General features: G+C 32.3%; 3 protein-coding genes across 3 annotated transcripts; 1 reads left to right on the top strand and 2 right to left on the bottom strand.

Annotated features, from left to right (window-relative positions):
• Positions 1-34,175: 34,175 nt before the first annotated feature.
• On the bottom strand, positions 34,176-49,102 carry LOC118193604 (uncharacterized). Its single transcript, XM_085808650.1, has one exon. The coding sequence runs from the start codon at positions 47,370-47,372 to the stop codon at positions 44,631-44,633; it is 2,742 nt and encodes a 913-aa protein (XP_085664776.1). The 5' UTR covers positions 47,373-49,102; the 3' UTR covers positions 34,176-44,630.
• On the top strand, positions 49,080-53,290 carry LOC146999592 (uncharacterized). Its single transcript, XM_085808657.1, has 3 exons — positions 49,080-49,408; positions 50,050-50,148; positions 51,387-53,290. The coding sequence occupies exons 1-3, from the start codon at positions 49,080-49,082 to the stop codon at positions 51,514-51,516; spliced, it is 558 nt and encodes a 185-aa protein (XP_085664783.1). The 3' UTR covers positions 51,517-53,290.
• A 7,051-nt stretch (positions 53,291-60,341) lies between these two features.
• LOC146999591 (52 kDa repressor of the inhibitor of the protein kinase-like) lies at positions 60,342-64,915 on the bottom strand. The gene is made up of 3 exons (XM_085808648.1): positions 64,262-64,915; positions 63,522-63,620; positions 60,342-62,283 (listed from the first exon to the last, which is right to left on the bottom strand). The coding sequence occupies exons 1-3, from the start codon at positions 64,414-64,416 to the stop codon at positions 62,049-62,051; spliced, it is 489 nt and encodes a 162-aa protein (XP_085664774.1). The 5' UTR covers positions 64,417-64,915; the 3' UTR covers positions 60,342-62,048.
• Positions 64,916-72,089: the final 7,174 nt, after the last annotated feature.

Genomic DNA, 72,089 nt, shown 5'->3' with positions numbered 1-72,089 from the left:
CATGATTGACTTGTTATTTTGACACCGAAGTTTGTAGATTTAAGTGAGGAATCTCGATCTATTAAGTAATTGAATTTACGGAATTGCGCAAGCAAATTTAGTTCAGAGTTATGTGAATGAAATTCATTTTTTCACCATTTCTTTCCGATGATGATCTGATCACCAAACTGCTATGAAACTGATAATTTCGATGAACAAAAGCTGGGGGAAAATCCATCTTCATCCGAAATCAACATACTCCTGTAGATATGCCTATAATGAGGGAATTCCCAGGAGTCGAGAAATAATTAAAAACCCGACCTGAAAATGTATTTCATAACTAACGAAATGCTAGCGATTATCACAGACTGTCTTCTTTCTGAATAATTTATAATGTAATATTTAATAATATATTTTATTAATTTTTACATATGTTTAGATGTAGATTCAGGTAAGTTTTGTACAGCATTTCATCAATACAAGTCAAATATTTCATTTTGAATTTAGATATGAATTAATTAGATTTAATTTAATTAGATATTTCAGTCGCTCAACCGGTGTAGTGGTTAGCGTCGCTGACTGCCGAGCCTAAAGGTCCAGGTTCGAATCTCAGAGAAGGCAGGGATGTTTGTAAATGTATAGTGTCCGTGCGGCAGGGGAACACTCTAAATATGCGGCGAAGCTTTCTGGTAGGAGAAAAGGGCTGGGGGACACTTGGAATCTCCCCTTCCCCGGGGTGCTGTCCGTCACAATTGGGGGCGGAACGGAGCTAAATCGCACTGTCACCTGTAAGGTGTTCAAGGCTGTTGCCAACGATAGGCGTAAACTTGCGCTCCTTGCCAGGAGGACCTTCGTGGGCTTGGGCTCAATATAGGTCAGACAGGTGAGCTTTAGCAACAGCAATAAAATTTATTCAGAATTTTTTAATATTCTATATTTATGATTATATCACTGTTAGAAGACAAAATCGATTTAAAAAATTTTATTTTTTCAAGTAAGGCTTATTGACGCGAAATAGTTGGTCTTGCGAGATCGTACTACTGCAACAACACACAGTTTCCATATATATATATATATATATATATATATATATATAAATTTCTTATCTAAATTTATGTATAGACAAATATGCGCAAATTTAATGTATGTATATACACATTTGTGTATATGCATACACATATATGTGTATAGTATGTACATGCCTATATATTTATGTATATGCATATACACAAATATGTGCAATTTATAATGTACACCAAATTGCATAAAAGAATGGGAATAAGGTAGTTTATTTTCATGCTACTTTTGTGTTGTTCAAAGCATACTCAAGTAGGTAGATACAATAACCACCTTCAGATTATAGAGCAAATGAAAAAAGCTGATTAAATGAAAAGTGCAAAATCAGCAAATGAATGCCGTTTATCCACTTTTACGTTTCAAGTTTGTATTGTTTTTAAGGCCTCTTCAGATTTATTTGCCTTTGACGTATAATCACATTTATGCTTTTGTAACACATCTTTCATATTTTAAGGGATTGTTCCCTAACTTTGCTGATTTTTCACAGTATCTTTTATCAATTATGTCTGAAATTATATTATTCATTTCTCTATGAATAATTTCCAAAAAACCTATTAATAAAAGAAAAGAGTTGTTTTTGCACAACCAGTTCATGTTATTCTGTATGTGCAATTATACAGCTTTACTGCTTAATTTTATAGTTTTTATTTTCATATTCAGGTTCCTCTTTTTTCAATTAGGAAACTTTAAGCTATGTACGATAAATCGTAGCTATCAATTTACCTAGTAAGTTTTACTTCCTTCTACGAAGTAAAATAAGTATTGTAATCTTGAAAAATTTCGGATGTCATGTTTCAGTGAAAATATCCATTTTGACCTCTCTCGAATTCATTCCTTTTTTTTTTTTTTTTTCCTTCTTTTTTTGCGTGACATCTGTACGTACAGGCAGAATAGTGTACTCTTTTTTCCAAAAGGGGATTATAAATGGATTCAGAAGAGATTTTCGCATTACTCAAAAACAATTAGCTTTAGAACGTTGAAATTTTGTATATGGGACTACTAGAACATGCAGTTTCCTTTTCATCTGTAATCGGTCCCATCAAAGGTACCACCATATATATGTGTGTTACCCGGCTCGCTGAATTCAGTCTTTTTATTTTTATATGTTGGTTAAAAGTGATTAAATTACGTTGCTCTCATGTTACGGTTAAGATTTTCATGTCTTTACTTAATTATCAGCAGTTTAAAGGTTTGAGTGGCGCTAAGCCTAACGAGATTGTCAGCTGTTTATGTTTGAAACGCTTAGTTAGATAATAAGTCACTTGTTGATAATAAGTCACTTGGTGCGCCAACTTCAGTGTCTTTTTGCACAGCGGAGCAGACAGTTAACTTTCAACTTTGTGCACCGAAAATTTGGTCTTTCTGCCCGTTGGTCGAATTACTTGTTTTACGGTAGAAACTGTAACTAAAAAAAAAAAAAAAAAAAAAATGTTTTAGCTGTTTTTAGGTGTATTTGGTGTTTTAAAATTTTCTGTATATTGCAATTTTTAATTAAGAGTTTTTGAGTTTTAATGTGTTTTTGTCTTACCGGGAAATGATAACTGAATGGATTGAATGAAAGATCCATCTCTAATGAAATTTAAAGAAGTAAGTTTAAATGAAGTTCAGCAAAAAATGTTTATAGAGTCTAGTTTTCTTCCGTAGCATAAACTAACGAGACTTAGAAAACAGTGTGAGGAATTATCCTCAGGTCTTAAATGCGACAACTCCGATGAAGGGTGTAAAGTGGCCTTTTTTAAGTCAGTGTAAATTGACAGAGGGCCCACTTGGTTCACTTCTGGTTTAACTCGAACATGTAATGATAAACTTAAAATTAAATGTAGTAAGTTTAGCCTAATGATTCAAAGAATAATTTAACGCGCAAGAAGTCTCCGATTCTTAAAAGTCGGCGTAAACAAGCTGAATGGCTAGAAGCGCTCAACGCCACAGAAATCTAATCGCTAGAAATTCAAGATAGCAACGTAATTTTCTAGCAGATGTAACACGATCTAAAATCACCTTCCAAAACTTTCCCTTAAATGCTAATTTTTTCAACTTCCTTTGTATACACGCATCCTAGCTTATTAACAGTTTCTGGCAAAAAAGCGTGTTTTGAAAAATGAAAATCAAACTAAAGTTGCTTTAAAATATTAAGTTTTTGATGAATTAAACGAATCCCGACAATTTACTAGGTAGTAGAAAGAAGTCACGTGGTGTCCATATCAAATATTTTATTCATAATTTTCATATGCATTTGTTCTTCTCGCTTCATCATTATTAATAAATTATTTTCAATTTCTTAAATTACATAAGCAATGTGGTCAAAAACTTGACTGGTAACAGTTGATTATCATGCGTTACTTTCCTTGTTATCACACAGAGTTTGTTGACAATTTCTATTATCAGTGAATTTATTCAATTTTCATTTGCTGTTTTTTCACTTTTAAATTTCTTACTCCACCATATTTATTCATTTTTTTAATATCCTAAAGCAGCGGTGCCCAACCTTGTGCTCGTGAGCACAAGCATGCTCGCCGATCGTTTTGTATGTGCCCTATATTATTATTCATCTTAAACCCATTTGCCGAAATTAATATTTCAGATGTATCACATAAGATTTGAAATATGTTTAACCCAAACGTTGGTGTTTTGGAAATGTGCTCGCGATAGGCCAAAATGTGCTCACAATAGGCCAAAATGTGCTCACAATAGGCCAAAATGTGCTAGTGAGAGGACAAAGGTTGGGCACCGCTGTCCTAAAGGTTATTTTGATGTGGTCATACATAAATATGTTTCTACCAACACAAAACTCTCATAAAGTTAAACTATCTTATTTACCTTCTTCCACATCTTTTAATTGACATTAGAGTTTATTTATATAACTCTATATTGTTCTTTAAAACGCGTTTCCTTCAGTACCTTTATCTACTTCACTCTTCAATACCTTCTTTCATTCACATTTTTAATACAATAACCATTATATCACTTTTCAATTACTTTTCGTTTTAATATTTGCAACATGGATAGTGTTAGTAAGTTTGATTCTTATAAAATGTTTATTTTACAGTGTTAAAAATGTTTCTTTAAATTCTTTAATTTTTAACACTAAGGGCTATTAATTTCGTTTTGGCTTTTTTTTTTTTTTTTTTTTTTTTTTTTTTTTTTTTTTTTCGTTTTGGCGTTTTACCTATAAACGGCGTTTCACTTTTCAAATTGTTGCCACTCGATATTATCGCCTTGTATTATATTTAACGAAATTAAATAATGAAGAATCTGCATAAATGTATGTATGCTTCTCACATTGTGAGCCATCTAATTTTGAATAACGTACGTCTCTACCCACATATGGGCATCTGGAAGCCCAAATTTGGAATTTGGATTTTGCCTTATTATCTGCTTCTTATTTTGTAAAGCATTTATGAGGTTTTGATTATGCAACAACGATTTCAAAGCGAGGAAAAAAAAAAATCTTAGCTCCACCGCGCGACACTGTGTATCGGAAATTCTAAAGGTTTCTAAATATATATATATATATATATTTGCTATATTGCTCTTGAACTGAATTTTATGTTTTAAAAGCGAAGAGTATGATATTTAATAAATAAAGGCAACACACAAAAAGTTAAAAAAGCCTCTTTGGAAGTAATATAAAATCTGAAAAGCTTTCAGAATATTTTTTTAATATTGCTGATTTTTGCTGCACATGACTTACACTTCGAGTGATGTGCGCACTTCAGAGCTTGCTATAACCGATGAAAGAGATTTCAACATCCTTATCGAATTTTTGTGATTATATTCTTCTTTTCCCTTTTCACCTGTGTATTATTATTATTACTCTCATTTAGCCTGATTTTTAAAAACATTTTATAGATTATTTTCTTAGAATTTAAAACTGGTTTCTAGCTAGTGCCAGCAGGTTCATCAAAGCGGTTTTATCTGCCACCTGAATTTCTGCTTTTGACAACTTAAAATTGATATAGATAATACATTGGGATCATTGCATTATTTTGAGCCTGTGTGTATCAGAAGGGGAAGTTTCCCTTGCATACCTTTTCATTCATTCATTTCGCATTCATTCGTTTTAGTAAATTAAAAACGTATGTAACGCCTAAGAAAGAGAAGAGACACAGTGAAACTGGATTTTTTTTTTTTTTTTTTTTTTTTTTTTTTTTTTTTTAGAAAAGAAGGTCAAATGTGGAAAGAAAAGTGAAACAACTCCAAAGTCTGATCGATTCCTACTCCAAAATAGTATTATCAATCCAACAAAAACTAACAAAGACCTTAAAAGAGATCGATTGTGTATGCATTGATATTAATGCTTCAGATGAGGGGCGTAAACTTCTCAGTGCTGGTTGGAAGGTAAGAAAGCCAATCAAAAACAACTTTTGATACGCCAAATGAATTGAAAACGATTATTGTGAGACAAAAAAAGTACAAATATTCGGAAAAAAGTGCCTGTAAAAATATCATTTTAAGCTATGAGACTCATTTATTTGTTCACGGTTACACGCTTAACTTTGTAGGACGAAGAAAGGAGAATAAAATAAGACCTCAGTATACCCAACAAACTCTTAAAATACACTAAAAAAGAAATTTTGGGGCATTTTTTCACTGCACATGGCATGGCACTCATAGCCTAGTTTCTATTGACGAAATGAGGAATTCATCAAAGTATACAGAAATTTTAAAACGTAGCATTGGGGCAAACCTTTGCAGGGGTATTTAAACACAGCAATTTTAAATCTGTCAGAAAGCTCATGATGGAAAATAAAACTATTGTGTTAGACCGGCCTTGAAATTTACCAAACTTAAATCCGATCGAAAGCTTGAGGCACATTCGCAAGGAGCATTTGAGCAAAATGGATTGTACGACAAAAGAGTGCATGATTAAAAACGGTATAAAAGGGTGGTTGCATGATAAGGAAGCAAACACTATGTGCACAAGACAAGAAAGTCAATTTTTAAGCATATTCTTATCCTTTAGCAATAGAAAAAATTATCCTTTAGCAGAGGTTATTTCTGCTAAAGGATAATTTTTTCTAACAATTTTATGTAAAGGTACGTACATAAATTAAGCGAAAACAATCGCTTTGTCTTGTAAAGACATTATGAATTTTTTGGATGCAGGAGATTTGAAAAATGTGCAATGTCCTCGCCGGGACTCGGACCTGGACCTCTCGAATACGCGCCGAGTGTGCCACCGTTACACCATGAAGGAATACTGGAAGGGTACTGTAAGGAGGGAGAAAATATACTTCCCCTTTAGAGGGTGACTGGGGATTAGGGAACCCAGTCGCCAAATCCTAGTGGTGAAGAATCATCATCCACCACCTTTTAGTCCGGGAGCCGCTGTAGAGTCATTAGGTTATTTCGATGCTGGAAACGTAAAAATTGAGCAATGCCCTCTCTGGGACTCCCCCCTGGACCTCTCGAATACGCGCCCAGTGTGCTAACGTTACTACACGAAGGCATACTGGAAGGAGGGGGAAAATACCTTCTAGTCTTAATTAATTTGCACGCTGTAGTATATGTATGTGTGTGTGTGTATTGAAAAATGCAAAATCTATCTACTCATCGTCTTCTCTTCAAAGTTTTCCGGCAAAATCATGACACGCGCGTAAAATTCCCAGTAATTGTTTCTAATAATATTGGAAGTACTAACGCCTTATTAAAGGCTCTTAACATACTCTCGGTGGAACGTATTCAAGGAATGAAGAGACAACATAGTGTTTTAGTGCAAAAGAAGTAAAATTCTGTTTCGACCATTTGGTGTGATGTGGCCGAAGGAAAGAAACTTTTTTTTTTTTTTTTTCCGAATGGCGGACACTTGTCTTTTTTAGCATTGGCCACTTCAGAAGTGGTGGCCATTTTATTGTGGAGGCACCTTATAGGAAGCGAGCGTTACCTTCTATGAGGGGCAGACAATTTACATCCCCGCCTTCTCCAGGATTCCAACCCGGGCCCTTCCGTATCGCATTCGGCTCCCTTAACCACTACACCGTATGGACGGCGTGCCTCATTGACTTACGCCCTATCACAAATTCAAGGTTTTAAACCAAAATGTTTTTTACAAAAGCCTAGGCACTTATTCCTCATCCATTAGTTGGAGTTCTCCAAGTCGCTTTTTCTTTTAGCCGTATATATATTTAGCAGTTTCATTACTGAGAGCTTTGCCTGGCTGAACGGCACAGACGGTATACCGGTATTTACATCCTCAATAAAAACGGAAGAATGCATAAAAACAACCGAGTCTTATCCAGAAGTTAAATCCGCGTCTTATATTTCAGATTGGCAGCCAGCCTCTACTAACCACTAAACCACCCAGAGAAAAAGAACTAAAAGTAATTAAAAGTCGACTGCAGTATAATAGTAACTGATTTCGGAAATCAGAAGAAGATAACTAGCTATACTTTTCCAAACCATGATATCAACGGAATGTCTTAATGTGGTGCATCCTTGTCAATGCTTTCAATAAATTACAAACAATGGTTCTTCTCCCGAATTTCTAAAAATAACGCCAACGCCTACACCGTCTATTCAAACATGCGAAAAAGAGTATTTCTTAATACATTATATACGAAGCGATAAAAGATCTAGTACTCAACACGCGCACTCCCATCTGGAAACTGACTTTCTTTTGTGACTGATTTTGACACCCTTATAAAGGAAGAAATGTCTGTCAAAAATAATGAGTACTTCAAAAGACTGACAAAAGACTTTGAGAGCGAATAAATGAATGTCTGAAGAAGTCGATCAATCTTTGAATGGCAAAAGACTTGATGGGTGCATGAAAAGACTTGAAATCGATCGTTTGACGAGGAGAATGAAATTTTGTTTTATATCATTGATGCATTCTCTAAAGCAGATAATATAAAAAACAGCTGTCTATCTCCAGAAGAGTTTCATAGCTTGGAAGTTACTTTCTTCCTGGGAGTTTCTGCAAATTATTCTAGAATTCCGAGAATTGTTGCATGAACTTACAGTTTGATTTGTATACCGTAATATGTAACATAAAATTCTAACTTTAAATTATAATAGCCACTTAACCCTTTGTTGCATACAAATAATCTAGAGAAGTTAAACGAAAATGTTTGTGTGTTTTCTACTTAAAATAACCTTAGTAATAATAATAAAAAAAAAAAAAATAAAATAATTTTACTCAAATTTCGTTTTAAATAATTGCTACAGTCTGTTCACTACAGTGGACAGCATGCATATACGTACATGCATACAAATTTCTTCCGAACGATTTACGGTCATTGCATTTGAAATCATTTCCTGCCTTGTTTGCAGTGATCATTACCATCTTCTAAATGGTAAATCTACAGCTGACATGTACATACAGATCCCCCAAAATACCTTCATTCCGTCGATTGTGATCGAATTCATTTTGCTACGGTTTTGTAGCTTGTACCTATTGGAATCAAATGTCAAATATTCTAGAAATTCCTTGCCAAACATAAATATTTTTAGTGGCGTTTTGGCTTGATAAGCAGTACATTTGGGTTTCAATTCACTCTTTTTTAGTAGATTTTTATCTACTCACTTCACAATTTTCTCAAACTGACATTTAAAATAAAATGTCTAAAATGACTAATTATGAATAAAAATTGGCAGTATAAGAAAATGTAAGCAATATTATATAATGTTTACTATGAGAAATTGTACTAACTTGGAAACAGGAGTAGGAGCCATTTTCAAATAGCAATGCTTTACTTAGTCTATGATCGATAGTTAAAAGTTCTAATAATATAGAATGAATAAACACACGAATGGAATCTGTTAAGGCATTTACAGAAGGATAAACAAATTTAAATTTTTGTCTACTAGAATGGACATGATGCAACAAATGGTTAAGACTTTTATTAAATTTGATTATTTCGCCTTTTTACCTTAAAAATAGTAATACATTTATAATAAGTCTCTCTGATGTGCGTCATTTCAAAATTAATACCTGTTATCCATACTATTAAAATCTGTGCGCATCTGTCTATTAGCTTCTTTATTTGTTTGTAGCATTCTATCTCCTCGCGAAACTTTGCAGGAAACCATTTCGACCATCCTCATCTTCGTCCGGTTATAGTCCGTCTTAATGTAATTAAAAAACTTTGTAAACGCTACTTTTCATCCTCATTTTGCCGATCGTCTGCTTTATTTCGAAGTGTTGCCACTGTCGCTTTCAAATTAGAGTTTGTTGATAAAAAATTTGTAAGTTTTACAAAAATATATATATATATATATATATATATATATATATATAAACTAAAAATAGCATTTCCAAGCATAAAATATATTATTATTATATAAGGTCATGTTCTGACTTTGAAGAAAGCGATTTCATATGACGTCATTGTATTTCGAAAATGTTTCGTTAATGTCATCATTTTAAATAAACAGTTGCTGTCGGCAGCTGTTTCAGATTAAGATAATTGACACGGTATGTTATTACCACGTTAATTCTTTTATTGATATTGAGAAAAAGTGGTTATTATTACGTTCAATTTAAATCATTACGTCATAAGTATTAATTTGAAGTGTTCAAAGTTTTTGTTTAGTGCTTTGGCAATAAATTACGAATTGGTTTCTTGGAAAGAATGAACTGACTTCGTTATTGAAATGTTTTTATGCACTCTCTTTTCAGGTGTACATAGAACTTATAAATTTTTCTTTGGTCGCAGCTAGCTACTTTGTATATAGCACATTAAATTAAATTAAAAGTTCATTTTACTCGTATTTTTAGTTTTTCAGTACATAGAATTTATAAATATTGCTTTGGCCGTAGCCCGCTATGCTCTTATATAGCGCTAATGATGCACGTACTTAAGCAATGGATAGGCTGCAATTAAGTTTTTTACTTAATAGCAATAAAAGGTATTCAAACCAAAATCAACCATTAAAAATGAAGCGCAACTATAGCTTCGACATTCTTAAAATCTGATAAACACTATCGTAATTCAGTATCTTCTCACTTAAGATACACTAACACGCCGAACAAATATTAATTTAGAAGTCAAACAACAAAAATCATCGTTATATTTTCAAATTTTCACGGGACTAGTTTCGATGATTTTACCAAACAAAATATATAGAATTTAATATTGAAAAAACAAATGGTATGTTTTCCCTCGGGGAGGGAGAAATGTTAGAACCCCCAGATTGAAATATGATAAAAAGAAAAGAATAAAATTTGTGAATACCTTTAAATACCTGGGTGTAGTGATCGATGAAAGTTGAATTTTATAGAGCACTTTAAGTCAATACAACGAAAGATAGCAAAAATTTTAAATTATTATAAAAATACTTTTACTCCGATCACTCTTTCTGACGAAAGCTCTACCTTGAGGGATATTTACAAAAATGTTATTATAACGAAAATTCTTTATGGTATTGGCGCATGGGGTGATCGAGCAGGGGAGCTGGTCAAGACAAAGCAGAAATTAGACTCATTGCAAAGAGCCTGGACACTTGCAATTACAAGATCATTTAGAACAGTCCCGACAGAAGTTCCGTGCTTACTGGCTGGTGCACCGCCTCTCTCGCTACAATTTAAATTTACTTATGACAAATTTTGTCTGAAATATAATATAAAACAGAAAACAGTGTATAATGATAAAGCAAATACCAGCGAGGCCTTTTTAGAACATGATCTGAGTTCAAGCCACCCTAACGAATATTACGGTATACCCTACGATAAAGACTATATTTCAGTTGGAAAAATTGAAATTTATACAGAAGGGTTTGCGGAGAGCGTCGGCAGTGCCTTCGTTGTATTTTTCCACGGTATTGAAATTGATTACAAAACGTTTACTTTAAAACCAAGAAATTCAGTTTCAAGCAGAATTGTTGGCAGGTGACAGGTGACGGAAGACGGGGACGCCTGGTGTTTAACAGTGGTAAACAGGCATATGTCCCACGCCTTCCCCTGTGTAGAAGCAGCAACTTTAAATTAATAATAGTATTTACAGTGCAACAAGAGCAGATGAGTGATTGTGTTACATTGCAGTTCAGGTTACATTAGCATGTCATAAATAGTCAAGTGCAAGACATAAAGAGAAAGGGTCTTAAATTAAAAAAAAAGAAAAAAAGAAAAAGAAAGAAAAAGAAAACAACATATTAATCACATAAACATAAGGCGTAATTAGATGCTAATACTCTTCACTCAATACATAAACTTAAGCATATTGCCAATGCATGATAGTGTTGTATATTGGGAATACTGAGGTATCTAGAGATTCTATACTTACTACAGGGTGTACAGACAGTGAACAAAAGCTTAGTAAAAACATGATACTTGATAAAATACAGGACAAAATACATGATACAATACATGAGACACGGAATACATTGATAAAATACAAGAGACATGATGCAACTTTAGAAATAGTACACAACACTAAAAATGTGATATACAGAGCGGAATACGTATACAAAGGTATTAACAGAATACAAAACAGAAGATAGTGCATTAAAGATTTATGTACAATGGATATATACACAGATTACCCACACAGGTGACAAGTGACGGAGGACGGGGAAGAATTGTTGGGCAATTAAAATCGCTTTATCCTGGATCAAGAAATTATCCGTGGGGTATTACATTAATTTATACTCAGATGCCTTATCTGCTCTTACAGCGCTCTCCCGCCCCTTTCAGAAGAAGAATATTCTTAATGAAATTAAGCACATACCTTTAGAACTACGAAAGAAGCATTTTTTGAATTTACATTGGATCAAAGCTCACGCTTGTCATTATGGGAATGAGAGAGCGGATGCTCTAGCGAAAGAGGCCGCACTGGGAGTTGGGACCGAAAATGTTTTTATTCAAGATTCTAAAAAGAAGGCATGTACTATAATATATGACTGGCAAAATTTATGGGATCTCTCTGAAAGAAACAAAAACTATATAAAATGTTTAAAAATTAGCAAAAACAAAAAATGCGAATTTTAGGAGATGTAGATGCCAATCAAATTCTCACTGCACATGGAAGGTTCCCTGCTTACTTAAAAAGGTTCCACCTCCAGGAAAATGATATATGTAAAGTTTGTAATAAATTCGGCGATTCAAAGCATTTCGTCGAGGACTGTTGCCTGACTGGAAGTGTGAGAGGAAAGTATAAATTTGCGAAGTTTGAAGATTTATTTAGTAACTATAAATTGTTTAGAAAATTTGCAAGAGATATTATGAAAACTGTGAATGAGAATAAGAAGAATATTGGTATCGAGATATAACAAAGCCGAAAATCATAATGAAAACAGAAATAATTGAAGTAACTTATAAATTTAAGATGAATTTTGATAATATAAAGAAGATTTGAATAATAATAACTAATTGAAAGTAAAACTTATAAAGATTTTAAACTTAGGGAAAAACACAGAAATGGAAACGACACATTTATATACTATTTCACTGAGAGTGGAGAGTGTTTAGAATGTATGTATCTGCTTTACGTTTTTTTTTTTTTTTTTTTAATTTATTTTGGGCTATGCTTTGTGGTTTGGCCTGTCCTCTTATAGCCATATGGCAGTTTCGCCTGCTAGGTGGGCTGGGGGCCAGTGCTTAGAACTAACTAACTAACCTTATATGCTACCCCCCCGGGATCGACGTAGAGACCCTGCGAAGCTACTGCCTAGGATCTGTACCTAGGCAGTCTCGGCAACGGGGATGTTCTAATCTTTTTTAAAGCTTCAATATCCATCATAACAATTTAAATTATTCAATTCGTTAAAGAATTTTTTCAGTATTCAATTCGCAATTTACTTTTCTAAAGGTCCCTGGTTCCCGGGTTTCGGCACCAAAAATATTTGTAAATACGCGTATACATTCTTTGTCGCGTTCGCTAATTAATTCTAAAACTCAGTATTCAAATCAAATGATAATAAAGAAATTTCGCTTACCTGCCAGACGCAGCAATGATTCTCGCCTTTTGTCATTTTATCCAATTTTTATTGACGACACACTTAAATACATTTACACTAAAGAAACACATATAAACTTAGTTCGCAATTCGCATTTAATATAATTTCTTGTTACATCACTCACAGTCATCAAAGTTCTGAACTACTCAAAGGAATTCAAGCGCACACAGCGCCATCTGGTTCAAATACAGTTTCTACAGGGGGTATAAAATTTATGAACCTAGTGGTTCTGGAGGCCCCAAAAAAGTCACTTATTGGCCGACCCGTGGGTCTGGCATGTCCTTGTGCAGGGTGGCTCTGGTAGCCCGGGAAGTAGCGTCCCGGGTTCGCTGCTTAATGTCCCTCTGCGACGGGCAGCCCGAGCGACTGGCAGGTAGCAAATAGACGATGGTCGCCTTATGGTAATTGTTGCCAATATCTCCAAGGTACGGGGAAGGGGATTGAACCCCTGGAACTGTTCTAAGGTTGTATTGGCGATGTAGTGTCAGCAACTTGTCTAGGCCAAGCATGTAATCCGAAAACCTTATGTACTACACTCCTTTAAAGGGCGACTGGGGATTAGGGGACCCAATCGCCAAATCCTGGTGGTGAAGAATTATCATCCACCACCTTTTAGTTCGGGCGCCACTGTAGAGTCATTAGGTTATTTTGAAGCAGAAGACATGAAAAATGACTAATGCCTTCGCCGGGACTCGTATGCGCCGTTACACTACGAAGGCATGCAGGAAGGAGGGAGAAAATACCTTATACAGTCCAACAGAGTTTCATTTACGAAGGCATGCAGGAAGGAGGGAGAAAATACCTTATACAGTCCAACAGAGTTTCAGCAATGAAACTCTGTTGGACTGTATAAGGTATTTTCTCCCTCCTTCCTGCATGCCTTCGTAGTGTAACGGCGCGTATTCGAGAAGTTCGAGTAGTAATTCGAGAGTTTTGATAAAAATCTTGCATATTTCGTGATCCACTAGTAAAATTGTTCTTGAATGCGCTCTAGGAAGTGGAAGTAGCTTTCTACATTTTGTATGACATATTTAAAAATGTGTACGTGCGAAATATAACGGAAGTTTCCTTTTATTTTGATGTATACATCCACATTTGAGGCACGTTTGCTTGTATTTATTCATTTAAAAAATCTGATGTGTACACCACATGACTTCCTGGTATGAAATATTAAATTATACGCATTTTTTCTTGCATTTCATTTAAACTTATTGGATTGAATTAAATCTTCGTCGATATCGCATAAACCACATTAGAATAAATGCACTCTTTAAAATTCACTATATTTGTTTACCATAGCGACACTCTGGCGCTAGGTTCACTTAACAGCCTTATATTTCGTTCATATTATAACTCAGAATGCACAAAAGTTTTATCATTTGAAGAACTATCTAATCGTTACCATATGTTTCATTCAAATACTATAATAAATCTAGAACGATGTATAAAAGAAATTAACCAAACAAAACAAAAAATAAAACAGTTATTCACAGACGATTCAGTATTTCTCATTCAATTAATTAAGTTCTCGCTTCGCGACAAGGCCATACATAAAAACTCAGAATATCCATATTAAAAATTACGAAGTAAATCCTAAACGCTTGCTTCCTCGAAAAAATTCCAGAAAGGATTAAGAATGATTTAATTCGCAATAATAAATGAAGGCGTTATCTTTGTTGTTGCGAAGCTTAGTCTCTCTAGATTGGCAACCAATCTACTATTCTGCTGTTTCAAATGTAAACAAACATGTCCGCCATGTTATTCAAAAATTAGGCTTAACCGCACTTAAACAGCTTTTAAATTGTTGATAATTGTAAAACCATCGAAACTAGTCCTGTGAAAATTTTGAAAATATAACGCTGATTTTTGTTGTTTGACTTCTGAATTAGTATTTATTCGGCGTATTATTGTGTCTTAATTGTACAAATATTGCTTGCAGGTTTACTAAAGGCATAAAAACCTTAACCGGAAGATAAGAAAAGCATAATTCAATCATTTTTTAAAGCAAAAATGCACAGTTATAAACATATAAGAGTAAGGAAACTGAGATCACTGCGCCTGGTAACAAAGTGGATATATATATATAAATATATGTTTGGTGCGGCCGATTGCAACCAAAATACGAGGTGCACATCTGCATGTTATAGCAGTCCTATATACAAAATTTTAACGTTCTGAGGCTACTCGTTTTTGAGTTATGCGAGATACGTACGTACGTAACGCCACGAAAAATTCTCGTCAGAATTCATTTTAAAGCAGTTTTATAATTTTTTTGGTGGAAAAGAGTCTTTTATTCTGCCCTTACGTACAGATGTCATGCAAAAACATCGTTAAATTGCATTCGATAGCGATTAAAATGGATATTTTCGTTGAAATACACTGCCTGAAACGTTTCGCGATTACAATACTTCCTTCGTCCAAGGAAGTAAAAATTGAAAACTCCTGATATCATAGTTAAATTTATGCCTGGTGCAGATAATTTTCACTGTTTCTTCCCAATTCTTATAAAAATGATATTTGCCATTGCATCAAAAATTCAGAATCTTTGGTTTTATTATTTCCCTTTTCGAAACGAGACTTAAGTCTTTGCAGTCTGAAAAAATGCTCATTTCAGCAAATATTTCTCCAGAAGAGTTCTCAGTCAAAAATTAAGGGCGTAAGGAAAATAAAAGAAATCTCTTCAGAAATTAATCTGAGAGAGAGCGAGATGGCTTCGAGAGCAATTATGACGGCCATCAAATGGGATTCGCTTTGATTAGTGGGTTAGAAAATGAGACCGAGCACTTAAAAAAAAAGGGGGAGATTTTTTCCTGTTTCAAAAAAGAAAGATTATTTTATATCGATGAAGAGACAAAAAATTCATCGTCATCAGCAGCAAAGTGAAGTAGATTGTGAAAGGGAGGTAAGATCCTTTGATTATTTGTTTAAGCCATATCTTACGAAGAATTTTTATCAGATAAAAAGGAGAGTGGAGAAAATTCTATTTTTTTATTCATGCTTGTGTCAGCAGAGAGTAATGGAATTCTTACGATCCTACTCAGGCTTTCAAACTGATTAATATATCGTTAAAAAAATTTAAATTTGCAGGTTATGTCGTTCGTCGAAAGTATTCTTATTTATGATGATGAAATTAACCTTTCAGTCGTTACTTTTTGTTCTAAATTAATGAATTTAATTTGACGATCTTTAGATCGATTACTGATAATTTGTCTGACAGTGTGTTTTGATAATTGCTGCTGTGCCAAAAAAATGAGCTATGGAAAGCTTTTCATCAATGAGTACAACCATCAGTGAACAACGTTCATCAGTAAAAAAAAAAATGCCTATGCAAATATTTGGAAAACTTCTCATTTATGAAATTACTTTCTTATAGCGAGTTTTCTTCTTTTTTTTTTTTTTTTTTTTTTTTTTCTGCATGCTTTCGGGGTGTAACGGTAGCCCACCCGGCGCGTGTTCGAGAGGTCCAGGTTCGAGACCCAGTGAGGGCATTGTACATTTTTTATGTCCTGTATTTTCAAAAAATCCTAATCACTCTACAATGGCGCCCGAACTGAAAGCTGGTGGACAATAATTCGTCACGGCGATTGAGTTCCCTAACTAACAGTCGCCCTTTAAAAGAAGCAGTATATAAGGTTAGTTATTTAGTTCTAAGCACTGGTCCCCAGCCCACCTTGCAGGCGAAGCCTGCCGTATGGCTTTGAGGGAACAGGTTAATTCAGCAACAAACGAAACGAACATTAAATAACGAAACATAGCAAAATAAATGGTTAAATAACAGAACATAAAAAACTTAATAAACATCTGGTGATAAGTTGCTATGCTAATATAAACATCAGATCATACACTCACGCAAAGCGAACATAAGAAATTCAAAAGAAAAATCGGGTCATAAAAGAAAATCATAACACTTAAAGCAGATACATACATCCCAAACACTCTCGGTGAAATCAGTGTATAGAGGTATAGTTTTCATTTCTATGTTCAATTTTATAAGTTTTACTTTCAATTATTATTATTCAAATTTTCTTTATACTATCAAAATTAATCTTAAATTTATAAAGTTCACTTCAATCATATCTGTTTTCAGTATGATTTTCTGTTTTGTTATATCTCGGTACCAATATTCTTATCCTCATTCATAAATAGCATAATATTTCTTTCGAATTTTCCAAACAATTTATAGTTACTAAATAAATCGTCAAACTTTGGAAATTTATATTTTCCTTTCACACTTCCAGTCAGACAAAAGTCCTTGACGAAGTGCTTTGAATCGCTGAATTTATTACAAACTTTGCATATATCATTTCCCTGGTGGTGCAACCTTTTTAAGTAAGCAGGGAATCTCCCATGCGTAGTGAGAATTTGATATATACATCTCCTGGAGTATGTAAGGTGTTTTCTCCCTCCTTCCAGCATTTCTTCGTGTTGTAACGGTAGCACACTCGGCGCGCATTCCAGAGGTCCAGGTTCGAGTTCAGGCGAGGGCATCGTTCATTTTTCATGGATCCTGCTTTAAAAAAAAAAAAAAAATGTTGACTTTACAAAAGCCATCTCTGGCAGCAGCACTGTATTGTTTGAATGTGTGATAGGGTTATTTATACTCTGTATGGAAAAACCACGCTCTGGAAGATATGAAGCTCTCCACTGGTCGATATATATAAGCATATTTCGGAAAGCATTTTCTAGAACAAAAAGGGTGGCTCAAGTAATGGAAAAATGACAGTCCGTTGGGAAAATATCAGGTCCTAATGGTGGATGGGGTACACTTTCGTGTCCCAAATTATTTATTTACCGTATGGCTGGACTTCCCGTTTGTGATCGAATGTTATCCTGAAACAATGGGGTCTCTGTGTATACTCACAAGTTTTGGTTGTCCAAGGCAAAATCTGGCATGCATTTGACTCATACCTGCCCAATATCTAGCTGCATTTATAGTTTCATCTAAAGAAGAGGGAATCGTTAGGAGAAGTGAGCTGTGAGTAAAACCATCGAAAGACACAGCACATTTTTGGAGGGAAAAGCATCTTTAGAGTGCTGAGTGATTCCTGAAGCATCTTTCACTTCTAAACGCTGCAATAAATCTGCACAATTGTCGTCGAGTATCAGTTTCTCATGCATAGTTACAGTTTGTTGTCGGAAAATTTCTCCTTTCCTTCTACTTTTAAGACAAAAGGCAGACTTCCAAAAGCCCTGCTTTGTTTTCGTCAGTAATTTCGGTAGGTACCCACTTGACGACCTACGGTACTTTTCCTATTATTGTCAGGTACCTTGAAGCAACTCAAAACGGCATATTTGGTATCTGGATTATATTTCGAGCAATTTGTTAGCTATCTGATTTGATTAAATCCTTTAATTCATTCGAATCAATACAAAAAGAATAGCAGCCACATGGCTCAATTTCTAGACTTAGCTCTCGTGATGAAAACTTTGCAAACCAACGGCGAGTGATTCACTTATTAGTTGATCTTCTGACAAATGTTTTATTCTTTTATTAAAGTTATCAGTCTTAACTGATTAGTTTTCATGATTGACTTAATGTCGGTATAATGCAGTATTTAATGCTCACTGAATGAAACAAACATGACAATTGCATCACTATAATAGCAGTAGAAGATCTAGATTCTATGATTATGACTTACGTATGATGCACAGTCTACAAAGAGGCCCGCCTACACAATTACAGCCCTAACGTAGTTGCCGCTATGTTTTCTTCGCCGGCTATTCACATTACGCAGAGCCCTTAAATCTGAGTTCGCGTATGTTCAGCGTATTCATCCGCGATGTGAATGAACAGAGAGCTGCGTTATCATCATGTGTTATATAATCTGAAAGAGCTTCTTGTTTATATTTTTCAAAATGGGTTTGGAACCAGAAATTTTATTTAAAAAAATCGTTTTTTCGTTTTTTCTCACAGGAGTTAAATTATCACCACTGTTTAAGGCATCTTAAGTTCTCTCAATCCATATATTGGTAGGAGCTTCAAACTCTCCTTAAAGAAAAAAATTGCGTATTTATAAAGCAATCGCCCGACCAGTATGTTCATATGCTTCCCCTGCATGGAAAGCCATAAGTAATGGAAACTTAAAATACAGTTTCTACAAAATCAAATTCTCTACCTTACAAAATGCTCCTTAATTATTACAAATGCTTACTATTTCATGCTCAACAAGGAGTTATATAAATAACTCAAATACATCGAAAACTAACTTCTGCAATAAAGCAGCTGACTGGGAAAAAATTATCTATAAACACAGTACGAAATTTTCGAGGACAGTTACAAACTGTGCCGTACGACAGGCATTCAATGAATATTGCATAAACTACCACTATAGTGACTTCTACTTGTTCTGTTATTTTTATTCATGAGCCTCGTTATAACGACCTGAGTGGTCAGCGTGCTCAATTGCAAAGGGAGACACTACATTTTCGGACCTCATTCGTAAAACCGTCAGTTCAAATAATTTTCCATCTCTGCGAATTTCTGTTCATCACTTACTTTTCTCTTTTAACACTATTCCTATATTTAATCATGAATATCTATTATTATTATTATTATTATTATTGCTTTCAATTCTAATTAAAAAATCTGCTGATAACTCCTCATGACTTCCTTGTACGACCTATTCAGTTATACACAGTTTTTGCTGCATTTTATTTAAACTTATTTCCTCGAATTTGATTGGAGATATGCTTCCCATTCAATTAATTCAGTTCTCACTTCGCGGCAAAGCAAAAGTACATAAAAATTCAAAATATCTTCATTAAAAATTGAAAGATATAAAAAATCATAAAACATAAAATACAGTTAAAACAGTTAAAAAAAACATTTGTACAATTAAAATACAATTTCTACGCAAAAACAAGCAATTCAGCCAGCGGTCAAAAAGGGAGATTTTTCGGTGCACAGAATTAAAAGTTTCCTTTCGATCCTACTTAGCAGAAAGACACTGAAGGTGCAAAAACTGAATTCATTATTCTGCTAAGTTTAAAATGTAAGCAAATATGGCTGCTCTGTTAGGTTTAGCCGCACTTAAACAACTTTTAAATGTTAATTTAGACGTCAAGCAACAAAAATCAGCGTTATATTTTCAAATTTTCACTATATATATATACATTGGTGCGGCCAATAATAAACAAAAAGGGAGGTGCAGGACTATATGTTATAGCAATCATATGTACAAAATTTCAACGTTCTGAGGCTACTCGTTTTCTGAGTTGTGCGAGATACACATATACGTACGGTACAGACGTCACAAAAAATTTCTTTTGAATCAATTTTACAATCCGTTTCGGGAAAAAAAAAAAAAAAAAAAGGAGTCCTTTATTCTGTCCTTACGTACAGATGTCACTCAAAAACATCGTTATATTGGATAAAGTGGATATTACCCGAAATTTTTCGCGATTACAATACTTCCTACTTCGTACAACAGGTATGTCAAACTCATGGGTACACTTGGGCCAAACAAACAAGGTTTAACTTTAGGCGGGCCGCAAAAAAAAAAAAAAAAAAAAAAAAAAAAAAAAATCAATATTCATAGAAAGGTAGATTTATTTCGAATAATACAATAATAAACATATATATATATTTATATAGAAAAGAACAAGAAAAATTTAATGTTTACGTCCTGATACTTGACATCTCTTCTCTGCTATTATCTTTCCTATTTCGGGAGAAATTTTTTTTGCAGTGATAACTTTCAACGCTGACCGAAGGTGAGCATCATTAATACGGTTTCTAATAGGAGACTTATTACCTTTCATGACTGAAAATAACTGCTCGCACCGATAAGTGTTACCAAACATGGAAATAATTTCATATGCGAATTTTCGAGTATTTTTAAACCTGGCTGGTAAATATTTGTAAAATTCAGGCACGCCCACTTCAATGAATTTTGCTTTCAAATTTGAGTTGCATTGAATCTCGATCACCTCCATTTGCATATGGCTCGGTACTGAGTCAATACTTATTGAGAAAAATCGAAGAAAACAAAAAAAAAAAAAAAAAAAAAAAAAAAAAAAAATTGTCTTCGAGGGAACTAAAATCATTAAACCTCGTTTCAAATTCAGTTGTTAAATTTGCAACGTTTTCTGCGTATTTTTGATACGAACAAGTATCATCTAAACTTTATTCATGCTGCACGTCGGGAAGTGCGTGAAATCTTCATTTTTAAGTTGCTTTTCCCAAATAACTAGTTGACATTTGAATGCTTTAATTATGTCAAACATGTTCGTAATCATATGATCTTTTCCTTGTAACGATAAATTTAAATCGGTTAAGTGTTTGGTTATATCAACCAAGAAAGATAAATCTTGTATCCATATTGGATCGTAAAACAAACTTACGTCTTGATTTTTCGTTTTTAAAAACTGACGTATTTCTTCTTTCAAATCCCAGAATTGTTTGAGAATCTTGGAGCAAGATAATCAACGTACCTCGGTATAGTAGGACAAACCCGAATATTCACTATCTAACTCACTTAAGAAAGCAGTGAATTGACGCTGATTTAAACCTCGAGATCTTATAAAATTTATAACTTTTTTTATATATGACAAAACATTCTCCATATTTATTACTTTCGTGTATAGAACTTCTTGATGTATAATACAATGCATATGATGAATGTTTGAACCGTGAATTTCACTGTTTTTCTTAGTAATACTACGAAGCCCTTGTTTTTCCCGGTCATTGATGGAGCGCCATCTGTAGCTACAGAATTTAATTTTGCGAAAGGTAGATTGTATTTCTGCAAAAGTCCAAAAACACAAGTAAATATATCTTCTCCTGTGGTAGTACCAGGCATCGGTATTAGTTCCAGTAATTCCTCAAAAATGTTAAAATTCTTGTCACAAGAACGAAGAAACACTGCTAATTGAGCTTTGCCACTAATGTCCAATCTCTCTCGTCACAGGCAATGGAGAAACTTTCGAAACTAGATGATTTTGCTTTGATCTGATCACTTAAATTCGCGGCTAAATCAGTAACTCTTTCCGCAACTGTATTTCGAGACAATGAAATTGATTGAAAAGCCTTCACATTTCCAGGACAAGCAATTTCTCCAGCTTTCATTAGGCATTTCTTGATGAAATCACCGTCAGTAAAAGGCTTCGAATGTTTAGCTATCAACTCGGACAAGACGTAGCTTGCATGTACCGCCGCTTCACTTTCTTGCAATACTTTACTAAACATGGACTGTTGCTTTTTCACTCCTAACTTGAGCTCTTTCAACTTTTCTTCTCTCATTAATCCTTCGTAATTGTTATATTTCGATTTGTGTTGTTCGTAATGACGTTTAATATTATGTAACTTTGGTACATTAATAGTATTATTACATATCAAGCAGATTATTTTATCTTTTATTTCACAGCAAAAATATTCTAATTCCCATTTTACTTGGAATATTCTATGTTCGTCAGCGATTTTTCGTTTAATTTTACTACCACTTGGTTTTGATATAGACATACTGAATACAAAGGGCTGGAATAAACACGGTTAACGTTAAAAAGTTAACAAAAATTTATTCTTTCCACAAGAGATAAATCAAAATGCTGAAATATTTCTTCAAAAATATTCTAACAATATCACAAAATGTCAAACGTTTAGCAAAAATCAATTCAAAACAGAGAGCGAAATCGCTACAAATCAATCACAGCATTAAGTAAACAAACAATTCGCTAGAACTACAGCTACTACTGAGATGAGTTGTTTGTTCTCGGCTTTTATAAGCTTTATAATTAATTTCTAGAATATACTGGAAACATCTATAAATATCTGGATTTTTGTGGATGGCAACAGCAATTACGCGATATTTATTTATTAGGTATTAAATGCACGCACGCAGCTGTCTTTTCAAAAATCGTCTGCGTTGCTAAGGCAACATGAAGCAAATCTAATTACAATTCTAAATTTAAAAAAACTAAATAAATAACTATGAAATCCGTAACAATATGAATTAAGTAATAATTAATAATAATGCAAAGTGCATGCACATGCATGCACCAATATATCGTACAAAACTATGATTGGAAAACTGAGACCATGAGTTCGGCCACATTCGGCTATCGGGGGATGCGTACAAGTTCTGAGTGCACGTGTCCCCCAAAAGCCGAAGGTAGCTGAACGCAAGCTACTCGCACGCATTTGTAATTTAAGTAGTGTGTGTGTCAGCTCGCTGTGAGTAATCTAACAACACTGAATAAATTATCGTTAATTACTTAGCAGTAAACATTTCATTTTTTTCTTCGTCGATATGTTATTTTAATTATTATATATTATTATTTGCCGATATATTGGCCGGGCCGCAAAAATATTTGTTGTGGGCCGCGAGTTTGACATAATTGTCGTATAAGGAAGTAAAAATGGACACTATGCATAAAAATCAATAATCCATTGTGTACTGCTTTATTTGCAGCTCTTGTATAAATTATCATTTTATTTTTACCTCGTTGCATATTTTATTTTGTACACAATTGTACATAATCCGTCCAGAGTTTAAACTTCTTTCTAAATACAGAAAGAAAAAAAAAAAAAAAAAAACTGAAAGCTTTTGGGCGTTCAGATTTTATTTTACGTCCAAAGGGGCGTTTTTTTTAACGTTTTATGTGCTACCTTTATTTATTAAATATTATGTTCTTTCCATAAAATTCAATTCAACAGCAATATCGCAAAATAATTTTAAAATGAGCATATCTTTAGAATTTCCAATACACAACCTTGCGCGCTGGAGATAAAAATATTTTTCTCCGTACAGTGTTGCCATTGCTCACTTTGAAATTGTTGAGTTTGTTAATAAAAAATTCGTGAAAGTGTTTCAAAATTTGAAATCGATAACAACAAGTTTCAAATTCCGAATTCGGGCTTCCAGATGCCCATATTCAGTGGAAGATTACTTTATTCAAAATTTAATGGCTCTAGGTACCGTTGTTTTATCACAGTGCGAGAAACATCGATACATTTATGCAGATTCTTCGTTATTTAATTTCTTTAAATATAACGCAGAGCGATAATTTTTGGTGGCAACAATGTGAAAAGTGATTCGCCGTTTATAGTGAACCAACGCAAAATGCCAAAACGAAATTAATAGCCCTTCTGGGCTAACGCCCTTTGGGTTAAAAATATAGAGAAATAATAAAATTATTTGCATATTAATTTGGTAGCATCAAAGCAATTAACTCCCAAATGATGATAAACATTCTGGTTTAAGCATCCGAAGATATTTAGTGTCCATAATAAGAAATAAAAAGGGATTTGAGTAATGGATTTAATTCATTGATTGTTTCGAATAAAAGATGTTATTATTCGAATAATCAGAAAACTTAAATATTACTAAAATACAAATGCAGCTGTTCTTCGCATTCGACATTCAAATTACATAAATATTTCAGAGGATTTGTGTTTCACTTTAATGACAAGCACATTAATTCAGAAATATTATTTTTTAAATTTTTAATGTAGAATTTGGTGGCATTTCAGTTTATAGAAATAGGTGATCACTTAGAAGCACTACATATCAAATTTTAACATATATTTTTATTCACGAACCGGCGAGGGCATTGCTCATTTTTCATGCTTGCATTGTTTTGCATAAGAACGCTTATTTACTTTTGTTTTGACATCAAAATTACTACATTTCTGTCTTTTGCTGTGCTCATAATTGTCCCTATATTCCATTAAATTTTAATTTGCAATAATAACAATAATAATTTTTCACATCATCAGCGTAGTCATGTGGACGCTTCTTAAATTATCTTCTGCAACCAGGAGAAACCTAAAATGTTCCAAAGGATATTTCATCATTTGCAACAACCCAGCATTTTGCTAGCATCCGAGTACTAAAGTCACTGAATACTGGTAGTTCTGATAGGGACTCGAATCCAGGAAAACGGGCTGGCTGCGTGGGTGCTTTCGTGTTTTCCTCATGTGTAACGTATATTCCAGCCAGTTTACTTTAGAACGTTCTCCACGAAGGCATCCCTACTCTAGACCTCGAGTACTTTGTCGTAAATAAATAAACCAAATCAAAATTGCACTAATTTCGAATATTTCTTATTAAACAAAATTTGCCTGCTGAAATTGTGGTTCACTTTCATGAAAGATGTGTCAGTGACATTTAACGTTAGGTTCCGCTACGCTTCGGCTAGAATAACGATTTATATCAAAACTTTAGGAGTACGTGGAAGACTTTCTAATGAAAACTGACTCGTACACACGTAACACATGGGGAAAACTACGAAAACGTCCATGCAGGCAGCCCGTTCGTGGGATTCGAAGCTCGAACCAAACTACCAGTGCTCAGCGACTTTACCGCTCGGCCTCTGGTGGACCCTGTTATCGAATGAAACAGGCAATATACTATGGGCTGATAGTTGTTATTTATATAAATAAAGGACCTTTGAAGAAAATAACAAAAATGCATCATAAATTTTCGGACAATCCGTTACTTTAAGAGTGGATAGTTTTAAAGAATGGGAAAAAAAAAAAAAAAAAAAAAAAGAAAATTTTAAAAAATTCTGATTTTCCGCGCTATTTTTCAAATTCTTGCCATCAAACGTTATTATCCTGTATTATATTTAAAGAAATTAAATCATGAATATTTCTCGGATTGTGATAAAACAAGGGCATCTAGAGCCATCGAATTTTGAATAACGTAGTCCTCCACCCGAACATGGGCACTTGGAAGCCCGAATTTTGAATTACGAATTTGTTTTATTATGTAATTTATATTTTATAAACCTTTTACGAATTTTTAATTTACAAACTCAACGATTTCAAATCTGTACGAAATAAAGCATTTTTATCTCTAGCGCGCGGGACTGTCTATCGGAAATTTTTAAGATATGCTTGTTTTTAAATATATTATATATTGATTTTGCTGTTGAATCGAATTGTATCAGGTGTAAGCGCCAAGAACGCGATATTTAATAAAGTAAATACACAAAGCGTTAATAATAAAAAGGCAAAAAAAAGAGTGTCGTAATGCCTTCTTAGTAAAGAAACTGAACATTGATATTATGAACTGAGAAAAGACTGAGAAAAACTGCAAGGTGTATAACAACACTTAACGCTTACTTATACCAACACTTAACGCTGGCTTTTACCAACACTTAACACTTAATTATACCAACACTTAACGCTGGCTTATATCAACACTTAACGCTGCATCGGGAATTCTAAACACGCATTGCTATGTGTTTTTAAATTTTTTGTAATTTTGCTGTTGAATTGTATATGGCGTAAGGGCGAAGACAATGATGCTTCATAAGCTAAAACGACAAAAAAGTGGGTTATTGGGGCTCAGTGTAACAGCAGACTGGAAGACTGCGAGCTCAGAAACAGCGTAAAAAACCTTAACAAATCCTTTTAGGCGACCATTAAAATCTGTAACCTTTCAGAATTTTTTCTTTTTAGCCCAAAAGAAGCGTTAGCCCAGACCGGCTATTAATCTTAAAATAGGATTTTGCGTTGAATCACTATAAATGTCTGAAGCACTTTTCAGATTGGTGCCACCAAATATTATCATCCTCTATTATATTTAAAGAAATTGTATAACGAAGAATTTGAGTGAAAGTATACATGTTTTTCGCATTGTGAAAATACAACGGTACCTAGAACCATCAAATTTTGAATAACGTAGTCCGCCCCCAAATATGATCACCTGGTAGCCTGATTTTTTAATTTCAAATTTGTTTTATTGTGTATGTCATATTTTGTAAAACTTTAACGAATTTTTGATTAACAAACTCAACGATTTCTGTGCGAGCAATGGCAACATTGTACGGAGGGAAAAAATTATTTCCAGCGCGCGAGACTGTGTATCCCAAATTCTAAAAATAGGCCTTTTCAAATATTTCTATCCCAAAGAAACATTAACCCAAATGCTCTCGAAACGTGCACTTGTTTGTAAATGACAAAAATGCCCTTTTGGTAGTAATTATAAAATCTGAAAGCTTTCATATTTTATTTATTTATTTATTGTAAGGTTACGAAACATACCTCTTAGATTAGATTATCACATTGCACAAAGAACGAAATAGAATGGCACATACTAGAAAAAAATATTAACATTTGATGCTTTAAAAAGGACACTGTCATAACATTTACACATTTAATAACTGGACTTTATACAGTCCTTAGAACAATACTACAAATTTAATTAAACGAATGCCAACCGGTAACATTTGCATAGATATCTTTCTCAAGAGAATTGTTTAGCGTGCGTTGTATAACGATTGAGATTCAAAATAGTTTTTTTCTTGCGCAATGTAAATAAATACCTATAAAGACAGCCCACAGGAAGAATATTCTAAAGGCAGCTTTCAGTAGAATATCTTCCATCATGGCACCCATCCTCTTAAACACTAGAAAGCACTCATTTTTCAAAAACCTGATGATTAGTTAGTGTAGTATCATCTTAAACACGCATATATAAATATTTTATACTTTTTACGTAAACCAAAAATCACCGCTAAGATATATTTTATATAGCCCCAAGGATTAAAGATTCTACAGCCATCACCCAAGTGGCACACTTTAATATCCGCCATCATTCAAGGCAACCAGCACTGGAAAAATATATGACATTTTTGGAAGTCTGATGTATTGAAGGCCATTATGGAATGTCTTATGGCGATTTGGGCCGAGTGTAGGTGCAGAGGTTAAGCAAAAAGTCGAACCGAGCTCCTAACCAATCACTCTTTGAAGTAGGTACTTCTGTTATTTACAATTTCAAATTTACGATATTGGCTACATTCCCGGAATTTCTGCTCTGTTTTCTCTTCTGATAAATATTTAGGCTCGGATATATTGTCGACAAGGGAATCTTCAGCTGTCTAAGATGGCCTTTTTTTTTTTTTTTTTTTTTCCTTTTCTTTTCTATTATTACTTTTACTTCTCTTCGCTGGACAACTGAAAATAGCTGGAATGATTCAAGGGACTAGACAAATATTTATCAGCGATAAAGCATTCGCCGAATTTGTATTTTTAACATTTATCAATATTTGGGAAGGAAGGACCAAAGTTTTTTTTTTTTTTTTTTTTTTTTTCAGTTTTTCAATTTAAACCCGTTTTATTAAAATAAAATCATAAAAATTCTTCCAACAAAGTAAATGCAATAGTTATGTTATATTTCAAAGAACTTCAGCTTTTTCATTTTGATACAAAAATACTAAGAAATATTAGCAGCGGTTAAATTCAGCTGGACCCGTACTCCTTAGTTTTTGAGCGAAGTCGTAATTTTAGTCCAAGAGCTATAAGGTAAGTTCTGGTACTTTGCACAACTGAAACGCGGTATGAACAGAAAATTCTGTTATCAAAGCACAATTCCTTTTTAACAGTTTATAAAACTTACTTTAATATTACATGCTAAATATATAGCTGAACTTCATTCTTCAGGAAAGAGCAAAATACGCAAGAAAACGTGAGCGCCTGAGGAAAAATTACCCCATTTCGAAATGTCTGTTTAGGAAGTGGAATATCTATGAACTCTACCCATTCGGTCAAGAGGACTTTGAATGAACTAACAGCATTTGCATTTTACATTTCATCGCAAGGAACTGTTCTATACCTTGTTTTTGGATGAATAATGCCTTGAATCATTAATTTAATCATTCTTCATTTACTTTCTTATTTCATTTTATTTTAGGATGTCTAGTATAACTAACTCATCCTTCATCAAATTGGCCAACCAACTCCCGAGTGGTAAAATTGCTGAACACTGGTAATTCGGTCCGAGGTTCGAATTCCGCTAAAGGGATGGCTACATAGGAGTTTTCGTGGATTTCCACATCTGTAACATATATACGAGCCAGTTTCTCTTAGAATCCTCCACGAAAGCATTCCTTCCTTGGGCAGATAGACTTGAGGCTTTGCCGTAACCAGATAAAACCAAACCAAAGAACCCTTCCTCAAATTAGCACTCAGTTAGTTTGAAAATATTTCTATTTATTTTTTACATTTTATTTAATTATATGTGTTATTTATTTATTTGCCCTTTTCGAATGGTCATCCCCAGGGTACATATAATTTTAGCTATTAAGACCTGAATGTTATGGAATAGCTTCTTCTTAAGCATTTCGGCCCAAAATTTAAAATATATTTTAATGAAATAAAAATAACAAAAAGAAAAGAAAATCTGAAATGTTTCAGATTTTAAAATACGTCCAAAGGGGCTTTTTTTCTACATTTTGTGTGTTACATTCATTTATTAAATATCACGTTTTTCGCATTTAAACATTTTCGACGCTTCGACATTGAAACGGTAAAAACAGAAAGAATTCACGTCTAACAAGATCTAATTATTTTCTAAAAACTGAACTGTAAACCGAAATACTCAACGCTTTAGCGCATATAAAACTTCTACTTACAATAAACAACTACCACGTGCGAATAAAGTGCGATTTAAAGAGACGTCATAAATAACGCCATTCGGAAACATTTAGTTCCCCGTTTGTTTATATAATCAAAAACACGTGTATGTGAGTCATGCTTCTCTCATTTCGAGTAGAAGGTCTAATCTACATGTATCTAAAACCATATGGACATACAGTGCCATCTTGTGGCAGAAATTATAGTTTGAAAAACGTTCCAAGGTAGTGGCACAAATACGTGACATTCGGTAGAAAACGCAACAATGCTCTGGCACGCCTGCGTGTCGGCCGGTAGATAAGTGTGTTCGTTGGTGGCACGTATACGTGACAGTCGGCGCGAAGGGGTTAAACCATAAAATTCAGTCCAACAGTAATATCACAAAATAGTTTTAAAATGAGCATACCCTTTAGAATTTCCGACACAGAGACTCACGCGTTGGAGATAAAAATGTTTTTTTCCGTACAACGTTGCCGTTGCTCGCTTTGAAATCCTTGAGTTTGTTAACCGAAAATTCGTTAAAGTTTTACGAAATAGGAAATCGATCAGAAAACAAATTCCAAATTTCAAATTTGGGCTTCCACATGCCCATATTCGCAGTAGGATTACGTCATTGAAAATTCGATGGCTCTATTTACTGTTGTTTTATCATAATGCGAGAAATATACATACATGTATGCAGATTTTTCATTATTTAATTTCTTTAAATATAATACAGGGCGATGATACTTTGTGGCAACAGTTTGAAAAGTTATTCCCGTTTGTAGTGAATCGACGCAAAATCGCGAAACGAAAACAATAGTCCTTCAGGGACAAGGTCCTTTGAATAAAAAATATTTAAAAATTGAAATAGTCGAGAAAAGAAAGCCATTCAATCCAGAATTCGGTTCCCGGCCACCCCCCACCCGGAAAAAAAATACAAGGTTAAGGTTTATAGCTTTCCAAAGTGCAATGTAAGAATAAACCAGCTTTTGACAGGCTGTTACAAAAATCACGCCACCCACGTCAGACAGCATAACCCATAATAACCTAACTTCCTATAATAATCTAACTTCACGAATAATTAGCTTTTCGTAATGGAATAACTACTACTTTAAAACTATAATAACAAGTGAATTAAAAATAAAACTGAAATAAATTAGATATTACAAATCATTTAATGCTATAAGATTAATATATAATCATAATGAACAGCATTTCAGCAACACTTGAAACAAAATTTACTATGCATTAAATAATCCTGTAGTATCCATAATTAAATTATTGTTTACTTTTACATTTTACACTAGTTATTGCTTACTTTTTTTATATTTTACACTAGTTTTTCAGTGGAAACCATTTTGGCTTGCAAAACAGACATATTAAATGTATCAAATCTATAAGTTTTCTTCAAATATCAATAAAAATCATAGTAATGAAAGCTCACCCTGTTGTTTTCAGTCAGAATGAAGTCCTTCCATTTCACGTAACCACTTTCACATCTGCATCAACAGGAAATGTGAAAATATGTACTTTAGGTCCAAATTTGTAATTTCAAATACATCGCGTCACTGAACACATTATATTATTTCTGAAACAACTCACAAATTGAAAAAAAAATAAATAAATAAATAAAATTTAAAGTGCCCAACTATGAAAAACCCAACTACTACCATGATTTTAAGTCAATAATTGCAGTTCAACCACATCTGTTGTAGCAATGGCGACTAACAATAATTTTTGACTCAAAGCTGGCCTCAAACCCAAAGAAGGGTTGCACTTTCTGTACTGATGTCACGCGTTCTACGTCACTGAGCTGTAAGGCCTTGTTCTCGAAGGCCACGCTTTTGGTCCCTCTCGGCAAAATGCTGGAGTTACAGAACCTGATTTAATTTACTATTCTGCTAAGTTTCAAAAATGTAAACAATTAAGGCTGCTATGATAAAAAAGTTAAGCTTAGCCGCACTTAAACAACTTTTAAATTAATGATAATTCTACAACTATTACTTGCAGATTAACTAAAGCCATAAGAACCTTAACCGGAAGATACGAACGACATGATTCAATCCTTTTTAAAGCAAAAATTGTACAATTCACCAACATATAAAAATTTTAAAAAACTGAGCTCACGGAGCCGAGTAATAGAGTGGATATATATATATATATATATATATATATACATATAATTATATAATTTTAGTGCGGCTGTTTGCAACCAAAAAGGGAGGTTCACAACTGCATGTTATGGCAGTGCTATATACAAAATTTCAACATTCTCAGGCTAGTCGTTTTTAAGTTATGAGAGATAGGTACATTCGTACTTACGTACGAAAAAATCTCTTCTGAATCCATTTTAAATCCTTTTTACAACCCGTCTTGAAAAAAAAGTTCTTTATGCTCTAACGTACAGATGTCACGCAAAAAAAAAAAAAAAAAAAAAAAAAACTTAAATTGCTTCGATAGCAGTCAAAATGAATATTTTCGTTGAAATATGATACCCAAAAATTCTCGCGATTAGAATACTGCCTTTACTTTGTACAAGGAAGTAAAAAGAAGAAAGGGGGAGGATGAGAAGCGGGGGGGGGCAGGAAGAAACAAAAATAAAACACTACATAATACTTTTGAACTTTCTTTTCTTTTCTGTTTTTTCGGGGGGCGGTCAATCTTTCTTGGATGACCATTTCCGGTTAGTGTGAAGTCCTTGAAATCCATCACAAATAATACCTTTCCCGAAATTAATCAAGAAATTTGCTTCATGTCACATTTTAGGAACTGCAGCTTACTTCTTATAAACATCACTTTACTTTCATCTAATTCTTGATCGAACTCAAATATTTTTTTATTCTTTTGCAGTTGGTTAACCATTAAGCAATAGATTTCATTGTTTTAATAATGCTTTTTATTGGTTTAATAATGCTTTATTTATTTTATCTTCATCCAATAAATTTCTACTGCTGACAAATCGAAAAACTTTCAAGAAAACTTCGTTCATCCTACCAAATTTTCTTGCAGGTATATAAACTGTTTTATCCAGATAAGTGAAATATTATGAGAAAACAGAAATGTGATGAAGATAATTATGATACAAAAACTATTGGCAAAGTCTGTTAGAACAATACTCAAAAATGATATGTTTGTTAAAGTCTGCAAACTGAATGATATCTATTTTTTTTAAAAAAGCAGAAGTTAAAAAAGAATTTTAATTCAGTGATAAATTCTAGAAAAAGAAGCTGTTTTAAGAATATACTGAATTTAGGTAGGTTATTTAGGCAGGAATTTAGATACAATATGTACACCGAACAAGATAGTAAATTAAAATTATCTAATATAAAATTTAAATCTAATATTATGAAAACATTAGCAGAACTTCTGCCATTCATTACAACTTGCAGAACAGAGTATCTACTAATCTACTGAAATATACTGAACTGTGAACTTCAGAAAAGGAAAGAGCAGCTGAGCGGTAAAATCGCTGAACACTGGTAGTTCGGTCCCAGGTTCGAATCCCACGAACGGGCCCGGCTGCATGGGCGTTTTTGTGCTTTTCCCCATGTGTAACATGTATATGAGCCAGTTTCCCTTAGAAAGTCCTCCACGAAGACACCCCTCCCCTTAGGCAGATAGCCCTAGTGTGCTTTGCCATATCCTCAACAACCACACCATCAGAAAAGGAAAGAATGATGATAACAGTGTTTAGGAACAGAGGGATGCCACCTCAAAAATGACTAAATTTGCACAAAAATTCAGAAATTTCTCATAATTTTCACACTGTTTACTTGAACCTTTTAAAAATTTTAGTATGCTACTTTTAAAAATATAAAAAAGTTAAAATAATAAACATGAAGAAATGATTTTTTACAATTACATTAGGAAAAAAAAAACAGAATTTCATAAAGAATAGGGCATTTAAAAGTAAAGGAACATAAAAAAAGAACACTGTAATTAGATGATTTCAACATATCAAAGAATGGCCATGATTAATATTTCTCATGATTAAAATTTCAAAAAAAAAAAAAAAAAAAAAACTGAAAAGCATAAAACATCATAAAAATTTAGGAATGATTTATATCAAGTTATGTAACATATTGCCTTAAAAACATCTTTTGCTAACCAAAATAAAGCTGCAAATGCTCATAAAAATTATCGTTTGGATATATCATAAATAAACCGTATTTTAATTTATATCAATAATATTCTTATAAAAAATAGATATTTACATTATTGACTAATGTGTTTATTGCTTTTAAATAAGATTGATGAAGTTTGAAATTTTCATCAAATAAAAACATGCATAGCTCTGAAAATGAGCTGTGCACCATAGTTAATCTTATTTTCTGCATGCTATTATTGCTGCACAATGGCAATGCTTGACAAAGCCTGCTTTTAATTTTTGCTGTCCACCTATACGATTATGTTAACAAATTTTACATGTTAAGTCAAAACAACATGCTTCTCAAAAGAGAGGAGGGCCACAGCCCTACAGCTTACAATTTAATACCTCAAAAGTAAAAGTTTGCCCTTGAACATTATTACTAAAAAGCTGGAATTATTTTTTAATTGAAAATCTAAGCAAAATTTTCACACCTATTCTTTAGTATACTATTATCTATTGCCAGCAATTCATGAACTATAGTTTTAAAATTAAAATTCACTTCCAAAAAAGGATTTAAATTTACAAAAGCCTGATAGTTATTTCTGCATACCTATTTCTTCTCTTTATTTCATTTCTGCATATTTTTATCTTTCATGTTAATACATAAGATTAATTAGCATACAAATATATTAAAATATTTTTATTAATCATACTAATAGTGTACAACAAAAAAAAGTTATTTGTTTTTCTATCCTACTAAAAGCATTGTAGTATACTGAAATAAATAAAAAAAGAAAAGAAAATCGTTTAAAATACATAAAACCTTTAATACCCAATAAACCATGATACATTAAGTAGAACAATAATAGTTAAAAACAATACAATATTTCAATTTACATAGTACTTTATAATAAAAGAAACTAAGATATTACAGATAATATCTAAATCTTTACAATGCAATAAACTAAGCTATGTAAAGTCATCATTAAAATGCGATAAAAAACATAAAAAAATATAATAATAGACATATGTAAATGTTCCAATACTATAAATGAAATATAACCATAATATAATGCAAATATGTGTGAGGGGCATAATTAATCCAAATATTCCAAAATGCATAATTTTTACAAAAATGGCAAGTAATCATTGGAATCTTTTATCAACAATAAATGAAGCAATACAGCATATAAAGGCACTGTGTTTATTACAGGTACAGATATAAGTGGGCTGGACATTAGAATTTCCCATAAGTTGCACAGGTAAAGTCTCACTGCACTAACTGTGTAACTCCCCAGGAGTTAGAGCCCAGGAGGGAGAACAGCCCAGGAAGAGATATGAGGGTCTTCCACTCTCTTTCTCTACCACCAGAATTGCTCGAAAGAACTTTCAGCTTGCCATGTATTTTGAGTGCACCCTTGCTGCACAGACTATACACACACAACATTCATGCCTTCTCCAGAATTCGAACATAAGATCATTGGTATAGCAGTTAGCATCAGTATCCACTATACCATCTGAGTGGCTGTATTTATCAAAGTAGCTCATGAGTTTTATGATTTAAGTCATATGAACCTCAAGTATTGAACTGCAAGTTAAGTCATAAGAACCTTAAGTATTGAACTGCAAGTTAAGTCATAAGAACCACAAGTACTGAACTTTGAGTATAGCATTTCCAGAGTGTACAAAGATGATGTAATTAATGGCAGTATATATTGCTGTTGGTTTAACCATCATGCACAAAGTTTACGACAAATTCGGTTTTTAATGCACATTTTTCACATATCGCAACTAAGACGTCTGAAAATCATTTCTATTTCTCCTTTAAACCCTTCCCCATATCATAGAATGTGCTAACAGGAAGTCATATGCACCATTTTTTTTTTTTACTGGGCTTTTGTGCTATGTGGCAGCTTCTTATAAAAGTTAATGACATGTGCGTTGTCATGGGTGAAAATTCCAAAAATAATTTTTTTTCTCAAATATTTTGTAATTTTGTGATATTAATTGATGTGTTTTATTTTAAGTTGTATAAATTCGACTTTATATTTTTATATCTATTTTCATGAAAAAAAATAATAAATTATGGGCGACCAGCTGATTTTGCTCGCATTCTTCAAGAATTATCTGATGAGGAAAAAGATGACAAGGAAATCTTTGGATGTGAGAAGAATAACAATATAAGGGAGAAAAATATAGAGATAAATAATATCAGCAGTGAATTTGAACAATAAATTTCAGATGATGATGCTAATAATGATATAGAAAAAAGGAATGATGATGATATATTCTGTTAGTAAAAATAAAACTTCTATGTGTCGAAAACAGAAGTATGCAAACTGCTCGAATAAGGTGAATAAATTCGAAATAAAGTCGAATAAGAAGAATACTGTGAAAGTCTTATCTGGCCTAAAACAGCATTCCAAGGATGTAGAGAATAAAATAGGATCATTTTTTAAAATAATTCATATAAATATGCTAGATGAAATTTTGAAATGTACAAATAAATATATAAGTTTGTTAAAAGGCAAATACTCAAGAGACAGTGAATGAATTGCTACCTCAAGAGGGGAAATGATGGCATACTTTGGATTATGTATCATATGAGTAAAAAAAAGGACTGCATGTAAATTTAAAAGAATTGTTGAGTGATGGCACTGGAACTGAAATAGCAAGAACTGTGATGAGCTATAAGAGATTTTTATTTCTGACAAGTTGTCTTTGATTAGATGATAATCAACAATACAGGACAGATGAATATGAAATCTATTTTAAACTATTTTATTTATTTATTTTTTGGATTTTAAAATATAGTTATTAAAGAATGAATTTTAAATTTTCTGTAATGAAATACATCATTGCCTTTCCATCTGACTAATTTATAAGTCAGTTTATTTTACTGTATTTAAAAATAATTTACTTTCATTTAGATGTGACATAATTTGTATTTCACAATAATAAAGTTAATATTTCATTTCTTAACAAATTTATTATCAATATTCACTCATTTCTGTCATTTTTCATGCCCGAAATGGTAAAATAACAGAAGTCGTAAAAAATATGATGCACGCGTGCTCATGTAAAATTGCCAAGCACACGTGCTGGAAGGTTAAAAATAAAAAATTTTACGATGGAATTTTTTAACCTTCCAGCACGTGTGCTTGGCAATTTTACTTTGCCAAGCACACGTGCTGGAAGAATTTGTATTGATCTTTCATATTCTAGGCATATAAACATAATCTGTGATGAAATTCTGCAACAGACTGTAGATAATATACAGATCTTTACAATGCATTAAACTAAGTAATGCAGGCTATCATTAAAATGCAATAACATGATTTGAGTGACCTAATTTCAAAAATTCTGAAAACTGTCATGGAATAAAAAACTCAAATAATTCAAAGTATTAACATAATATGCATACATACTACAGTGTGCGAATGAATTGGCACAAAGCAATTTTCTTTTAAAGAGATTTTTGAGAACATAAACAAACACTCACAGTGAACATAACCTCTCTTAGAGTACCACATCCGAAAGTTCTGAAATCCTCTAAAACTGTGGTTAGTCATGTTTAAAGACTGCTTATTACATTTTATATAAAACATGTACATTAATATGATTAATATATTTGTCATATTTTTTATTTTCTTTGAAAGCAATGCAACTGTAGTCCTATTGCTTAAAAGTATATAAAATTTAAAAAACTGAGTCTATAATAACATAAATTAAACTGAAGAAATTCACACTAAAACAGTAGAAAGCCGAATGCAGGGATGCTATGCGTATACCTGGATTGTTAAATAGATACTTTGATATTTTTAGGTAACATCATAGCTTAATATAAATATTTATGGTGAGTGATGCATTGACTCAATACTTTTTTCCCAACATTTCAATATTTTTATTTCAATACTTTTTCAGTTATGGTACAGATAATTGGAAAGCGCCACTTTTTTTTAAGTAAAAAAATTTCACTCTTATTGAAATATCTGCTATGCCAAAATAAAAACAGAAACAGTAGTGAAACAAAAAGTTTAAAAAAATCTTCCAATAGTCAAAACAGTTGGAAAAAAGAATTACAGTTTTTGCTGGATTTCAAAATATAATACATTACTATTACAACTGCCAAAAAAAGAAAGAGAGCCAAAAATTGTTTTGGTACTTTCCGATTATCTGCACCACAATAAAAAGCTACCAGTAAATATTGCGGACTTTGTGAATTAGCATATGTTTCTCAATTTTCATACTTTCCATTCATAAATAATAATAAAAAATAAACCTTTTATAAGAAAGAAAAAATTTTATGCGCAAGAACAATAATCTACCTGGCCAGTATTAACATTTTTATTGCTGTGGGTGCTGTTCAGTAAAGTGACAGCTAATTATAAAGCATGTACTCAAACATGTTGTACGGTAGACATATAGGTTGGCTGTTGTCATATGTATATTGAAATATGCACCAAAATCACAACAATTCTAGTGAATATGTAAACCAAGGTTCCAATTTCTTTTTTTTTTTCCCCCAACACTAATTCAGAATACAATACATGAGTGGGAAAAGTAAGATGAACTCGGGGCCCACTGTACCCCGGAAAAGGCGAACGTAGGGTTCCAAGACATCTCTATACCTCACACCAGTCACAGAGCCTCTGTCAAAGACGTGGAGAGGTGGGTGGCCATCCAGCATGATGCCTGCCCACACCATTACAATGACACCGCCATAATTGTTGATTTCACAGACATTTGAGGGCAGGTAACAGGTCCCTTGGTCTCTCCATATAAAAGTATGGCAAGAATCGGTATTTAGGCTAAAACAGGACTTGTCGGTGAACAGAAAGGTTACCCATTGTTCCGTACTCCAATCACTATGCTGCCTGCACCATGCTAATCAGATTCTCCTGTCTGTAGATGCAAGCAGGGCGCAAACAGCCGGTCTTCTAGCAAACAACCCTCTCTCATTCAGTCTTTTGGAAACAGTCATCCTTGTTACACGGGTTCCTGTGGCTGCATACAGGTCCCGAGAGAGCTGAGAAGCTGTAGCCCCTCTGTTACGCCTCGTTACAATGGACAAATAGCAATCTTCTCTGGCCTTCGTGGCTCTTATACAACTTTGCCTAGGCTTTCTTTTAATGGTTTCAGTATCCTGGAGCTGTTTCCATAGGTTACACACAACGCTGGGCGTTAAATTAAACTCTCTGCATATCTGGACTTGCGATTGGCCTGGCTCTAGGCTTCCCACAACTCGCCACCTCATTCCAACATCTAAATGTTGGTGTTTACTTTTTCCTTTACTTTTTCAATGTGAATTTAACTGATTGCTGCAAGATAACACCAAGAAATTCGCCAAGGTGTGCTAGCAAACGCAATTCGTCCTACACTCCACGCTCTTATAAAGCCTGTTTCTCTTAATTTATTTCAGTGTATATACCTATGAGGCACATATAAATCATGGATAGGCTCTTTATTCATTAACATACAGAATTTTTCAATGTTTGTTACAGTTACTGGGCTACAAATTTTCAAAACCCTGGGCAGCCTGTGCAACATATAAGCCTCCCTGTACAACCATATGTATAATATAATAACTGAAATTTGAACATACCTATTCTGTTTATGTGAATGCATGCTGCCGAGATTGTTAGTACTTTAAACGAAGCGAGTTTGCCTAAGATTCGAGACCAGCTAATTACTTAACTGATATGGTGAGCAGGTGAGCGTTAGCTACCTTAAGAAGGATACAATTATGGAAGGCTTTCAAGCTTAGCAACTGCAAAATTAACCAGACAAAGGTTAAAACTCATTTTTTAACTGAAAAGTTATCTCTAAATTAACAAAAACTAAAATCATGATCAACAAGGGCTTACTACTATCACTCTTTTTTAATGATGCTTTAACCCTCTGGCTGATCATTCCACGATTTCCACGGGCAACTCAAATGTAGCAAAATTTGCTCATCCCGTGATTTTCGCAGGCATATGTTTTTCCTCCTTTATTGAGGAGCGCATCCCGTTTTTTCCCTGTTTAACCATTGAAATAAATTATATATACAGTATTAGGCGTTTAGTTTACGTTTTGGCTAACAGATATCGTTAGTATTCCACTAAATTGTGGCATTTGAAGGCATGTGGGATTAGCGCTCAAACTTCACTTTTTGCCACTTTTTTCTTATAGAAATGGCTGCTAGAAAACCTTCAGCGATTATCTTGACTATTTAATTAAATTAATAATTAGATTTATTGAATCTGTGCAAAGACTGTGAAGTTGGACTTAGCCTTGAATCCTGTTTTGAACTCTATCATACTAATCTGCATTTTTAAGGTATTTTTCCTTCAGCACTTTATTTTTTCTTTAATTTTATACATTTTACTTTTTTATATTATGCAATAAATAGAAATTAACTGTAATTTGACTGAAATTTATTTTTAAGAAAGATTTTTTTTTTGGTGATTACATCTGAAATTGGTATTTCTGGCAACTTAGTTTCTCATGATAAAAATCTATATAAAAATATTTTCTAGAAAGAAAAAGTGCATTTTTCAATTCTCTAATATATACAGATTTCAAATATGGGAGGGGGAAAAAAAAAAAAAAAAAAAAACACAATTTTGGAAGCGATTTCGGTTTACAAATTGAGCAGTCAGAAGGTTAAAAGCATACCATAATTAAAAATTTGTGTGGTATGCTTATGACGATATTTAGTTATGGTGAAGCATAATTTAATTTTTCAATGCTCTCTTGTTACTAAGGAAACTTTAGCAGAAATCCATCCCAAAAATTTCTCATGCATTTATGACATACAGTGCAAATTCCGTAATCTGGACTCGTCGAGACTTCGGTGATTCCGGATTATAGATCATCAATTTGAATGTGGTAAGATGGCATGCAGAAATTATACAATAAAAAATATGAAACCTCAATTTATGAAATAAAGAGCAATTACGATCTAAAGAGTATCAAAATTTACAAAAAAAAAAAAAAAAAAAAAGCTTAATATTTATTTGTTTACTTTAGTAAACATTTCTTTCAATGTAAGTTGTTTAAGTTGCTTCATTTTTTGTGCTAATAATTCTATAAACAGACATTTCTTGTTCAGTTACAAAATTCCACTGTTCAAGGTCCTGTAATTGCTATGTCGAGAATACCGACTAACTTGTCAATCGAAATTTTTTCGTTTTCAATAACATTCTCTGTTACTCTCTTCACTATCGAAAGCACGTGTGGGTAAACGCGTTACTGGATTTACGCAAATGCATAGCGGACGCGCTCATCAAATGCGCATGCGTAAATTTGTGGTTTTGAGGTCCGGATTATAGATCATTCCGGATAATGGACGTCTAGATTACGGACTTTCTACTGTATTAACTTGTGCTGGCCACATAAAAGCTATTTTGGGTTGATCTTTGGATTATGGTAACTTAGTGATTTTTTGGCGAAAATTTGGCGACCAACTCTACTACAGCAACCTTCTACTTTTTTTTTGGCGCCATTTTGTCTTCACAAAGTAAAGACATGTTTCTTTTCTTTTTATTTACTGAACACTTTTTCCAACAATCTGCTAGCCGAATTACACTTATGCTAGAAATTTTATGGAACAAACCTGCTTAATCATGACAAATATTAACTGCAAAATTGGGAAAAAGTGCAGAATCGCAAACTCCTTGCCGTGTTTTTCAGAATCGCACATACACAGTAACCATGTACACATCGACTTATTTTTTACTTAAAAAAACATCCCAGAATTGCACAAAAATTGCATTGCACACACTCTTGACTTTACCTATGTACACTGCTTTTTTCATATAAATTAGAAAAATTTGCACGAAAATGCAGGAAAATTTTGTGAATCTTTAAACTCGGTAAAAAGCAATATATGAAATTACTTGGTCGCGAAAAAGTATATACCCTTTCCAAGGATGAACATTCCCATGTATAAAATAAATAAAATATCCAAAAACTTTTCCCTTTAAATTATCTATTATAAAACGTCACCAACGAATTTATAACGCAAACATTAAAAATGGTAGCAAATACTTAGTGTCAAATATTTAAATTATTTCCATGCATGTTTACTTCCACTGAAACATATTCCAAATTGCTACAAACATATAATTCACAAAATAACTATCATTTAATTAAAATATAATTAAACCATGTACACGTTGACTTATTTTTACTTTAAAAGAAAATCCCAGAATTGCACAAAAATGGCATTGCGCACACTCTTCATTATATCCATGTACACTGCTTTTTTCTCATAAATTAGAAAAATTTCACGAAAACGAAGGAAAATTTTGTGAATCTTTAAATTCGGTAAAAGGGACATATATGAAATTACCTGATCGTAAAGAAAGTATATACTCTTTCCAAGGATGAACATTTGCACGTATAAAATAAATAAAATATCCAAAAACTTTTCTCTCTAAGTTACAGTCAAAAGTCGTTAATTCGGACACCCATAATCCGGAATGATCTATAATCTGGACCTCAAAGCTAAAAACTTTCTGCGCATGCGCCGCGTTGGCACATGCACACAGGCGTTTTACGCGTGCACGTAAGACCTTGACTACTGCGCATATGCGTGTGCGCAAGTGCAGAATACGTTTTCGCCTGCGTGTTTAATGTATAATGGACGATGTAATCTAAAATTATCTAATTATCTATTTCAGTTAATGTTAATGATTGTGTTGTTCCTTAATCTTCTAATTGGATCCGGCTTATTATTTTTTGCAGACTGTAACAGCAATTTTATAAAAGTAAACTTGAACTTTCGATTATGTCAAATAGAATTTCCGATGCTGGAACTTCCAAAGTATGTTTCGATGTCCAACAAACAAAAAGTGGAATTGCTGCAAAAAATGGATAAAGACATGAAGAATGTGACAGAGAGGTTAGTGAAAACGAAAAAATTTCGATTGACAAGTTAGTCGGTATTCTCGGCACAACAATTAACGGGACTTGAACAGCGGAACTTTGTAACTAAACAAGAAATTGTGTCTGTTTATAGAATGAAAGAGAAAGTATTATCACATAAAACGAAGCAACTTAAAACAACTTGAATTGAAAGAAATGTTTAATAAAATTTTAGAATTTCTGCATGCCATCTTACGAGATTTAAACTGATGATCTATAATCCGGAAAAATCGATAATCCGGAATCGCCGAAGTCCGGATTAACGACTTTTGACTGTATCTATTATAAACGTCACCTGCAAATTTATAATGCAAACATTAAAAATGGTTCCAAATACTTAGTGTCAAATATTTTAACTCTTTCCATGCACATTTACTTCTACTCAAACGTATTCCAAAATACTACAAACATATAACTCACTAAATCACGATCATTAAATTAAAATATAATTAAATTAAAAAACACTACTTAAAATATAATTAAGCACATACATTAAATTAATAAAAATTGGCTTACAATCCTAATTACTTTAAACTAATTCATTGCTAATAACAATTTCCCAATAATACCATATTAATTTATTTATTCCTTACATGCATAAAAATAATATCCTCAAATGATTAAAAATACTAACTTACCTAATCTTCTTCACAATCTTGATTGCATGGCGGATAAACTTTTGTTATAGATTCAATAATCCAGTAGTCAACTGGCAGTCTATTCACCCATTAATAAAAAATTAATAAAATTTCACCCATACTCAAATGACTTTCAGCAAACCACGTACCCTTCCTTACACTCCGTTTCACAAAATGTCCATTTTCACCAGATTTCTTGCACCGCCATTCAAACTTATCTGTAATATCCTTCCTTTCATACAATCTCATTTCATTCCCACATGTTGGACATTCATACTTATCCGCAATTAATCCTACACTCATACACCATTCAAGCAATTCTTTTGGATTACACATAAACGCAATAAAAATTTTGGATTTACTTTACATAGGGCCATGGGATCCAAATATTAAGCAACACTGTTTCACAGAACATAGAATGAAGCTAATGCTATAAAGTACGGCAGATATTTTTACAAATTTACCCCCTTTTCCGATTAAAGAACTGTGATTCGTCCATAAATGTCACATGACATATCTCATGATCTCTTATTTCCCTCACACAAAATAATGCGTAATCAGAACTGAATTCACAGGATATTTCTCCGACTTAGTTAATGATCTGCATAACTAAAAAAAGGATCTACATTACCCTAACATTACTAAAAAGGGCAGAAGCCCTGAACAGCATGCAGATCTGAAAAACAGACAAGAGACTTACAAATAATTACCGTTTATTAGGAACTCTCACTTGTGAAGGTCAGAAGTTGTAAAAATTAATTTTATAACAATTTATAAATAATAGTACATGAGTGTGATAAATGGGATTGTAATATTTATCAAAAATAAGTGGAAACAGCAAGACAGAGTTCTAAAGAGTTTTAAAGTGTACAAAGAATTATAGTTTCATAGAGTTGGATTAAGCGGATGTAATGTCCTATTATGTAGCAAAGATTCTCCCCATATTTCTATGTTAACATGATTATAATATATGTTTAAAATATAACGCTTTAAAATGTCCCTTGCTTCACAAAAAGAGAATGCGAAAAGAAACTGCAACACAAGTGACAATTAGACCGAATTAGACGATTAAAAGAACTGGACTGCTCGAAACTCGCTGAAAAGGTTCCTTGCAATATCGAAGCATTACAAGAGATGGATAGAATGAGAAAGTATAGACCACCATCAGCTTCATACATTAGAAACAAAAAAATGTTAAATAAAAAGTAACTAAAATACAATTTTACATTGTTGACCTAAGTAAGAATTGACCTTATTGTTTATTTTAATATTATTTGCTTGTTTTAATGTTTCAGAAATTTATGAACAATATTTCATAATGCTGTAACATTAGATCATTAAATTTTCTGCCACTTGGTATGTATTAACTTACTATTTAAAATATTTTCCTTTTTTAATGATATATATGTCATCTTTGAATGTAAGTTTATGAAAACGGAGACTAAAATACATAATTATACAAATTTAGCTAGTAAATGCATTTTAAATACAAGTCTTCATGAATTGATTCAAAAAGTGGTACCATTCACTGCTTTTTAAATCTATTCATGAAGAAGATGATTCCCCATTCAGAAGGTTAAATTTCTTACACGTGAAGGGAAAATCATCAGGGCTTACATGAAAAATAGCTCTATTACTGGACAAAGCGATTTTGGCTCAGATGAAATAATTTGACAGAAAGCTTAATACAAGTTGATTAAGGACAAGATTTCTTATCTGTGTGGACGAGCATATGCCTCTTTAAAGCAGTTTTAATTACAAATGACTTACTACATATATCACACACATGTGGCTTTTCTCCAGTATGGCAGATCAAATGTTCCTTTAAATGAGGTTTATCTGCGAATGACTTGCTGCATACAACACATACATATGGTTTCTCACCAGTATGAACACGCCTGTGTCTCACTAAATGAGCATTAAGGGTAAATCTCTTATTACAAATATCACATTCATGAGCCTTTACACCGGTATGGACAAGCATATGTGTTCTCAAGGCTGCTCTGTGTCCAAACAACTTGCTACATATCTCACATTTATAGTTTTTTTCCCCTGTATGAGAAATCATGTGAACATTCAAATATTGTTTGAATGTAAATGACTTGCTGCATATTGCACATGCATATGGTTTCTGCTTACTATGAACAAGTATATGAGTGTTTAGTTGATATTTGCTTGCAAATGATTTGTTACATGTATCACACACATGTGGCTTCTCAGTAGCATGGATAAGCATATGTCTCTTAAGATTATCTTTTAATGAAAATGGCTTGGAACATGTATCACAAGCATATGGTTTCTCACCAGTGTGAATACGCATATGGAGTTTTAAATAATGGTTAGACCCAAATGACTTGTTACAAATATTACATGGATGTGATTTTTTTCTCCCTGTGTGAGATAGCTTATGATGTCTTAGCCCAGTAGAATTTGCAAATGTTTTTCTACATACATCACATTCATATGGTTTCTCACCTGTGTGGATACGCATATGACCCATTAAATACTTTTTCAGTGCAAACTGTGCATTACATATATCACATTTATGAGGTTTTTCTCCAGTATGGACATACATATGTGTGCTAAGCTGAGTTTTAGATGCAAAGGACATGCTACATACATTACATGCATGTGATTTCTCTCCAGTGTGAGTAAGCATATGCAACTTTAATTGACCATTGCATGTAAAGGATTTTGTACATAAATCACAAGTGTATGGTTTCTCTCCAGTGTGGATACGCATATGAAGCTTTAAGCCACCTATCTGTTTAAAAGATGCAGTACATACAACACATACATGTAGTTTCTCTTTGTGGTTGAGCATATGAACATTTAACTGACTTTTTTGTGCAAATGATACATTGCACAGACCACATGCATACAGTTTCTCTCCAGTGTGGATACGCATATGAATCCTTAACCTACTTTTCTGTTTAAATGATGCATTACATACAACACATTCATGTTGTTCCTCTTCAGTGTGGTTAAGCATATGAACATTTAACTGTCTTTTTTGTGCAAATGATACATTGCACAGATCACAAGCATACGGTTTCTCTCCAGTGTGGATACGCATATGAAATTTTAACCTACTTTTCTGTTTAAATGATGAATCACATACAACGCATGCATGTAGTTTCTCTTTACTGTGGTTAAGCACATGAATATTTAACTGACTTTTTTGTGCAAAGGATACATTGCACAGATCACATGCATACGGTTTCTCTCCAGTGTGGATACGCATATGAATTTTTAATTTACTTTTTCGTGTAAATGATGCTTTGCATACAACACATGCATGTAGTTTCTCTTCAGTGTGGTTAAGCACATGAGCATTTAACTGTCTTTTTTGTGCAAATGATACATTGCACAGATCACAAGCATACGGTTTCTCTCCAGTATGGATACGCATGTGAAATTTTAACCTACTTTTCTGTTTAAATGATGCATCACATACAACGCATGCATGTAGTTTCTCTTTAGTGTGGTTGATCACATGAATATTTAACTGACTTTTTCGTGCAAAGGATACATTGCACAGATCACATGCATACGGTTTCTCTCCAGTGTGGATACGCATATGAATTTTTAATTTACTTTTTCGTGTAAATGATGCTTTACATACAACACACGTATGTAGTTTCTCTTCAGTGTGGTTAAGCATATGAGCACTTAACTGTCTTTTTTGTGCAAATGATACATTGCACAGATCACAAGCATACGGTTTCTCTCCAGTGTGGATACGCATATGAAATTTTAACCTACTTTTCTGTTTAAATGATGCATCACATACAATGCATGCATGTAGTTTCTCTTTACTGTGGTTAAGCACATGAATATTTAACTGACTTTTTCGTGCAAAGGATACATTGCACAGATCACATGCATACGGTTTCTCTCCAGTGTGGATACGCATATGAATTTTTAATTCACTTTTTCGTGTAAATGATGCTCTGCATACAACACATGCATGTAGTTCCTCTTCAGTGTGGTTAAGCACATGAGCATTTAACTGTTTTTTTTGTGCAAATGATACATTGCACAGATCACAAGCATACGGTTTCTCTCCAGTATGGATACGCATGTGAAATTTTAACATACTTTTCTGTTTAAATGATGCATTACATACAATACATGTATGTAATTTCTTTTTAGAGTGGTTCAGCATATGAACATTCAACTGATTTTTTCGTGCAAATGATACATTGCACATATCACATGCATACGGTTTCTCTCCAGTGTGGATACGCATATGAATTTTTAATTTACTTTTTCGTGTAAATGATGCTTTACATACAACACATGCATGTAGTTTCTCTTCAGTATGGTTGAGCATATGAACATTTAACTGTCTTTTTTGTGCAAATGATACATTGCTCATATCACATGGGTAAGGTTTCTCTCCAGAACAGGGTTTTTCACTAGTAAGAGTGAGCATGTCTCTTAAGATTATTTTTTAACACAAAAAACTTCCTACATATACCACAAGCATATGTTTTTTCAATGTGAATATGAACATCTCCTTTAATATAGATTTCAGTAGAAATGCTTTGGCACAAATAACTATGCACATGGTATATGTTGCATAAGTGCTTTTGCAAAGCATTTTACAGAATTCATACAGCCATTTGCACATAGCATAATCGCTGTTTATTTATCCATATATCTTATCTTTTATGCATTTTACCTCCACCTGTAAATCATCTGCACAGAGAAGTTATTTATTTGTACAGTATGAAACAGCTTCTTTTGTTAATACATTGGTATCTTTGAATGACTTGTTATATATATCACATGCATATGGCTTTTTTAGTGTCAACGAGGCATTACATACATCACATGAGGTTTCTTTCCAGCGTCCATAAGCTTAACTCCCATACATATATGACTTCTTACATACATCTCATGCATGTGATTTTCATGAGGATATGCATATAATCCTAGAAATGATTTTTCAATGTAAAGGTCACATTACATATATCACATTTATCTAGTTTATTTTTTATTTTCATTCTGGACATTTACAATAACAGTGTCTATTAGATAATGGAAATAAGTACATTCTTTTATCTACCAATATACATGCATTACATGCTCATTAATCAGTATTTGTTTCACACTTGTTTCATTTTAACGTTTCATGATGGAGATTTTAACACTCATAAAATTTGCAAATTCCATTTATAACTCGCAGCGATATCAAAGCAAACTGAAATATGCAATATACATATGGCTTCTCAGTCACAAAAAAAATGATGATTTCTCTCCAATTATATGCTACTTCAGCTATCTTAAAAACTAAATATCATCATATATACAAATAGTAAAATATAAATATATAGTACAAATAACAGTTAACTCTACAACAAGTCTGTGTACAAGTAACTGTTCAAGTATTTCTTGCAGTTTTCAATCTAATGTACTTGGCAATCTGTAAGTACTAAGTGAAGTTCGATTAGCTTTAAAAATCCAAGACATTTAAAAAAAATCATGAAATATTCTAATTAATTAATGAATAAAAGATACCAGTCTAATAACATATGTGAGATATTTCAATATAAATTTCAAAATTGGCAATTAAATATAAAAAACTTTCTGTTTATATTTTATGCTTTGAACTGCTTGTGGTTTAACAGAAATTCAAATGACCAGTTACTTCAAAAATGAGAGCGTAGGAAAAGAAAATGACCCGCCAACAGCATCATAATGGATTCTAAACATGATTTCTAGCATAAATTCCAAATAAGATCAGATTACTGTTAAACTGCTGGCAAATGATTTCCATCTCATCATGCAGAGAGCAGCCGATGAAAAGTTTAATTTTTATTCCGACGCTTTCCGCTCCAACGCATGCACATTACTGCTTACAATTTGAAATATGAGGCAAAGAATGAGGTTCAGAGGGGTTATCCGGTTTAACGTAGGTTACTGTCTGTCTACGACTGGAACAGGTCCGCCACAGTGTCTGACGGGAGCGGTTGCTATAGCAACAGGGCTAGTATATTTCAAATAAGGTCGACCCAAGGTTTGCTTTATTGTTATTTTGTTTTTGGCGACTGTTGGCATGGTGGTAGGAAGTAAGGTAGTAGGTCCTACCTCCATGACTGTTGGTTGAGGGGAAACAGTTTGGTCGCCGCTTTTTCGGATGGCCCAAGCCAAAGAATCTGTAAGGAGAAGAAGTAAAGGTTTCCCGAGGCAAATGTGGCTCCGTCAGACTGAAGAGACACTGTGTATGTCCCTGAAGCTTATTTTAAAGGGGCAATCCATCCACCCTCCGTACCTTTCTGCGCATGTGCGAAATAGCAGGCAAGAAACCGGCATGTCTTCAGCCATATTAGCAATCTTTTACCACGTTGTTCCAAGAGGTTCATTGAAAGTTTTTTTCAGTTCGTTTCTCTGGTTATTTAAGCTGATCATAAGATGGATGTTTCGCAAGGACGATCACCGGAATTCACCCGATTCTCTTTCTGTGAGGTAAGCTTGCTTTTTTAATTCGAAAACCTATCATAGATTTTAAAAATTGATTTTGTATAGTACATTAATTTTGATTCCCAAGCTCCAAAAATATTTTGTCTCATTGTATCACACAGCAGCTAGATTTTCGTTCTTAATATATTAACTTTGCATTTTAGCATATGAATCTCAATTTATATAATTAATCATATGGCAAACAAATACTATAGTTTTTGCAGGCATATTGCTATTTCTTTCCAAATTTTTTTACTGAGTTTTAAGCTTTAAAGTCAACTAATAATAATATTACGACAAAACGAGCGATCAGGAATAAATTTGCCATTTATAATAATGCGGCAGCTAATGGCATGTATGATTGCATAAATTAATTTTATTAATAAATTGTATTATGCTTCAGCTTTAAATTTATGCTATAGATTACCAAATAATTTATCTGAGAAAATTTATAAACTTAGTTAATATTAGTGGCCACTGAAGACTATTTTTAATGTAGTATATTGATAGTTATGTACAATTTTTCGTATTTTATGATTATTTTTGAAAATTTTATATTCATTATTATAAAAATATAATTTTGATTTCTCTCAATATTTGATGTGGTTTAGTGAATAACAGACTAACTCAATCTATCTTTTACTTAGCAAACAACCCAAATCCTGGTATCGCTGTAGTGTTTGTGGGACAACGTCTCGAAAAACACCAGACAGGAAATTTTTCAGATTTCCTAAGGATCCTATTAGGTAAATCATTTCTAAGTTTAAAAGAAACTAAGCTTTGATAATTAATAATATATATATATCTCAATTTTTGATAGAGAAGCAAATATTTCATGTATTTGGAATAATTTAAATAAATAGCTTGTTTTTTTTCCATTAAGTGTTCCTCATCATGGACAAATAGTTCAGTGTTCTGTAAATATTCAAGATAACTGTGCTTGTGATACAGTTGCTCCCAAAAGTGTTCATACACTTTAAGAATTTGTAAAAAATGCGCTGTAGCCCAGAATTGAATTTGATTATAAAGCCCAATATTTTCTCATATCTCGAAGTGATTTTGAATAAAACCAAATTTTTTTTTAATTTTTTTCTTCTAATATTTTAGAAGATAATTTTTGTAATTTATGTATTACAAGCTTGAATGCTGCAGGATATCCTACGAAAACTGACAGAAATTTAACTGCAATATTTCGTAATAGTGTCTGCAGATTTCTTTAAAGTGCACGAAGATTTTTGTGAGGTAACTTTTTTGTTACTTTTTAATTATTAATTCCCCCCCCCCAAAGTTTTACTGTATTCTTATAATACTTTTATAGAGTTTTGCTAAGATAAATTTATAGATATTAAAAAATTCTCACAGCACTGTTTCACTGAAACATAAGTGTACGAACACTTTAGGGAACCACTACATATTAGTGTGAATAAGGAAGGAAACATTTTAAAGATGCACTTTGCGAACAATGTGTACTTTTTATTGGTGCCTTATCCTTTTTTAATCATATTGTTAACAAAACTGTACAAAGAAATGCTAAATTGTGTAACTAGATACTATGACCGGTAACTACAATTTAACACAATATCTGCAAAATTATTGGTTTTCGTACATCAAAATAAAATTAGATTAAATGCAATCGTTTCAGAATTTGTTACTAATGTAAAAGGAATTTTTTAACAAGGTTAAATTTCTAATAACACTGAAAAGAAGTTCTTTTAATTAAAGAAAATAAAATTGTTTTTTTGTTTTCATAGATCAAAATAATAGAGAATTAGTATAAATATGTCAGAAATGTAATAAATCATATTATGTACATGAATTTTTCCTTAAATTATAATTTAATGTTTGTTCTTAAAAAATATATAACCCTTCTCGAGATTGTGTAACTAATGTATAAGGAATGTTTTTAGTTTGCTATTTTTCTACTAACACTGAAAATGGATTTATTGAAATTTAAAATATAAAATTAATGTTTTCATTTTTATAGATCAAAACAATGGGCTCCCGCATGCAGTAATCAAGACTTGTTAAATATATCACCAACTAATTTGTATAAAACTGCACTAATATGTTCGTCACACTCCAAAGATCATGATTACTGTTCACCAAAGATGTGATATTTACATTCCTGTGCAGTGCCGACAAAATTTGAACAAACAGGTATCTACAGTGTTTACTGTTATTATTTCAATATGCTTAACAATAGTGCCATCTAAGAAATAACTCATCAATAATAGTGGATCACCTGTCATGTTATGCTCAAAGAATACTGTGCAACAAAATTGATGGTTTGGATTGCCTGTCAAGACTTGTTAAATAAATCACCAACTGATTTGTATAAAACTGCACTAATATGTTCGTCACATTTCAAAGATCACGATTACTGTTCACCAAAGATGCGATATTTACATTCCTGTGCAGTGCCGACAAAATTTTGAACAAACAGGTATCTACATTGTTTATTGTTATTATTTCAATATGCTTAACAATAGCGCTATCTAAGAAATAACTCGTCAATAACAGTGGATCACCTGTCATGTTATGCTCAAAGAATACTGTGCAACAAAATTGATGGTTTGGATCGCCTGTCATGTTATGCTCAAAGAATGCTGTACAACAAAATTGACGGTTATTAGTCGAAATATTGACTGTTGATTTTTGGCAAAATTAAAATTATGTAAAATCCAAGCATACAGCATTTTTAGAATTATTATATGTATAGTGAAGGTGGAAAATAGGCATTTCTCGCAATTGCTATTTAAAGAATTAATTTCTAATTTCATAATTTGAAACAATCTTCATCAGGATGAGCTGCAGCAATATTTATTTGATTCAGTGGATTATTTACAAAACTTCTTAATACCTATAGGTTTGATTTTCAAGTTAAGTATTTAATCTTATATTAATAAATGTGAGAAGTATTGAATATTTTATGAACAAAAAGAATGAAATTAGTTATTTTAGTAATTTATGTGCAACTTATGTAAGACTTTTTAAATGTAATCTTGTATTTGTTAATTTAAGTGAAATGCTTTTGACTCTTTGTTTTCATAATAGTCATTCCAAATAATTAAAATTTCTTGGTAATTTTTTTATTTTTATTTTTTTTTTGAGGTCAGATAATTATAATGAATTCAGTGTTTTCAATTTATTTAGGGGTACTTCAATTTATTTAGGGGTAATTGTTTTTAATTATTTTTTTTGTTTCAGTTAGTTATCATGCAAATTTTAAATATGGAGTTATAAAAATTTATTATGAATTATATGGTATGTGTTTCTTCTTTTTGAAGCTTACAGAATTAAATGTACTCATTGGTCGAATAATTCGGGATTAAATAGATTTTTGCAAAATTAAAATTATGTAAAATCCAAGCTACAGCATTTTTAGAATTATTATATGTATAGTGAAGATGGAAAATAGTCATTTTTGTAATTGCTATTTAAAAAAATCAATTTCTAATTTCATAATTTGAAATAATCTTCATCAGGATGAGCTGCAACAATATTTATTTGATTCAGTGGATTATTTATAAAATTTCTTCCCAGGTTTTAATAACACCTGGAAGGTTTGATTTTCAAGTTCAGTATTTAATCTTGTATTAATAAATGTAAGAAGTATTGAATATTTTATGAAAAAGTAATGAAATCACTTATTTTAATAATTTATGTGAAATTCTTTAAAAGGCCTTTTAAGTGTAATTTTGTATTTGTTAATTTAAGTGAAATGCTTTTGGTTCTTGGCTGCAAAATTTGCTCATTGTTTTCATAATGGTCATTCCAAATAATTGTCTAAAAAATTTCTTGGTATTTGTGAAGATGCTTAAAATTATTTTGCATATGTATATTCTAAAACTTGAGAAATGTCAATAAAAATCATTTTTTTACCTCAAATGTGTTATTCTTTGTTTTAATATTTAATAATATGCTTGATATGAAAAGAAAAATAGCGTTATTTATGTAATTAATGCAGATTTGTTAGAAATCTAACATCACGGCAGTAGTTAATTTTGTTTTCTATTAATTCTGATGTAAGTTATAAATTAATGCTAGATATTATATCAAAAGAATAACAATTCTGTGAGTTTACAGAAAGAAGAGTTAAGGGGTAAAATAAGGAATATAAAAATAATAAAATTTATTTATTTATTCATTTATTTTGCAATTGAATTTTAGGATGTTCTATGCGAAACATCTAGACGATTAAAGATTAGAAGATAAAAGATCAGCTACACAATTTATCTGAAATGTATGAAAATAAAACATTTTGAGGAATTTCAAAGTAAAAAAATTACTATCTCCTCGGACTGCGCTATTTAAATTCCACCCTGCGCTGCTGTTTATGCCGGTTTCTTGCCTGCTATTTCGCACATGCGCAGAAAGGTACGGAGGGTGGATGGATTGCCCCTTTAAAATAAGCTTCAGGGACATACACAGTGTCGCTTCAGTCTGACGGAGCCACATTTGCCTCGGGAAACCTTTACTTCTTCTCCTTGGGCTGACGTCACAAACAGCAGCGCCTCGCGCCGGTTATTACTTCAGTTCATTTCACAACACTAAACATGAAAAAACGAAAGCATATTTACTTGAAAATAATAATGATGGTTGCCATTCAGCAAAAAAGAAAAGTAATAAAAACATAAGTAGAAAATTATAGGTAAAGTACTAGTTAATTTTAAATAACGATATTATTTATTGTACAATCTTTAACATATGACTTCCTGTTGGCACGTTCTGTGATGTGAGGAAGGACTGAAAGGAGGAATAGCTTTCAATCTATATCTATGCTTTCGATGCTATGAATATATCTATGCTTTCGATATTTAATAAAAAAAATTTGAATTTATGCTGGCAATATTTAATAACAAAAAAAAAATATGCCCATAGGCCATCGGTTTGATACTCTGGCCACAGAGTAAGTGCCACCCATTTCGTCGACTATATCAACTGCTCCTTTTTTCACGAGGGTCAACGAGCAGCTGATCGGTAAAGTTGCTGAACACTGGTTGTTCGGTCCGAGGTTCAAATCCCACAAACAGGCTGGCTGCATGGGCATATTCGTGGTTTTAAAAAAGCTGATGCTTTACAAAACATTCCATACTATATTAAACATTAAACAGGGTATACTGTGTTAGATTTGAAAATTGTTATTGTTTCTTCAGAAACTCAACAATTGCCTCAATGACTACTGTATTTTTCATCTTGTCTTATTGTATAATTGCAATCTGTTGATTTAAAATATAATAATTTAACAGTCAGTGTGTAAAGAAAATTCATTCTTTTAGTTTTATCACTTAGCTTTCAAAATAATCTTATAATTAAACACAACCAATTCAAAAGAATATTCTGTTTAAGTTAATAGTTCACCATAATATTACATGCATTGAAATATCAGGAAGTTATAATAATGAAGATATTGACACTTTCGGAAAACAGGAAAGTTTTCTGAAGTGTATTTATTTCTTTAGTGATGTATAAGTCAATGCTACTTAGCTTGTATAATATTACATTACTGTCTATTTTGACTGGTGCCAGTAAACTAGCAGATAAGATAGCTGCATGGGAATTTTCTTGTTTCTCCTCATGTATTATGTGAATACAAGTCAATTTCTCATAGAAATACCTTCTCGAAAACATCCTTTTACCTAAGGTACATAGCTCTTATTGTACGTTACCTTGTTTTCTGTAACTTAGCATAGCCATCAACACCTTAATAATTTTAATACAATTTTTTTTTTTTTTTTTGCTACCATATTACCACAACAAATTTCACAGGATGCACCAAACTGTATCAACCATGTGTATGTGCATATAACAATTCTTCAGTTTTTAATAAGCAGCATCCCCATTTTTATGTTTTTATTTTCCTTTTTTTGTATGTATTTGTCCAAGTTACAATGATTTTTATAACTAATTTTTATTTTTATAACAAATCATGCTTTTTTAAATGTGAAATTAATTTTAAAATATGCATTTGTGGAATTTGTCTGCAATGGATGAAATAGTAGTATGAATAAAATTCTAAAAAATAAAGCTGTATCAAATTATAAAGTTACAGAAGAATGGAATTTGCTATGTTAGTTGAATTTAAATAACCCATAATCTTTCTTCCTTCGCTGTTGCTATACCACCAAAAGAAAACCAATTATGAACAGCATCCTGCAAACAAAAACTTGCTTGTAACAAGGTTTATTGATTGATTGGTACAGACTTTAATGGCATATTTTTTACCAAATGAATCTAAAGCAAACCAGTAGGAAGTGTAGTTTTACAGGTTAACTTGTTTTCAAATTAGGAACTCTGTAAAAGGGATCATCCAGCTGTACTGACACTGCATGTCCTTTCTCATATCTAGTTATTTGGTTGTAACAGGCAGTTAAGATAAAAACACTTGTAACACTGCTTAATTTTGATGTATGGTAGCCCAGTTACATGACTACGACATTTTTCCACTACTTTTTTTCCACTGTAAACTTGGTTTAGAAAGTTATTTACCAAGATTTTGGGATGTTGTATAGAAATATCATATGGAACAACTGCAGTCAAATGTATTGCTACAGAAGAGAGTATATCCTCTTACTGAATCTTTTCGTGCACTTATTGTTTGATTTAATATTTCCAGTATAGTGGAATGACCATTGTGAAAACATAGTGTCCTGTAGCTCTTTCATATAATTCCATTCAGATATTCACACTATTATTTTAGTAAGTTAATGCAGAAGACAATACATATTTACATCTATTTCTGATACTTCCAATTTTAAGGAATAATCATGGAGTCTATACTGTTACATAGAAGATGTTAAAAAAATACTTAACAGGGAGTTTTACATTATTCATGCAACAAAGGAGCTGAGGTTTATTGCATTTTTAACAATATGTTAAAACTCATACAAGCATTTATTTCTTTTATTATAGATGTAAATCAATGACCAGTTCCTAAAGTATTGAAAGATAAAAGTCAAGGAAAAAATTCTCAGTTCATAGTGCCAAAGCATTTTGTTAATAATGATAAAATTCAATTAAAAAAATGATTACTAATGTTATTATGTAGAACTGATGCTAAAATTCTATATTAGAAACAAGTATCCATTAATTGTGTTAGGTAGAATTAAAGAATAAACGGTTGGGCGGAAATTTATTAAATGCATAAAACATAACAAAAGCCAGGGCTGTATTTATTCATCCATTTCAAAAATTGTGGCTTTTCTATCCAACTGTCTTCAAATCTGTGAATTCAGAAAAAACTCTAAAATTGTAATTTTTTAGAGAGAAGCATTTCCATCCTCAGAAAAATAAATGTTAAAAAAGAATTGAAATATCAAATTTGTGCATTTTATGCAGAAAGTGAAAAGAAAATCATTATTTCATTATAATTTTAATCATAAAAACAGATCTGCTTAATATTTTTTTTTGTAACAATAACAATAGAATAAAAAATATTTCTTTATTTTAAGTATGTTCAGTGATATTAAAAATAGTTTTAAATTTTGATTTTGACTTGAAGATGCTGCAGAGGAGTTGCATGAGATGTAAAATTTCTCTGAAACATAGTTTGAAAACCTTCAAACTACTTGAAAACTTCAAATTATGTGAAAAAAGAAATGTAAATGTAAACAGCAGTGATTAAAAAGTTTTAAAGACCAAAATATTTTAATTCCATCAGATTATTTGTTTATTTTGAAGAAGACACTGTAGAGACATTAGGATTTTTTTGGAAGCTGAGAAACGTGAAAAACAAGCAATGCCCTCTCCACGACTCGAACCATGGACCTCTCGAATATGTGCCGAGTGTGCTCATCATATAGACATGCTACGAAGGCAAGAGAAATACCTTATAACACAATCCGATAATGAGATCATAAATAGAAGATAAAAATTTTTTTTTTTGGAAACTTAAAAAAAAAACAATTCATGTTGCATATATACAAGTCTATACCATAAATTGAAACATATATAAAATTCTTGGATTATCTAATGGAAAAAAAAGTAATAAATGTAAATATTTCAATAAATGAATGGATAAAAAATGGCCTTAAACAACCTCATGTTTAAATTACTTAGAGAAATTAATGCCAGCAAAAACATTATTATTGAAACAAATGTAGATAAACACAAATTGCCTAATGTATTTAATTTGAATATCTGTTTTGGAACGAAAGGTGAAAACAGCCTTAATGTGCTTAATAACTCAGATTTGTAATGCATATATTTTTATTTTCAATGGTAGACAAAATTATATATATATGTACACAGTATCAAATACACATACACAAAAATATGTCACAGTCACACACTAAATAACAAACAGAGAATAAGGAAGCCTATTTAGTGCTTGAACATACTATTTAGTGCCTTCCAGTAACAGCCACAGAGATCCTATACAAAGCTATGCATTTCACAGGTGGTGGAGGTTGTATCTTGGGCCTTTATTACAAAGCTGATACAGAATTTTCAAATAGAAAGGTTTCACTGAATAATGACCGGGTAAAAGATAAGTTATTATGATGGAATTAGGCTTTGGGTATTGGAAATGGACATGTAGATGAAGAACGAAAGCTTGTTTTAAATTACAGAGATTTCTAATACATTAATTTAATATATTTTTAAAAATATTTCAATAATATAATACTTTTCTAATATATTTATTTTATTATTCAAAATTATTTTCTAATTAACAGAAAGGTACGGCATAAGTTTCAGTGATCAATTGTCAGAAAGGCTTCTTCTGGATTGCTTAATAATAATAATACGAGGAAATAAGCTTATTTTACACATGCCTTATGGCATAAGAAAAAGAACTTCTGAAGTATATTAAAAACTAAAAAGATGTACATATACCATAGAAATGATTTTTAACTCTAAACAAAATTCAATACTTGCCCATAGTAAGACCAACTTGTGAAAGATTTTTTGCCGAACTGCAAATCATTGTGAAAGGAAGAAAATTTCCAAAAGCCATTTTGAAATTTTTAATAATATGACTATAAGTCATAAGATACTACTTTTTGATCAGTAACATGGGATGTTTGAACTAATTAAGAAAAAACTTTAAATTGCATCAGTATTATAACGAGCTAATAAATTTTAAATCACAAAATACAATGAACTGTCTGTAAGACAGCCAGACACAGCTGCTATAAAAATTGTTCTATGGAAGTGGTTGTCTTAGGGAGGGGATAATTGATACCAATGTTATTTATGTTGTTAAATTACCACTTTTGTTGTCCTGGTACTGTTCTCTGTCTATACATTTTGAATCTGAAATAATGCATTCAGCACGGCATGCACACTGGGTGGGAAAGAGAGGCAACAGAAAGAAACTGGAGAGTATGGTTAAATGATAAAAACTAGATCTTTAATACCACTATTGACAGAAAGAGACCAAAATGCAAATAAGAAGCAAATTTCCTTAAAAGCTAACAATGAAGAGGGATTAAAATTAAAATCAATGGTTAAAACCATGGGATTTTTATTGATATAAAACATCAAATGCCAAATGAAGTGGTTTCTCCCCCACTACCACCAGTATAATTTTTCGATGTGGGGAAATGGAAAACATGATTTTTTTGACTAGTAATCGTAGGTAATGCAGAACTTATGAATTTCTTTTCTTTGAACATAATTTTGTGTTGTTGAGTACAAAATTTAGGACACACATCTCTGCTGTTTGGAGGAAACTTAAAAAAGAACTCTGTGAACATAATAAAAAAAAAAAGACGGGTCATTGAAATAAATAAAAATTCAGATTCTTTTCTCGTGTTCTAACATATGCAATTATTACTTCAGTAGATTTTAATATTTATTTTATAATCATGCATTATTACTACTTAGGCAACAATACAGACATATATATAAATTTTCGCTATTTTTTACTGTCATTACATACACAACTGCTGTTTTTTTATTAACAAGAGAATTGAACAAAGCATATCAATACTTTTGTATCAGCAATATGATTAAGTTTGGTTGATCTTTACAATATGGTAACTGGTAGTTTGGCGACATTTTGGAGGCGATAAAGGTTACTACCTGGGACTTTGGTAATAATGTGAGCAGTACTCAGTTCCGATTACGCATTATTTTGTGTGGGGAAAATGAGAGATCATCGTATATGTCCCGTTTTTACTGCTCATCATAAAGTCGCCAAAAGTAGTCAAATCCCATGTGCACCGGATACTAAGATTAAACCTAGAGATTTATTCGTACTGCGTCCACTCTCGTATACAGCAAGGAAAAAAAATTACATATGAAGAGCGGCCCTTATCCAATTCGTCAAAATTTTCCATATGCAACCTTACCACAATTCCGCATAAAACGTAAACAACGTATCGAGACATCGTAATCGATTACAAAGTGCAAAGCTATCAGCTATTCGTCATCGATGGGTAAAGGAAAGCTTGGGCAAAGAATCTAAGAATGAAAGCTTCCATAGACGCAATGTAAACTTGTTTCGCCTCAGCGCCGCTATATCGAGGAGCCACGGCTATACAGTGAAACAGCAGCGCAGGGTGTAATTTAAATAGCGCAGTCCGAGGAGATAGTAATTTTTTTTACTTTGAAATTCCTCAAAATGTTTTATTTTCATACATTTCAGATAAATTGTGTAGCTGATCTTTTATCTTCTAATCTTTAATCGTCTAGATGTTTCGCATAGAACATCCTAAAATTCAATTTCAAAATAAATGAATAAATAAATAAATTTTATTATTTTTATATTCCTTATTTTACCCCTTAACTCTTCTTTCTGTAAACTCACAGAATTATTATTCTTTTGATATAATATCTAGCATTAATTTATAACTAACATCAGAATTAATAGAAAATAAAATTAACTACTGCCGTGATGTTAGATTTCTAACAAATCTGCATTAATTACATAAATAACGCTATTTTTCTTTTCATATCAAGCATATTATTAAATATTAAAACAAAGAATAACACATTTGAGGTAAAAAAATGATTTTTATTGACATTTCTCAAGTTTTAGAATATACATATGCAAAATAATTTTAAGCATCTTCACAAATACCAAGAAATTTTTTAGACAATTATTTGGAATGACCATTATGAAAACAATGAGCAAATTTTGCAGCCAAGAACCAAAAGCATTTCACTTAAATTAACAAATACAAAATTACACTTAAAAGGCCTTTTAAAGAATTTCACATAAATTATTAAAATAAGTGATTTCATTACTTTTTCATAAAATATTCAATACTTCTTACATTTATTAATACAAGATTAAATACTGAACTTGAAAATCAAACCTTCCAGGTGTTATTAAAACCTGGGAAGAAATTTTATAAATAATCCACTGAATCAAATAAATATTGTTGCAGCTCATCCTGATGAAGATTATTTCAAATTATGAAATTAGAAATTGATTTTTTTAAATAGCAATTACAAAAATGACTATTTTCCATCTTCACTATACATATAATAATTCTAAAAATGCTGTAGCTTGGATTTTACATAATTTTAATTTTGCAAAAATCTATTTAATCCCGAATTATTCGACCAATGAGTACATTTAATTCTGTAAGCTTCAAAAAGAAGAAACACATACCATATAATTCATAATAAATTTTTATAACTCCATATTTAAAATTTTATGAGCAAAATTTGCATGATAACTAACTGAAACAAAAAAAAAATAATTAAAAACAATTACAAGTACTCCTAAATAAATTGAAAACACTGAATTCATTATAATTATCTGACCTCAAAAAAATAAATAAATAAATAAATAAATAAAATAAAATAAAATAAAAATAAAAAAATTACCAAGAACTTTTAATTATTTGGAATGACTATTATGAAAACAAAGAGTCAAAAGCATTTCACTTAAATTAACAAATACAAGATTACATTTAAAATGTCTTATAAAAGTTGCACAAAAATGATTAAAATAACTAATTTCATTTTCTTCGTCCATAAAATATTCAATACTTCTCACATTTATTAATATAAGATTAAATACTTAACTTGAAAATCAAACCTATAGGTATTAAGAAGTTTTGTAAATAATCCACTGAATCAAATAAATATTGCTGCAGCTCATCCTGATGAAGATTGTTTCAAATTATGAAATTAGAAATTAATTCTTTTAAATAGCAATTGCAAGAAATGCCTATTTTCCACCTTCACTATACATATAATAATTCTAAAAATGCTGTATGCTTGGATTTTACATAATTTTAATTTTGCCAAAAATCAACAGTCAATATTTCGACTAATAACCGTCAATTTTGTTGTACAGCATTCTTTGAGCATAACATGACAGGCGATCCAAACCATCAATTTTGTTGCACAGTATTCTTTGAGCATAACATGACAGGTGATCCACTATTATTGACGAGTTATTTCTTAGATAGCGAGCGCTATTGTTAAGCATATTGAAATAATAACAATAAACAATGTAGATACCTGTTTGTTCAAAATTTTGTCGGCACTGCACAGGAATGTAAATATCGCATCTTTGGTGAACAGTAATCGTGATCTTTGAAATGTGACGAACATATTAGTGCAGTTTTATACAAATCAGTTGGTGATTTATTTAACAAAACTTGACAGGCGATCCAAACCATCAATTTTGTTGCACAGTATTCTTTGAGCATAACATGACAGGTGATCCACTATTATTGATGAGTTATTTCTTAATGGCACCATTGTTAAGCATATTGAAATAATAACAGTAAACACTGTAGATACCTGTTTGTTCAAATTTTGTCGGCACTGCACAGGAATGTAAATATCGCATCTTTGGTGAACAGTAATCATGATCTTTGGAGTGTGACGAACATATTAGTGCAGTTTTATACAAATTAGTTGGTGATATATTTAACAAGTCTTGATTACTGCATGCGGGAGCCCATTGTTTTGATCTATAAAAATGAAAACATTAACTTTATATTTTAAATTTCAATAAATCCATTTTCAGTGTTAGTAGAAAAATAGCAAACTAAAAACATTCCTTATACATTAGTTACACAATCTCGAGAAGGGTTATATATTTTTTAAGAACAAACATTAAATTATAATTTAAGGAAAAATTCATGTACATAATATGATTTATTACATTTCTGATATATTTATACTAATTCTCTATTATTTTGATCTATGAAAACAAAAAAACAATTTTATTTTCTTTAATTAAAAGAACTTCTTTTCAGTGTTATTAGAAATTTAACCTTGTTAAAAAATTTCTTTTACATTAGTAAGAAATTCTGAAATGATTGCATTTCATCTAATTTTATTTTGATGTACGAAACCCAATAATTTTGCAGATATTGTGTTAAATTGTAGTTACCGGTCATAGTATCTAGTTAAACAATTTAGCATTTCTTTGTACAGTTTTGTTAACAATATGATTAAAAAAGGATAAGGCACCAATGAAAAGTACACATTGTTCATAAAGTGCATCTTTAAAATATTTCCTTCCTTATTCACACTAATATGTAGTGGTTCCCTAAAGTGTTCGTACACTTATGTTTCAGTGAAATAGTGCTGTGGGAATTTTTTAATATCTATAAATTTATCTTAGCAAAACTCTATAAAAGTATTATAAGAATACAGTAAAACTTTGGGGGAGAATTAATAATTAAAAAGTAACAAAAAAGTTACCTCACAAAAACCTTCGTGCACTTTGAAGAAATCTGCAGACACTATTACGAAATATTGCAGTTAAATTTCTGTCAGTTTTTGTAGGATATCCTGCAGCATTCAAGCTTGTAATACATAAATTACAAAAATTATCTTCTAAAATATTATAAGAAAAAAATTTAAAAAAAATTTGGTTTTATTCAAAATCACTTCGAGATATGAGAAAATATTGGGCTTTATAATCAAATTCAATTCTGGGCTACAGCGCATTTTTTACAAATTCTTAAAGTGTATGAACACTTTTGGGAGCAACTGTATCACAAGCACAGTTATCTTGAATATTTACACAAGAACACTGAACTATTTGTCCATGATGAGGAACACTTAATGGAAAAAAAACAAGCTATTTATTTAAATTATTCCAAATACATGAAATATTTGCTTCTCTATCAAAAATTGAGATATATATATATTATTAATTATCAAAGTTTAGTTTCTTTTAAACTTAGAAATGATTTACCTAATAGGATCCTTAGGAAATCTGAAAAATTTCCTGTCTGATGTTTTTCGAGATGTTGTCCCACAAACACTACAGCGATACCAGGATTTGGGTTGTTTGCTAAGTAAAAGATAGATTGAGTTAGTCTGTTATTCACTAAACCACATCAAATATTGAGAAAAATCAAAATTATATTTTTATAATAATGAATATAAAATTTTCAAAAATAATCATAAAATACGAAAAATTGTATATAACTATCAATATACTACATTAAAAATAGTCTTCAGTGGCCACTAATATTAAATAAGTTTATAAATTTTCTCAGATAAATTATTTGGTAATCTATAGCATAAATTTAAAGCTGAAGCATAATACAATTTATTAATAAAATTAATTTATGCAATCATACATGCCATTAGTTGCCGCATTATTATAAATGGCAAATTTATTCCTGATCGCTCGTTTTGTCGTAATATTATTATTAGTTGACTTTAAAGCTTAAAACTCAGTAAAAAAATTTGGAAAGAAATAGCAATATGCCTGCAAAAACTATAGTATTTGTTTGCCATATGATTAATTATATAAACTGAGATTCATATGCTAAAATGCAAAGTTAATATATTAAGAATGAAAATCTAGCTGCTGTGTGATACAATGAGACAAAATATTTTTGGAGCTTGGGAATCAAAATTAATGTACTATACAAAATCAATTTTTAAAATCTATGATAGGTTTTCGAATTAAAAAAGCAGGCTTACCTCACAGAAAGAGAATCGGGTGAATTCCGGTGATCGTCCTTGCGAAACATCCATCTTATGATCAGCTTAAATAACCAGAGAAAAGAACTGAAAAAAACTTTCAATGAACCTCTTCGAACAACGTGGTAAAAGATTGCTAATATGGCTGACGACATGCCGGCATCAGCCTGCGTGCTGAGTGTTTCGAATGTTTTACTTGTAGACGAACGAAAGCTGATCTCGGAAGAGTGATACTGTTTTGATGGAAATAAAGAATGACTTATTAAGGACTTTTTTGTCTTTACTCATAATGCACCCAGCCTCGGGTAGAGGCAGGCCCGCAACTGAACGAACTGTTTTGAATATATTTGATTTATATATTTTCTGTGTTCTTCGTAACATAGTGGTACCCTCGGTGGGACCGGGTGCTTTGAATTAGAATTTTCCGATTGAACTTTTGATATTGAATTTCGATTTTGAATATACTTTGAAGATGGATTTGATCGCTTTAAAGGCTCAAAGAAAAGGACTTAGAATTGCGTTTTCGCAAACCTCAAGGAAAACCGAAAGTGAATTAACTAAAGAAGTAAGAGATTTAAAAATACTTTCGATTTTGAAGTGTCAACTTTGTGATAAATTCCAGAGACTTGACGTATGCCAGAGTGCTATATCGCAGCAGATTTTGCAGACTGAAGATGGAGAAAAATTATTTAGTGATGATTTTCAAGAAGCGGAGAATTATCGAGATAAGTTTCTAGAACAGTGTGCTCAAATAGATGCGGAAATACAAGCCTCCTCTCTTTCAAATAATTCCGAATCTAGGAAATTTAAATTGCCTAAAATTGAGCTTAAAAAATTCAGTGGTGAAGCTAAAGATTACCTGACTTTTTGGAGTCAGTTCCAGAAAATCCACGATGACAAAAGTATCGCCGATGAAGATAAAATACAGTATCTTTGCAGGCCATGGAACCCAAATCGAAAGCAGAACGCCTAGTCCTTAGCTTCCCGGCAACGGCAGCTAATTATCCTAAAGCCATCGAACAACTAAGAGAGCGCTTTGGACGCGAAGATTTACTTGTGCAAATCTATGTGAGAGACTTGTTAAGCCTAGTGATGAAGAACGCTGTAACCGGAAGAGCAAAAACGGATCTACCCTCCCTGTATGATGAACTAGAAGGAAAATTACGAGTTTGGGAAGAACCCAAGAAAAATATGGGGATTTTTTGACCCCCTTAGTGGAAAGTTGCTTACCAGAAGAAGTACTGATGGCATGGGAAAGAAGCAGAAATCACGACTCCATTGAAACTAAAGGGACTCGATCCTTGAAATATTTAATGAATTTCTTAAAACAGGAAGTTAAGGGGGAAGAGATGGTTCTCCTCGCAAGAACTGGTTTCGCTTCCCAACAGAACCATCGGAAGAAAGATTTTAACAACGAACAGGTAAAGCAAAATGATCCCGTAAAAGCATCAGCTCTAGTAAGTCTTGAGAATTCAGGTAAGAGTGTTCCGAACTGTAATTTTTGTGAAAAGAAACATTTTAGTGAAAAATGTTACTCTGCAAAAAAAATGACTTTAGCTGAAAAACAACAATTGTTGTTGAAAAAAGGTGCTTGTTTTTCTTGTCTGAAAAGAGCGAGTCACATTAGTAAATTTTGTCCTTTCAAAGGTAAGTTAAGTTGTTCTATTTGCAAAAGTTGTAATCATTTTGATGTATTGTGTAATCAAAAGCTAAAAAATAATGATGAGATAAATGTTTCAAAAGAGAGTTCTCTTTCTAACTGTGGCAGAAGCGAAACTGTATTTTTGCAAACGCTTTGCGTTCGAATTCGGTGTCAAGGTCGCGAGAAAATTATTCGCTGCATAATTGATAGCGGAAGCCAAAGTAGCTACGTTAGTGAAAATATGATGAGTCAGCTTAAAGCATCTCCACTTCGGGAGGAGACAGTTATACATGCACTGTTTGGGGGGGACGAAACGAAACCTAAACAACATGAAGTGTTTTCGGTCGAGGTCAGCAATTTAAAAGGAACATTCGCATATTATCGGAAAAAAAGATTTGCGGTTTTATTCCTAAGGTTAAAGATAAAGAGATTTTGAATGAATTAAAAGAAAAGGAAATCGAATTTTCTGATCCATTGCGAAAGGAAATTGAAATTAACCTTTTAATCGGAGCAGATGTTAGGAAAATTATTGACGGGAAATTCTAATGAATTACAGTCCGGGGTAACGGCTGTCGAAACGAAACTTGGGTGGACGGTATTTGGAAAACGAAATTCGGGTGAAAAGGATAATATTTTGAAAACATTTTCAATGCATGTCAGGAGAATTCCTCTGAATGAGTTATGGGAACTTGGAAAAATTAGGAATATGCGCTCCAAACGAAACTGTTAAAATGAATGAAAGTTTTAATTTATCTGAATTTGAGAACAAAATGAAAATTCTTCCAGATGGAAGATATGAAGTAGAACTTCCGTGGAAATGTGATACGACACATTTAACCGATAATAAAGAATTATCCTGGAAAAGGTATCAAAAGATGATCTATAAACTCAGATGTAGTAAATTTTTCGATGATTATCAAAATGTGTTCAAGGAATGGGAAAGGCTGAATATTATTGAACGCGTACCAGAAACCGAACTGAATAATGAATGTCATTATTTGCCGCATAGGCCTGTAATCAAATTAGGAAGTGAAACCACGAAAATTCGTCATGTTTTTGACGTTTCTGCATCTGAGAAAGGGAAACTCTCTTTGAACGAATGTTTGTGTAAAGGAATAAATCTTATTGAATTAATGCCTGATATTCTAGATCGTTTTAGAATGTATCCGATTGGTATTAGTGCCGATATTGAAAAAGCTTTTTTAATGTTATCCGTCGCATCTAAAGATATAGAGATTTTCTCAGATTTTTTTTCCCATGCAATGAAGGGCAATTAATTTATAGGCATTGCAGAGTTGTGTTTGGAGTTTCTTCCAGCCCCTACTTGTTGAACGCATCTATAATGCATCTATTAGAAAACTGTCCACGTCAATATAGTGAAGTTGCTCAAAAATTGAAATCGTCATTTCATGTGGGTAATTGTTTATCTAGTGTTTTTAGTATTGATGAACAGTTTCGTTTATTGAACATTCCAAATTAATCATGTCAAATGGATGTTTTAACTTGCGCGGTTTTGAAAGCAATGTGGCTGGTACAAATGTTGACAAACATTCAGGGCATACTTCCGTTTTGGGGGTAATTTGGAATTTGGATAATGATACGCTGAGGTGCTGCACAGACGCAGATACATTGACCTGTGATACGAAAATCACAAAGAGGACAATTTTGGCAATTGTGCAGACAATTTTTGATCCTATTGGTTTATTAACGCCAACTACATTGCTTCCAAAAGTGTTGTTGCAAAAATTCTGGAAAGTGAAAATTGCATGGGATGATGAATTGTCTCCGAATGATGTAAATATATTTTTGAACTGGTTTAAAGAACTTAATATTTTGAAAGATGTTACTTTGCCTCGATACTTGTTTATCAATGACACGTCTGAACTACATGTATTTGTGGATGCTTGCAAGCGGGCGTATGCAGCGTGCGTCTTTGTTCGATCAACATTTAATTCTGAAGTAAAAATAAATCTCGTACGGGCGAAGTCTAGAGTATCGCCTTTGAAATCTTTAAGCATTCCTCGCTTAGAATTAATGGCCTGTTGTATAGGTTCTAGACTAGCAAATTCTATTATCAAAGCTCTCAGTTTGCCCGATTTAAAAGTTACCTTCTGGTCTGATTCAACCACTGCCCTTTGGTGGATAACAGAGCAAGGAAATTGGTCCGTTTTCGTCGAAAATAGGGTTAAAGAGATTCGAGAGTTGACGCGAGGTTATTCATGGAGACATATCCCAGAGAAACTAAATATTGCCGACTTGTCGCGCGGATGTTTTGCGAAGCAAATGCTTCGGTCTAGATGGTGGGAAGGTCCCTTGTGGTTGCGAGAAGGCCCTGAAAACTGGCCCACTGGTGAGATTATTTGTTTGCATGAAGAAATAGAATTGGAGAGGAAAAAGATAAAAATAGTGAATATCGATCTATCAAAAGACGCACCCCCTTGGCATCGAATCGATGTATCCAATTATGACAAAATGATTAGAATATTTGCATGGATATTTAGATTTGTAAATAATTGTAAAGGTGGTTCTGAAAAGAACAGAAACATTGAACTTTCACAGTATGAAATTGAAAATTCTGAGAAAAATTTAATTCGTTTGGTTCAAAATTATTATCTGACTGATAAAAAATCTTATAATTTTATTGAAACGCTCATTGATGATGATGGTATTCTGAGAGTTAAAACGAGAATACTAAATAGAGATGACCATGAATCTTTTTTGTATCCAATACTGTTACCAGAAAAAGGTGATTTCACTAAGTTATTAATCAGAAATATACATAATAAGAACTGTCATGCTGGATGTACGTTAAAAAAGGGAATTGCACCTGATAAAATGGTGATGCAACAATATTCCTCCTCTGGACGACTTGTAAAAGCTCCAAAAAGACTTGATCTTTTAAATAATGTTTGTTATGAGTTTGAGACTCAACCTGAGTCTCAAGGGGGGGGGAGGATGTTGTGAAATGAACTGAAGTAATAACCGGCGCGAGGCGCTGCTGTTTGTGACGTCAGCCTGCGTACTGAGTGTTTCGAATGTTTTACTTGTAGACGAACGAAAGCAGATCTCGGAAGAGTGATACTGTTTTGATGGAAATAAAGAATGACTTATTAAGAACTTTTTTGTCTTTATTCATAATGCACCCAGCCTCGGGTAGAGGCAGGCGCGCAACTGAACAAACTGTTTTGAATATATTTGATTTATATATTTTCTGTGTTCTTCGTAACATTTAGAATGTAGTGGTCTCAGCTTATTTTGATGTTGTTTATGTTAGCAATCCTAATTTAAGGCTGCATTTTAAATAAATAAATGGTTGTTTTATTCACCTGAAGAACTTGTAGTTCATTTGAGTGATTTGAAAGGCGTCCGTAACTATTGATTGCATTGTTCTTTACATATGCGCCATTTTTTTTACAAGGCTTGGTGCGTTTTTCAAGATGGCTGACGATTGTAAAAACCGCGCCAACAAGTAAATCGCCAAAAATCCGTGCAACCGTCTACCAAAGTAGCACCCAGGGCTTTTGCGCTATGTGGCAGCTTTTTCGTAAAAGTTACAACATGCACATGGTTGTGGGCGCATGCTGGAAAGTCTATGGGTGAAAGATCCAAGTCAATGAATTTAGGAGTCTAGTATGAGTAAAAAATGTTAACGATGAAGAATGTCAGATGGATATTTGTGTTTTTGGAGAACAATCTGATGGAAAACATCCAAGAGGATGGAAAACATCTGATGGAAAACATCTGATGGAAAACATCAAAATGGAGAACATCTAAGAGAGCTGATGCAGTTGCTAGGATGAGTGACAATTAGTGATGATGACTGTTCCCTTTTTAACCTTTAACTACTGTGACTTCAATTGTGGCATAACTACTGTGAACGGTCTCTCAGACCGCTTCTGCTAAAAACAAAATAAGATATTTTTTTATTTTTCTTATTTGAATAAATGTTATTTAATTTATATATTTAACTTTTTCATGAAGATATAAAGTAATTTTTATATTTAAATCAGTTCATTAAAATAAAATATATACTATGATAATAATTCCTTCGCTTACGTATCTGGATGGAAGAAGTAAATTTTTAAATTCAACTTTTTTATTTTACATTAAAATTTGCGATAAGAATGCTTTAATAAGAATATAAGAAATTAATTTTTATTTTTAAAATGATAATTGGAGCTGCATTTTATACGTTATTTTCTACTGCATTGTAGACACACTGGTTCTTTGTATGCTATACATTTGTAAGCTGTTTTCCTTTTTTTGCTCGGTGGACAAATATAGCATGTTCTTTTTTTTATTTCATTTATCGTCTTCGATCGCAATGTTTCCTTCATCATCATTTATTCCGAAAACTGTTCTTGTTGTAAGTTTGAATTCTTTAGGTAAAAATGATGAAGTTATCCTTTAACTACTGCGACTTAAATTGTCGCATAACTACTGTGAGCGGTCTCTCAGACCGCATCTGTTAAAAATAAAACAAGATATTATTTTATGTTTCTTATTTGAATAAATGTTATTTAATTTCATATATTTAACTTTTCCATGAAGATATAAAGCAATTTTAATACTTAAATCAGTTCATTAAAATAAAATATTGTTGCGTGCGTACGGGTTCGTTACGAAATGAATGCATAAGTCCGATGAAAAATGAACAAAAATTTATTATTATCACAACAAATATGCTTAAATTTCCTAAAATATTCGTGAAGTATTACAATATCTCACAGTAGTTACCTTTTAACTACTCGAGCGTTCAAGAGAACTTAATTCAAAACAGCTAGAGAAAGCTAATCCGCGAATTCGCTACAGTTGTTAAGGTATTATTTTATTGAACAATTGAAACAATATAATCTAAGCTATTACAAATGTTACTGATACTTCTTAACATCATTTCTGTGTAATTTCATAATCAATGTTCATTAACAAATTTGTAGTAGGTAAATGTATGGGTATCAGCAACAGCAGAAGACATTTTTGAATCATTCACTGTGCCAATCACATTAAATAACAATACGAGTAATTATCATAGTGAAACATAAACAATATAACAATTCTACATTTCAGAAAGATGCGTTGTGAGGGCTAAAAACCCATTCTGTGACTAAGGTCCAGTGTAAAAGAATTAATTACAATAATTACAACAAGGTAAGTAAAATCAAACTAACGTTTATTTATGGAGATACTAGTAAGAGGACAGTTACATTTTAATTTGGTGGTGACCGGTCATCTAAATATCTGAAGAAACAACGGAAAGATTTACATACCCTTCTTTAATATATATAAATATATATGTCATATATTGATCCTTTGACACTTCAATTCATTTTTGTCGGTTCGTTTCTATCCACTTATGAATGTTATTATTAGTCAACTCTATTTGCAGGAAATAAACTGGGACACTTATGCAGGTTTAACAATAACATGACCTATATTTTAATTTTGTAAATGCAGTTTAACTTTTCACAAAGTATTGCTTTTATTCACATTTACATTAAACGCACAAGTAATACATTGCATCTCTCAGCTCTTAACAAAAAAGAGCATGCCGTTCTTCTCGCATCAAGCACGTTTTTTCTTCTCGTTGCCAGATTTTCCTCTCTCCTTTCAGCTATAAGTCGTTGGCTTTCAGCTATAAGTCTGTTCTTCCGGCAGGTTTGGTCGGTAGCATAGAGTATGTGCATGACACGCCCCTGCCAAGAATGAAATTTGTCCTTTCTTTGGGACGTATTTCATTAATCAATATCCAAGCAAATTTTCTGTACATTACTTTTACACAATACCAACCTCGTACAGTATTAAATAAAACAAAACAGAACAAGCAATAAATTATTACAATCATACAAATAAACAAAGAAAAAGAAAAGGAAAACAATCAAATTATATTAATCATATCATATTATTTCATATTATTAATTATATCATATTATTTCAGACGTGAGAGTGCATCTGCACTTTGGTGCTGGATCCCTGGCCTATGAGTAATCCGTAAGTTCCATTTCTGCAATGCCAGAGCCCACCTCGTCAATTTGGGACTTCGAGGGGTAGTTTCATTCAAATATCTGAGAGAGTTGTGATCCGTTATAATTTCTACCTGAGCCCCATAGATCCATTTATCAAATTTATTCAGGCCAAATAAGACTGCCCAAGCTTCCTTCTCAATGCTTGCCCAATTTTTCTGAGTTT

This window comes from Stegodyphus dumicola, chromosome 1 (assembly GCF_044657685.1).
Source record: "Stegodyphus dumicola isolate Sdum_Otavi_A_Nest chromosome 1, ASM4465768v1".
Classification (NCBI taxonomy): Eukaryota; Metazoa; Arthropoda; class Arachnida; order Araneae; family Eresidae; genus Stegodyphus; species Stegodyphus dumicola.
This window is presented reverse-complemented; position numbering and strand designations above follow the sequence as displayed.

What these genes read in the sequence shown, in the direction of transcription:
- LOC146999591 (XM_085808648.1), bottom strand. Translation starts at nt 64,416, where the DNA reads ATGTCGTCAGCCATATTAGCAATCTTTTACCACGTTGTTCGAAGAGGT. An exon ending in CCCGATTCTCTTTCTGTGAG is followed by an intron (nt 63,621 to 64,261) that starts GTAAGCCTGCTT and finishes TCTTTTACTTAG; the next exon opens with CAAACAACCCAAATCCTGGT. An exon ending in TTTCCTAAGGATCCTATTAG is followed by an intron (nt 62,284 to 63,521) that starts GTAAATCATTTC and finishes TCATTTTTATAG; the next exon opens with ATCAAAACAATGGGCTCCCG.
- LOC146999592 (XM_085808657.1), top strand. Translation starts at nt 49,080, where the DNA reads ATGGCCCAAGCCAAAGAATCTGTAAGGAGAAGAAGTAAAGGTTTCCCG. An exon ending in CCCGATTCTCTTTCTGTGAG is followed by an intron (nt 49,409 to 50,049) that starts GTAAGCTTGCTT and finishes TCTTTTACTTAG; the next exon opens with CAAACAACCCAAATCCTGGT. An exon ending in TTTCCTAAGGATCCTATTAG is followed by an intron (nt 50,149 to 51,386) that starts GTAAATCATTTC and finishes TCATTTTTATAG; the next exon opens with ATCAAAACAATGGGCTCCCG.
- LOC118193604 (XM_085808650.1), bottom strand. Translation starts at nt 47,372, where the DNA reads ATGCTCACTCTTACTAGTGAAAAACCCTGTTCTGGAGAGAAACCTTAC.